General features: G+C 47.1%; 1 protein-coding gene and 1 non-coding gene across 2 annotated transcripts; both read left to right on the top strand.

The window, feature by feature from the left end:
- Positions 1-20,125: 20,125 nt before the first annotated feature.
- On the top strand, positions 20,126-20,321 carry LOC139274254 (U2 spliceosomal RNA). Its single transcript, XR_011595436.1, has one exon. It is a non-coding gene; the product is annotated as a U2 spliceosomal RNA (small nuclear RNA).
- Positions 20,322-25,585: 5,264 nt separating this feature from the next.
- LOC139273359 (zinc finger protein 436-like) lies at positions 25,586-38,779 on the top strand. The gene is made up of 2 exons (XM_070890188.1): positions 25,586-26,078; positions 37,256-38,779. Exon 2 carries the CDS (start codon positions 37,546-37,548, stop codon positions 38,527-38,529), a length of 984 nt encoding a protein of 327 aa, XP_070746289.1. The 5' UTR covers positions 25,586-26,078; positions 37,256-37,545; the 3' UTR covers positions 38,530-38,779.
- The last annotated feature ends 28,152 nt before the right edge of the window (positions 38,780-66,931 follow it).

Here is a 66,931-nt window from a genome sequence, read left to right as displayed (position 1 = left end):
CGCACTGGGTCCCTGTAATCTGGGCTCAGCACATTCTCGCCCGCGGGGAATGCTGGGTAAATACGAAAGGCCGCGTCAGTGAATTGAAGAGGATTTACTGGGATTGCATTGGGCACTGAACCATGTTCATTCTGGTAGTTAGACTTTGTTTCTGCTGCTCTTCATAACCCCTGTACCTGCGCTGGAGATTAATCTTCTGTATAAATATTAAATAAATCAGCTTGTTTCAAACACCTTGTGTGGAATATTTGAATTCTCCATAATAAGAGGAGACTAATTAATGTTCCCTTCCCTTCCATTTTGGGCCTTTTCTTACTCTCGATTATTTCACTTCTCACCCAGTTCATCTTTTCCCACATCAAATCCCAAGCTTGTTTCGTTTGTGGGTGTCATGGACTGAACCGGCGTATCTCACTTTACACTCATTTGACGTTCTTTTCAACCAACCCTTGAAAGCACTATCTTGCTTAAGACTGGAAATCTGTTATTTTCTGTATTGTTTAATGATTTTTGAATGCAGTTAATAGAACTTCACACATACTGCATGTGATTGCCTTTGAAATGTTCTTATCTTTGTAATTGTCTTTGCTAATTTTGATGGGTTAGTTGATTTATAATTGTTTGTTTCTAACATACCTTGCAGTATTTCTTGCATCAAAATAATTGTTTAAATACTTCCTTTATCGGATCATTAGCTCCTCCGCCGATCTCTGTTTCCTCTTGTGGGGAAATCTAGAACTAGGTTGTATAGTCTGAGAATAAGGGGTCGCCCATTTAAAACGAAAATGAGGAGGGATTTCTTCTCTTGGAGGGTTGTAAATCTTTGAAATTCTTTACCCAAGAGAGCAGCGGAGGCTGGTCATTGAATATATTTAAGTTGGAGATAGACTGATTTTTGAAAGATAGGGGAGTCAAGAGTTGTGGGGAGAGAGCAGGGAAGTGAAATTGAGGCCACGATCAGATCAGCTAAGATAAGTTCAGCCATGATCTTATTGAATGGTGGAGCGAGATCAAGGGGCCAGTGTAAGTGGGCCCTGAATTTGATGCCTCAGTGTCAGTGGTCCCTGGATTTGGTGTCACAATGTAAGTGGACCCTGGATTTAATGTCACAATGTATGTGGTCCCTGAGATGGAGAGTGACACAGTTAATTCAGAGACTAGGGTCCTGAAATTAAGGAAAAGTAACTTCAATGGTATGAGATGTGAATTGGCTAGAATAGACTGGCAAATGATACTTAAGGGTTGACGGTGGACAGGCAATGGCAAACATGTAAAGATCACGTGGATGAACTTCAACAATTGTACATCCCTGACTGGAATAAAAATAAAACGGGTAGGTGGCTTAACCGTGGCTAACAAGGGAAATTAAGGATAGTGTTAAATCCAAGGAAGAGGCATATAAATTGGCCAGAAAAAGCAGCAAACCTGAGGACTGTGAGAATTTTGTAAAACAGTAGAGGAGGACAAAGGGTTTAGTTAGGAGGGGGAACATAGAGTATGAGAGGAAGCTTGCTGGGAACATAAAAACTGACTGAAAAAGCTTCTATATATATATATCTGTGAAGAGAAAAAGATTAGTGAAAACAAATGTAGGTCCCTTGCAGTCAGATTCAGGTGAATTTATAATGGGGAACAAAGAAATGGCAAACCAGTTTGACAAATACCTTGGTTCTGTCTTCACGAAGGAAGACACAAATAACCTTCCGGAAACACTAGGGGACCGAGGGTCGAGTGAGAAGGAGGAACTGAAGGAAATCCTTATTAGGCGGGAAATTGTGTTAGGGAAATTGATGGGATTGAAGGCCGATAAATCCCCGGGGCCTGATATTCTGCATCCCAGAGTACTTAAGGAAGTAGCCCTAGAAATAGTGGTTGCATTGGTGATCATTTTCCAACTGTCTATGGACTCTGGATCGGTTCCTATGGACTGGAGGGTAGCTAATGTAACACCACTTTTTAAAAAGGAGGGGAGCGAAAAAATGGGTAATTATAGACTGGTTAGCTTGACATCAGCAGTGGGGAAAATGTTGCAATCAATGATTTAAAGGCGAAATAGCAGCACATTTGGAAAGCAGTGACGGGATCGGTGCAAGTCAGCATGAATTTATGAAAGGGAAATCCTGCTCGACAAATCTTCTAGAAATTTTTGAGGATGTAACTAGTAGAGTGGACAAGGGAGAACCAATGGATGTGGTGTATTTGGATTTCAAAAGGCTTTTGACCAGGTCCTACACAAGAGATTGGTATGCAAAATTAAGGCACATGGTATTGGGGGTAATACTGACGCGGATAGAGAACTGGTTGGCAGACAGGAAGCAGAAAGTCGGCAGAAACTGGTTCTTTTCAGAATGGCATGCAATGACTAGTTGGGTGCCACAGGGCTCAGTGCTGGGTCCCCAGCTATTTACAATATACATTAATGATTTGGATGAGGGAATTGAGTGTAATATCTCCAAGTTTGCCGATGACACTAAGCTGGGTGGCGTTGTGAGCTGTGAGGAGGACGCTAAAAGGCTGCAGGTTGACTTGGACAGGTTCGGTGTGTGGGCAAATGAGTGGCAGATGCAGTATAATGTGGATAAATGTGAGGTTATCCACTTTGGTGGCAAAAACACGAGGCAGAATATTATCTGAATGGTGGCAGATTAGGAAAAGGGGAGGTGCAACGAGACTTGGGTGTCATGGTACATCAGTCATTGAAAGTTGGCATGCAGGTGCAGCAGGCGGTGAAGAAGGTAAATGGTATGTTGGCCTTCATAGCTAGGGGATTTGAGTATAGGAGCAGGGTGGTCTTACTGCAGTTGTACAGAGCTTGAGTGAGGCCTCACCTGGAATATTGTGTTCAGTTTTGGTCTCCTAATTTGAGGAAGAAGGACGTTCTTGCTATTGAGGGAGTGCAGGGAAGATTCACCAGACTGATTCCCGGGATGTCAGGACTGACATATGGGGAGAGACTGGATCGACTGGGCCTGTACTCACTGGAGTTAGAAGGATGAGAGGGGATCTCATAGAAATATATAAAATTCTGATGGGACTGGACAGGTTAGATGCAGGAAGAAAGTTCCCGACGTTGGGGAAGTCCAGAACCAGGGGACATAATCTAAGGATAAGGGAAAGCCATTTAGGACCGAGATGAAGAGAAACTTCTTCACTCAGAGAGTTGTTAACCTGTGGAATTCCCTACTGCAGAGAGTTGTTGATGCCAGTTCATTAGATATATTCAAGAGGGAGTTAGCTATGACCCTTACAGATCAAGGGGCATGAAGAGAAAGCAGGAAAGGGGTACTGAGGTGAATGATCAGCCATGATCTTATTGAATGGTGGTGCAGGCTCAAAGTGCGGAATGGCCTACTCCTGCACCTATTTTTATGTTTCTATGTTTCTTCGTGAGAGTTAATTCCCTTTCCCACTGAATACTGCAGACAGACATGGTCACCGTGGTAAGAGAATGATCAGTGTGACATCACTTTTTAAACAAGAGCACACAAGACAATGGGTCATCAATAAATGGTAAAGGGATTAAACACTCTGCAATTACATTGTAAATAATAGGAAACAAAATGCTGGAAAATAACTGGTGAAGATAATAACTTATCTCTGTTGAATTGACTAGCAAACATTAAGAATGATGTGTTTAGTTTCCACACACACACAGACATATTTATACACTGTTATATGAAATATCAAAATATTACACTCCAGCCCAGTTTTAGGGGTTATTATCAACAGAAACAAATCCCAACTGATAGAACGAACATCATTCAGTCAGAATGCGATTAACAGCAGTAATAACAGTAGAACCCAACCCCTGCAGATGACTGAGTGAATCCCTTCCCACACTTCCCCAGTGTGAACTCACTGGAGTTTCAGCAGATCGGATGACTGAGTGAAACCCTGCCCACACACAGAGCAGGTGAACGGCCTCTCCCTGGTGTGACTGCGACGATGAATTTCTAGATCAGACGGGGAAGTGAATCCCTTCCCACAATCTCCACATTCCCACGGTTTCTCCATGGTGGGGGTGTCCTTGTGTCTCTCCAGTTTGGATGATCAGTTGAAGTTTCGTCCATACACAGAACACATGTAGTTTCTCCCTGCTGTGAATGGTGCGATGTTTTTTCAGGCTTAGTAACTGCTTAAAGCTCTTTCCACAGTCAGTACACTGGGGCACTCTTACTCGGATGTGTGTGTGTGTGTGTGTGTCTCGGTGCCTTTCCAGTCACACTGATGTTTGAAATATTTTTCCACAGACAGAACAGACATAAGAACATAAGAAATAGAAGCAGGAATAGGCCATATGGCCCCTCGAGCCTGTTCCGCCATTCAATACGATCATTGCTGATCCAATCATGGACTCAGGTCCACTTCACTACCCGCTCCCCATAACCCCTTATTCCCTTATCTGTCTTAAATGTATTCAATGTCCCAGCTTCCACAGCTCTCTGAGGCAGCGAATCCAACAGATTTACCACGATCTGAGGGAAGAAATTCCTCCTCATCACAGTTTTGAATGGGCGACCACTTATTCTGAGACTATGCCCCCTAGTTTTAGTTTCCCCTATGAGTGGAAATATTCTTTCTGCATCCACCTTGTTGAGCCACCTCATTATATTATATGTTTCATAAGAACATAAGAAATAGGAGCAGGAGTGGGCCATACAGTCCCAATAAGATCACCTCTCATTCTTCTGAACTCCAATGAATCTGCTCCGCCATTCAATAAGATCATGGCTGATCCGATCATGGACTCAGCTCCACTTCCCCGTCTGCTCCCCATAACCCCTTATCCCCTTATCGCTCAAGAAACTGTCGATTTCTGTATTAAATTTATTCAATGTCCCAGCTTTCACAGCGCTCCGAGGCAGCAAATTTCACAGATTTTCAACTCTCTGAGAGAAGAAATTCTTCCTCATCTCTGTTTAAATGGGTGGCCCCTTATTCTAAGATCATGCCCTCTAGTTCTAGTCTCCCCCATCAGTGGAAACATCCTCTCTGCATCCACCTTGTCAAGCCTCCTCATAATCCTGCACGTTTTAATAAGATCACCTCTCATTCTTCTGAACTCCAATGAGTAGAGGCCCAACCTACTCAACATTTCTTCATGTCAACCCCCTCATCCCCGGAATCAACCTAGAGAACCTTCTCTGAACTGCCTCCAAAGCATGTATATCCTTTCGTAAATATGGAAACCAAAACTGCACACAGTATTCCAGGTGTGGGCTCACCAATACCTTGTATAGCTGTAGCTAGACTTCTCTGCTTTATCCGCATTGCAATAAAGGCCAACATTCAATTTGCCTTCCGATCACTTGCTGTACCTGCATACTAACTTTTTGTGTTTCATGCACTAAGACCCCCAGGTCCCTCTGTACTGCAGAGATTTGCATTTTTTCTCGATTTAATTTATAATTTGCTTTTCTATTTTTTCTGACGAAGTGGATAACCTCACATTTTCCCACATTATACTCCATCTGCCAAATTTTTTGCAACCTCACTTAGTCTGTCTCTATCCCTTTGTAGATTGTTTGTGACCTTCTCACAATTTGCTTTCCCACCCATCTTTGTATCATCAAGAAGCATGGCTACATTACACTTGATCCTCTCATCCAAGTCATTAATATAGATTGTAAATAGTTGAGGCCCCAATACCGAACCCTGTGGCACCCTACTAGTCACTGATTGCCAAACAGAAAATGATCCATTCATCCCGACTCTCTGTTTTCTTTTAGTTAGCCAATCCTCTATCCATGCTAATATATTACCCCCAACCCCGTGAACTTTTATCTTGTGCAGTAATTTGTTATGTGGCACCTTGTCGAATGCCTTCTGGAAATCCAAATATACCACATCCACTGGTTCCCTCTTATCCACCCTGCTCGTTACATCCTCAAAGTACTCCAGAAAATTTGTGAAATGAGAGTTCCCTTGAGAATGTGCGAAAATGTATAGCAATGGAGACAGTGAAGTGAACAACGGAATCATGGAAGGATAACCAAAAGAATGTCAGACTGCAAATGTTACAACATTGGCACAAATAGCAGACTTGCTCAAGGTTTTGGTTACTAGTCACGCCAGTAAAATTGTAGCAATGGGTGAAAAGCTCTTTGTGTAAAAACAGTTGCTATTACACATAACCACTTGCCCGTATCTAATTGGGCAAGGAAGGCCAGGTGTCGGCTCATGAGTGGACAAAGGGAAGGAGGGATCACAAAAGGATAGGGTGAACTGAATGTCCCTCAACTGTATTACGTACCGAAAGTGTATAACTGTTGCGCCCCTACATTGTAACGGGGCTTGTCCGAGGGAAGTGAGCGCACTCAGAGGGAGAGCGTTCCTTTGTTCTGATAAGTCCCGGCCGGTGAAACAATTAATAAAGTCTGCTTTGTTATAAGCGGCTACAGTGTTCGCGTGTCAGTGTATTCGCTGAAACAGATTGAGGGAAAAAGAATCCGTATCAACATTTGGTGTCAGAAGTGGGATCTCAACAGACGACTGCCGAAAACTTGCGAATTAAGAGCCAGACTAGCCTTGGACGAGACGGGAGGAAAGTGGCCACTGGAGTGAGTATACTTTAAATACCACTTCAGTTTCCTTCAGTTCCAAAAGTCTGAGGAAATTTTGGCCACTCGCTGGTTCTCAGGTAGCGTCTGAACGAGATCCAGGTCAACCTGGCGAATACCTTCTAAACTTAGGAAATCGCGCGTGAACGCGAACCGCGGGGCGACGCGGAAGGATAGGGAAATCTGGAACCTTGAACAAATTAAGTAAGGCTTATCGCGCGGCGACGTGAACAGGAAAACCGCGGGGCGACGCAGAAGAAAAGGGAAATAGACAATCGTGCGGCGACACGGAGGATAGGGAATTAGGTAAAATTAAGCCGCGGGGCGACGCGGGACTGTGTAAATTTAAAATTGTACTTATGCCAGCTACGGCGTCGATCTTGTATATCACTTGGTCCGACTCGGCTCTGGATAAGATAACTTAAACCACCGCGGGGCGACGCGGGGACAATCGGGACTAATTAGGACCCTGATCCTACGCGGGGCGACGCGAGGATGGGTAATCATTTGGATAAAACTACGGGTACGGGTAGTCCACTACAAAAGTTATGTGAAAAATTCCCTGAAAGAGCTGGACAATTTAGACTGTTATCTGGAACCTAGAACAAATTATTAGGAGATGATCAATTGTGTAAAACTAAACCGCAGGGCGACGCGGGAATGGGCAATCATGGATCCAAATATAGAGCCGGCCAAAACAATTAATAGGAAAGAAGAGAGACTTTTGTGAACGTCTATTTTGAATGAGAAGTACTTGTGTGATTTTGACTGCAGAATGAAAGCCTATTTGGGAAACCGGGGAGTTGTGGTTTGTTTTAGCTCCACTTTTTCAAACAGAGTGAAAGTTTTTTTTAACCCTTTGTAGTGTTGTCCTGTATGTGGGAAGTTTTAAGACATTTTAAGTTAGGAATGCAGGTGTGGATATATTCGGATGATAAGTTACGGAGCTAGGAAATGCACAAAGGATAGGTTTGTTGAATAAAAGATAAAAAAATACATGGTCCCGGTGGTTGAAAAAAAAAGAATTTATTTGACACGCTCACTTACTTGTCGAAAGAAAACATGCAATGATTGATTACATTGGGTTGAAAGACCTAAATTTAGTCTCGGAATGAGATAAAGAATGCCTTTTAAAAAAGCTTCTAAGCTCAAAAAAAAGTTTTAAATAAAGATTGAAATTACAAAGTTTGAATTGGGATTTTGAGATATTCAGAGAAGGCACAGCAAAATACTGAGGTGGATTCAAAAAATTTTTTTTTATATTAAATCTGAACTCTTAAAGAAAATAGGAGATATAAAACTAAAAGGTTTGGAAACAATCTAGAAATACCTTCAGGGATCAGGTCAAACTCCTGGGCGAGTGGCGAGCTATCTGCGAAGGTGTAAAAGGGACTTTTTGAAAAATGTTAAAAACAGCAAGCTTAAGCAGTTTCAAAGAGGCATTGTAACGACCTTGAGGCTGGAACAATTGAGATAACAAAAAGCAGCCCTCTCAGCCTACGTGCCAGACTCCCCTCTGGTTATGGAAAAGACGGAAAAAAAAGACGCAACCTTGAAAGAAAACAAATTGAATGAATTTGAAAGAAAAAGTGTCTTCGATTGTCTGATGATTTTAAATTAACAAATTTACCGAGACACGAGCCCTCTGTGTAAAATACAAAACCTAATTTGAAGAAAGGAGATCTTAAAAAAAAAGACGTAACGTACTAAATAGGTGCTGAAAGGAAAAAAAAGTGTTCTGAGATGGAAAAGGACATAACTTACTAAATACTAGCTGATATTTGCTGTGAAAAAGATATTGGCTTAATTGAAAAAATTTTGGAAGAGGTAAAAGACACTCTCCATTGATAATGATTTTAAATTATGAGAAAGTTCCACTGCAGTTTGAAAAGATGAATCACTTCTGTCAAGTTGGCAGGAAAACGCCACTAAGTTAGGATTCTCATTAATGGAAGGAGGACATGTTAAACCCCAAGATGTCTTAAAGAAAGAGTGCGCGCACGAAAAACGTACTAAGAGCTCCACTCGGACCTCTGAAAAGGGTATTGATAGATTACGTAGTCAAATGGTTGGCCTTGCATTGACCGAGGCTGATGACGAAATTGAATTTCAGTAAACAAAATAGCTATTAAAAATGTGTGGTCTCGTTTTAAATCAATTTTTAAAAAAAATCTTTGGCAAGTACTTGAATTAGAAGTTAAAAAAAAAATTGGAGTTTAATCTAAATGCTGCCTTTCCTGATGAGAAGACTTTTATTATGACGGCTTTACTAATGATTTCTGCTGTTTAACGGATTCCTAATTTCTAAGCAAGTTTTGAAGGCACAAAGACTTAAAAAAAAAATGTTTTCAGATGATTACGCGAAGTCACGTAATTACATCAGGTCTTCTTACAAACCTGTAAAGGACTTAACCCTTTCCATTGACAGCCGTTTTATACTGAACATTATTAATTTGGATTTCTTAATAAAATAAAGACTCACCTGACAGATAAAGGAAATGGTGGGATAGTCAGAATAAAATAGAACGAGCTTATCTAATAATACTTGCCTGATACAATAAAGAAATAGATACTCAAACAAAACAAATTGAAGAGTTAAAAGGCTAAAATAAATAAGCTGAAAGAGATTTAAAAAAAAAGGGATCAGACAGATACAGATAGTACAGTGCACAGCCATAGCACCATCACCTGTGGCAAAAGAGCCAATGTACCCCACAGTGGGGAATCCACAAACCCAACCTAACCCTGACCTCCGATTTCACAGAGTGACCTCGACATGCATGGATAAAAGATGAGTCAGACTAAAAATCCTGCAACGGATAAGTTAGCCTCGGAAAAACCAATGCCAACCATCAAAGATGTCATTAAAGCACAGGAGGACGCTCGTGAAAAAGATAAACTGTTGTGGAAAGATTATGGATGTACTTATGACAATGTTTCTAAACTCTGGACCACTCCCGCGGAACAGACTTGCATGTCTGACGAGTTGGCCCTATGGGTTATTGAATGTATTGTGGAGCAAGGACAACAAGTGACATGCTTTTGGCCACTTGGTGGCACCCTAGATTCCAGGCGCTGGCCCAGAACATCAGTAGTCGCTGCCTTGTTTGCCAACAGTATAATCCAGGGAAGGGAGTCTCCTGTTATTGGGGTAAGATGCCCCTACCAGAAGGTCCCTTAGAGACCTTGCAGTTGGACTACATTGAGTTGCAAAGAGTTCAGTGTTACAAATATGTGTTAGTAATAGCAGATGTGTTTAGCAAATGGATCGAAGCCTACCCTACCCTGGACAATAAGGCTCAAACTGTTAAGGTGTTAATGAGGGAAATTGTTCCTAGATATGGTATCCCAGCTTGACTGAGTTCCGATAATGGCCCTCACTTTATTGGCCAAGTTAACAAAGAATTCTGTTCCCAGATGCGCATTAACCAGCAGCTGCATTGTGCCTACCGACCCCAAGCTGCGGGACTAGTTGAGCGTGCTAATCAAACTCTTAAAACCAAGCTTGCAAAACTGGTAGCATCAACCGGACTCAATTGGCTCAAACTCCTTCCCATAGCCCTATTCCAGATCCGAACTACTCCCACCGGTAAGGCTAGACTGACCCCCGCTGAGGTCATTTATGGTAGGCCCCTTAGGACCCCCTGGAATCAGAATGTCCCCTCCACTGTCCAATTCCACCACATGACTGAGGAAATGACCACCTATGTTCTTTCCCTGACTCAGGCTCTGCGAATAGCCTACAACCAGGTTCAAGATGCTCACCTCGACCTCCCAGTTTTGCCCGAATGGATTCGGAAGGGATTAGAGCCACAATGGGAGGGGCCTTTTCAGGTGTTACGTACTACCCCCACTGCAGCTAAGGTTGAGGGGAGAAGCGCCTGGGTTCACCTGCACCACTGTAAACTTGTCACCCCATAACGAACCTATTTTACTGGTTGTCCTAACCCCTGTTTCTGTTCCAGACTTCCTCTTCTCCATAGCTGAATAAGGTCATTCCTAGGAGCGTCCCGACTAACCTAGTGGGTCCCGAGGAGAACAGTTTGAACCCCTGCCCGTAGTGATAGACAACCAGCTACACCGACGGTGACCTGAGAAGAGAGGCGAGAAAACCGAACTCTTTGAATCAGCAAAATATTCGGACTATTTATCCTTGTCCATAGAGATGCTACAAGAAACATTTTGTTCTCGAGTAATTGTTAAACGAGAGCAATAAGATGAAACTGTGTCTGTGTGCCACAGTCTGTATAGTAGCGTTGGTGTACGTCAAGTGCGGCGTGGGGGAAGCGAGACTGAAGCGAGAGCTCCATGTAAACACCTTTTTGTATATGTCTTATGTTTATGCGCGAAATGAGAACTTTTCTAGTTGCTGGGTGTGCTCACATATCCCTATACATTCAAAAGGGGGAATTCCTTTGCGCCCGTTCCACTGACCCTAACTGAGACTGTCAAGTGGCTTCTGAGCCAGACTAGCATGAGAGGAGGGGGGGGCCAATGCAAATACGAAAGATGAAAGGCGGGTTAAGAGAGGGATCACGGAGGGCAGGAGGAGCATCATACCGTTACCGTGTGGACAACCACGGGGACGTCACCGAGTGGGAGAGTGCTGGGTACCCCATTAGTCAAATGTTCCAGGGATGGTACCAATCACCCTATGACCATAAAAAGGAACCCCCATTCTTAGTCCTGACCAATACCTCGGGGATCGGGAGGCCAACCGGGACCATATGTTTAACCCGAAATGACACCAGCAGAAAGGGACATATCATAGAGTATAGCGATTGCCCACACAACCTCAACATCACAACAGGTGCACGAATCACTATCCTCTCTCACCTTCTGAATAAAACAGGTGGAGGTCTGTGGGCCCAGTCTTGGGACCCCAACACAATATATAAAAAGGCAGCGTATAACGGCACGTATTTTGTGTGCGGGCATAGGGCGTATTCCTGGTTACCTAGGCGATGGACATGCTCCTGCTATTTGGGATATGTGGTGCCATTTGTGCAGCAAACACGTACCCTGGCGGAAGCACATGCCTCCAGCCGACACAGGCGAGCCCTCACCCCCGCCGAAAGGTTCTTTGGGGTCATGATGTTCCCATTCGGGATAGGACGCACCATGGATGAAGTACAGAACCTAGAGAGGGTATTGGAACAGATAGCTAACTATACTGCTGAAGCTCTGGAGGACATCACGGCCGAAACAGTAGCAATACGGACCGTGGCATTACAAAACCGAATGGCCCTCGATTATCTGTTAGCTGAGAAAGGGGGAACATGTGCCCTGATACGATCTGAATATTGCACTTACATCCCCGATAGTTCAGAAAACATAACAAATCTCGCTGATCACATAAGAAGGGAGGTGAAGAAGTTATCCACGCCAGCAGGAGGATCTAGCTGGTTTGATTGGCTATTAGGTGGATCCTGGGGATCCTATCTAATGCATGGAGCAATTATTCTCATCGTAGTAATAATTACCTGTTGTTTGATTATTGGTTGTGTGAATGTTTAAAATGTATAGAGACATTGAAGTTGAGAACGTGGGAATTGTATAGGGACAGTATAAGCTAACAAAGAATTCATGGTGGAATAGCCATGACATCTCGGACTCGAGACTGCGAAATGTTACAACACTAACACATATTGAAACAAAACCCACAGCTTGCAGAAAAACCTCAAGGTCTTATTAAATCATGTTATTAACCTGAAACATTAACAGAAGGTCTTTGTTTAAAATCAGACCATACTTAGGTCGGCTTATGAGTGGACAAAGGGAACGAGGGACCAAAAGAGATAGGTTGAACTAGGATGTCACTCTAGCCCTATCTTGTTATCTTTTGCCGAGAATGTATAACTGTTGTCGCTTTACGATGTAACTTCACTTATCCGTAGGGAGTGTGTACGTTCTATCGAGAGAGTATATCTTCTGTCTGATAGGTCTTACCGGCTGGTAAAATAAAGACTGCTTTGTTCAAAGCAAAGAGGTATTCGACTCAGTAATTTTACTGAACCAGATTGAGGTAAAAGAATCCAGGAATTTACATTTGGTGTCAGAAGTGGGATCTCAACGGACGACTGCCGAAAACTTGCGAATTAAGAGCCAGACTAGCCTTGGACGAGACGAGGGGAAAGTGGCCACTGGAGTGAGTATGATTTCAGTACTGCTCCAGTTTCCCCCGGTTTCAAAAGTCTGAGGAATGTTTAGCCACTCGCTGGTTCTCAGGTAGTGTCTGAACGAGATCCAGGACAATCTGGTGAATACCTTTCAAACTTAGAATAGGGAATAGAGATAGGGAAATTGCGCGATGACGCAAACCAAGCGGCGACTTGGAAAGATAGGTTATAGTTAGAGCTAGATAGGGATAGATGATCAATCATGGATCCAAAAATTAATAGGAAAGAAAAGAGACTCTTGTGAATGTCTGTTTAAATGAGAAATGCTTCTGTGATTTTTACTATAAAAAAAAGCCGGGGAGTTGTGGTTTGTTTTATCTCAAACAGAATGAAAGTTTGTTTTAACCCTTCGTAGTGTTGTCCTGTATGTGGGAAGTTTAAGAGTGTGAACCTTATTGAATTACGTATATTCGGATGATAAGTTACGGAGCCAGGAAATGCACAAAGGATAGGTTTGTTGAAAAAAAAAGAAAAAATTACATGGTCCCGGTGGTTAAAAAAAGAAAAACTTGTTGAAAGAAAACATTCAGAGAAGGCACAGCAAAACAACTGAGATGGATTCAAAAGGATTCAAAAAAAAAAAAATTATATTAAATAACACGACCTTGAGGCTGGAACAATTGAGATAACGAAAAGCAGTCCACAGCCTACGTGCCAGACTTCTCTCCAGTTATGGAAAATACAAAAAAAAAGTAACGTACTAAATAGGTGCTGAAAAAAAATGTTCTGAGCTTTTAAATTATGAGAAAAATTCCACTGCAGTAAAAAAAAATAAATCACTCCTGTCCAGTTGGCAGAAAAACGCCATTAAATTAGGGCTTTCATTGACTGATTGAATTTAAACTGCGCAGTGACGCGAAAGGATAGGGAAATTTGGAGACTAAAAGAAATTAAATAAGGCTCATAAGAAATCAAATTTAGAAAATTAGGCTCACAGGGAATAAAATAAGGCTTATGGGGAATTAAATAGAGGATAGGTGTTCAATTCAGGTACGACGTCGACCTTGTATATCACTTGGCCCATCTAGGCTCTGATTGAACTTAAATCCCACAGCAACTCGGAAGGTAGGGCCGACGCGAGACGCACAGCGGCGCGAGCGTGCAGCCGAGTGGAGGAAGGCACACGCAGACGCACGGCAACGTAAACGCGTGGTGACGCAAGACGTGCGGCGGCGCGTTTACGTTGCCGTGCGTCTGCGTGTGCCTTCCTCCACGAGTAAACATGGGCCGACGCGAATGCGCAGCAACGCGAACCGCGAAAGTCAGTGCTGATTTCAGTAAGTCCGTTTATGTGTTGAGTTTGTCAAGCGTGTTTCGGTGGAATCGCGTGGAGACGCAAGCCGTGGGGCGACGCGGTTATGTGTTGAGTTTGTCAAGTGTGTTTCGGTGGAATCGCGTGGAGACGCGAGCCGTGGGGCAACGCGGCTATGTGTTAGATTAGTAAGTCTGTTTTTCAGTAAAGTCTGTTTTTAAGTAAAGTCTGTTCGTTTTAAGTTTGTTTAAATCGCACGACTACGTGAACGCGTAACGACACGGTAATGGGTAATCAGTTGGATAAAACAACGGATGCGGGTAGTCCGTTACAAAAGTTACGTGAAGAATTCCCTGAAAGAGCTGAAGACTTTAGAAAATTATCAGGAGCCCTGAACAAATTATTGGGAGATGATCAATGGCCTCTAGGTGGCACTAGAAGCGTAGAGGTAGTAAAAAAAAAGCACAGGGATTATCAAAAAAAAAATTAATTTAATTAAAAGATGCATCACTTCTGCAAACAAATGCTATTAAATTAGGACTTTCATTGACAGAGAGAACACATGTTAAAACTGTAGACGTCTTAAAAAAAAGAATGTGCGCACGAGAAACTTACTAAGAGATCCTCTGAGACCTCTGAGAAAGGTATTGACCGACTACGTAGTAAAATGACTGGCTTTGTGTTAACCGAGGCTGATGATGAAATTGATGAGTGGTCACTGACTCAGCGCCCAACGGCGCCTCCCGCACCCCCTGGCCCCTTGCTCCAGTCCTCTTCCCAACACCCTCCACCTTACACTCCGGCAAGAGGAGTTAAAAATTACCCCATACCACCAAAGCAACAAACCCAAACTGACTCCTCATCCTCTGATAGCGATTCGGATCCCCAGTTCACAAGCAATATAGCTGAAAGAACCAGATCTCATACTCGAAAGGGCAGAACTATATCTCGACATCACAGACAGTGCCGTAAATCTTCTAGTCAATCTACCAGTCCAAGTTGTGAAAGATATAGCAAACACCCCCGCCGATCGAGACGCAGAACTGTCAAGCAGTCAGACAGCTCCGAAGCATCCTCCGACTTAGAAATGATTTCCAAGATCCCAAAGTCCCGACACCAATTCCCTGTCGGACCAATGCCAAACCCTGATGCACAACAAGCTGCAGACCACCCCACTATAGATGTCTATGTGATCTTCGAACAACTATTTGATTGCTCACGCTATCCGGACAAATGGAAAGGGCAGTTAGATATTATTGGCAGGAAAAGAAAGGGGAGGGGGGAGGTGCGCCCCCAACCCGGGTCAAGACTGAATACGTGACTAGAAAGGAAGAGCCATCTCGGGAGGAAGGATCAATAGAACCGCAGTGTTGCATACAGGATTGGATGGATAAGCAAGGATACGGTTATACTAAACAACCAAACGGCCCGAGCCCTGCTAATAAACCTCCCTATTGTCCCCGGCATGGTATGGGAAGAGGCCGGGACTGGGTAAGAGGAACTGACTGTTTTAATTGTGGGCAGGAAGGACATTGGAATAAAAATTGCCCCTACCGTCAGCATGGAAAAGGAAGAGGAGGAAGAGGAGGGGGACAAGGGGTGAGAGGAGGATCTTACACTAACTTCTCCCAGAACAACCCCTTTGGTCAATTGTCCCCCGATTGACTACGCAGCTTGATTGTGCAGAGATCCTCCCCGGACGACGAACCCATTCTGAATGAGTGGCAACCCTTTTTGATAAATACGGGAGCCTTCATGTCTTCTGTACAATCAAAGCTTAAACTCCCTGCCTCTACGGAAACACAGGAACTTTCAGGATTCCTGGGACAATCTCGACATTCCCAGTGTCAGAACCGGTTAAAATGGGTTACCAAAAAGAATCGGTGGAACATCGAGTTGTTATCACAACCAATCTGGACTGTAACTTGATGGCTAGAGACCTCCTTTGCAAATTCCAGTTGCATTTGGAGTGTGGAGATGATGGGATTATTGTAAAACAGGAAACCCTTAAGCGGCAGTATTATACCACTAGAACCCCTCAGTGGTGGTCTCTGGACCTGCCGCAGGCACCCTACCACGTGACCCTAGCATACGATCCCAGTGGAAAGAATCAGGACCTGCAGAACTTTTATCAGGATCACGAGGGGAAGTGAAGGGAATTCTATTAAGGGCTAGAGTGACTGGACTGGAAAGAGAGGCAGATTTTGTGGAAGTGGATAAGAATCTGTGGAAACAGCCCCTAACAATGGCACTGCATATTGCTCGTGAAGTATTAGCCCCTCACCATGGGGACCCCAAGAAGGTCTTAACGACTCTGCAGCATCATACTGGCTCTGACATACCTGACTATGTGGATCCTCATGTGTGGGCAGAGGACCCCTCCCAAGTGGGTTATACTCCCATTGATCCAATTGAGATCCCAGTGCAGGGCAATGTGGACTGGCCCTCTATCCGACAGAACCCACTGAAATCACAGGCAATCCTAAACTGACCTTTCGGCACTGTACTGCAATTAATCCGGCCTGTATTCTTACTGAGCCACCCCAAGATGAGGAACAACCCAGTCATGATTGTTTATGTATGTTGACGGAAGTACTTCTATTAATCCAGAAGATACACGAATCTCAGGATATGCCATAGTAAACCAGGAGAATCAGGTCTTGGAATCTGCTGCTTTTGAAACTGCCTATTCTGCTCAACAAGCTGAACTATTCGCCCTCACCCGAGCCTGTATCTTGGCCAAAGATCTCAAAGTCAATATCTATACCGACTCTAGGTATGCCTTTGGGGTGGCCCATGATTTCGGACAATTATGGAAAAATAGGGGATTCCTAACCTCACAGGGGAATGAGATATCTCATAAACAGCTAGTATCTGATTTGTTGCAAGCCCTCATGTTCCCCAAACGCATTGCCATTGTCAAATGTACCGCCCACACTACCGGAAATTCTCTGGTTGATATAGGGAATCGTTGTCTTGACCAAGAGGCCAAACAGGCCTCTCGTGACCAACAGATGGTAGTGCCCAAAATTATGAGTCAGACTAAAAACCCTGCGAAGGATAAGTTAGCCTCGGAAAAACCAATGCCAACCATCCAAGATGTTATAAAAGCACAGGAGGACGCTCCTGAAAAAGATAAACTGTTGTGGAAATATTATGCATGTACTTATGACAATGTTTCTAAACTCTGGACCACTCCCGCGGAACAGACTTGCATGTCTGACAAGTTGGCTCTATGGGTTATTGAATGTATGCATTTTGCTACTCATTGTGGAGCAAGGACCACAAGTGATACACTTTTGGCTACTTGGTGGCACCCTGGACTCCAGGCGCTCACCCAGAACATCAGTAATCGTTGCCTGGTTGGCCAGCAACATAATCCAGGGAAGAGAGTCCCCTGTGATTGGGGTAAAACGCCCCTACCCGAAGGTCCCTTTGAGACATTTCAGTTGGACTACATTGAGTTGCAAAAAGTTCAGTGTTACAAATATGTGTTAGTAATAGTAGATGTGTTTAGCAGATGGATTTAAGCCTACCCTAACCTGGACAATAAGGCTCAAACTGTTGTTAAGGTGTTAATGAGGGAAATTGTTCCTAGATATGAGATCTCAGCTCGACTGATGACCACCTATGTTCTTTCTCTGACTCAGGCTCTGCAACTAGTTCACAACCAGGTTCAAGATGCTCACCTCGACCTCCCAGTTTTACCCGAATTGTCCCTCGTGGCACCAGGGAAGTATGGATTCGGAAGGGATTAGAGCCACAATGGGAGGGGCCTTTTCAGGTGTTACTCACTACCCCCACTGCAGCCAAGGTTGAGGGGAAAAGTGCCTGGGTTCACCTGCACCACTGCAAGCTCACCACCCTCTAACGAACCTATTTTACTGGTTATTCTAACTCCTGTTTCTGTTCCAGACTTCCTCTTCTCCATAGCTGAACAAGGCCGTTGGCATCCTAATTGGAACGTGGACCAGTTTGAACTTTTACCCGTAGTGATAGACAGCCAGCTACACCGATGGTGACCTGAGAAGAGAGACGGGAAAACTGAACTCTTTTAATCAGCAAAATAATTGGACTATTTATCTGAATCCTGAGCCATAAGATGAAACTGTCTGTATGCCACAGTCTGTATAATAGTATTGATATATGACAGTTTCGGCGCATGGGAGGGGAGACAGAGACGAGAGCTACATGTCTTATGTTTATGCGCAAAATGGGAACTTTTCTGGATATTAGGTGTGTTCACATTCCCTATACATTTTACTCCTAGAATGATCCTAAGTGTTATCATGGAATGATAAAAGGGGGGAATGTGAATGTTTAAAATGTATAGAGACATTGAAGTTGAGAACGTGGGAATTGTATAGGAACAGTATAAGCTAACAAAGAATTCATGGTGGAATAGCCATGACATCTCGGACTCGAGACTGCGAAATGTTACAACACTAACACATATTGAAACAAAACCCACAGCTTGCAGAAAAACCTCAAGGTCTTATTAAATCATGTTATTAACCTGAAACATTAATAGAAGGTCTTTGTTTAAAATCAGACCATACTTAGGTCGGCTTATGAGTGGACAAAGGGAAAGAGGGACCAAAAGAGATAGGTTGAACTAGGATGTCACTCTAGCCCTATCTTGTTATCTTTTGCCGAGAATGTATAATTGTTGTCGCTTTACGATGTAACTTCACTTATCCGTAGGGAGTGTGTACGCTCTATCGAGAGAGTATATCTTCTGTCTGATAGGTCTTACCGGCCGGTAAAATAAAGACTGCTTTGTTCAAAGCACAAGAGGTATTCGACTCAGTAATTTTACTGAACCAAATTGAAGTAAAAGAATCCAGGAATTTACATTTGCTTTAACCTTTGTTGTAAAGTCATGATGGCAAGGTTAGCAAACCCTCTTGTGGCCATGGGATCCCGGGTTATGATCCAGCAAACTAAAGACCTACTCGACAAGGAGGATCAGGAAAGAGAGTGCGAACGGCTGAATGCGATACTCCTGGAATAATCCTAAAGATTATCATGGAATGATAAAAGGGGGGAATGAGAATGTGCGAAAATGTATAGAAATGGAGACAATGAAGTGAACAAAGGAATCATGGAAGGATAACCAAAAGAATGTCTAGACTGCAAATGTTACAACATTGGCACAAATAGCAGACTTGCTCAAGGTCTTGGTTACTAGTCACGCTAGTAAAATTGTAGCACAAAGCTCTTTGTGCAAAAACAGTTGCTATTACACATAACCACTTGCCCGTATCTAATTGGGCAAGGAAGGCCAGGTGTCGGCTCATGAGTGGACAAAGGGAAGGAGGGATCACAAAAGGATAGGGTGAACTGAATGTCCCTCAATTGTATTACGTACCGAAAGTGTATAACTGTTGCGCCCCTACATTGTAACGGGGCTTGTCCGAGGGAAGTGAGCGCACTCTGAGGGAGAGCGTTCCTTTGTTCTGATAAGTCCTGACCAGTGAAACAATTAATAAAGTCTGCTTTTTTATAAGCGGCTACAGTGTTAGCGTGTCATTGTATTCACTGAAACAGATTGAGGGAAAAGGAATCCGTATCAACACCCTTTCATAAAACCATGCTGACTCTGCTTGATTGTATAATGCTTTTCCAAATGTCCTGTTACTGCTTCCTTAACAATGGACTCCAGCATTTTCCTAATGACAGATGTTAGGCTAATTGGTGTATAGTTTCCTGCTTTTTGTCTGCCTCCTTTTTTAAGGACAAAGCAGCCCACTTGATTGGCCCTGCATCCACCACCTTCAACATTCACTCCCTCCACCACCGGCACACCGTGGCTGCAGTGTGTACCATCTACAAGATGCACTGCAGCAACTCATGAAGGCTTCTTTGGCAGCACATCTCAGACCGCGACCTCGACCATCGAGAAGGACAAAGGCAGCAAGCGCATGGAAACACCATCACCTGCAATTTCCCCTCCAAGTTACTCACCATCCTGACTTGGAACTATATCGGCCGTTCCTTCATAGTCGCTGGGTCACAATCCTAGAACACCCTCCCTAACAGCACTGTGGGAGCACCTTCACCACACGGACTGCGGTTCAAAAAGGCGGCTCACTCTCACCTTCTCGGGTGCAATTAGGGATGGGCAATAAATGATCGCTTCTTGGCCTTTTGGCTAAGATCATGCGTAACTGACCTGACCAGCCACCATGACCTCCGGGTGGTTTCTCCCTGGTCAGGAAGGTATATGCTTGCTTTTTTGGAAACAGGAGGTGGGTGGGGTGGCTTGACCCATCCACCTCCATGGCACAAACCTGGTATTGCAGTACTTCCAGGAACGGTGCAGTGGCTCTAGGCCTTTTGGCTAAGAGCATTGGCGCAGAGTGATCCTTGGCATGTGCAAGGTGACCTCTGGCGTTTGTGATTTGACAAAGAATTGGAACGATTGGCTACGAATTATTTAAAAAAAAAATAAAAATAAATGCTGGCCTCGAGAGCGCCGCCCACATCTGAAGAACAAATGAAGAAAGGAATCAAATTAATCAGAATGCACCAGATTAAAGTGACAATTCAGCACTTTCTGGGGAGGTGATTGGCCCAGACACATTGGGACTGAATAGTATTTAGAAAGATCCGGACAAAGGGGCAGGGGAAACACAGATACAAACAGAGACACAAATATAGTCACACGCGTACACACAGACACACATATAAGCACAGACATATAATCACACATACACACAGCTACAGACATCTCCCAAACATAAACACAGTCCATACACAGACATATATCACACACACACACAGCCTGTACACAGACATATATCACACACACAGCCTGTACACAGACATATATCACACACACAGTCCGTACACAGACATATATCACACACAGAGCCCGTACAGACATAAATCACACACACAGCCCGTACACAGCGAGGGAATGGAAGACCAGCAGGAAGAGTAGTGCAAGGAAGGTAGTGCAGGGGTCCCCTGTGGTCATCCCCCTGCAAAACAGATACACCGCTTTGAGTACTGTTGAGGGGGATGACTCATCAGGGGAGGGCAGCAGCAGCCAAGTTCATGGCACCGTGGCTGGCTCTGTTGCACAGGAGGGCAGGAAAAAGAGTGGAAGAGCGATAGTGATAGGGGATTCAATTGTAAGGGGAATAGATAGGCGTTTCTGCGGCCGCAACCGAGACTCCAGGATGGTATGTTGCCTCCCTGGTGCAAGGGTCAAGGATGTCTCGGAGCGGGTGGAGGACATTCTAAAAAGGGAGGGAGAACAGCCAGTTGTCGTGGTGCACGTTGGTACCAATGACATAGGTAAAAAAAGGGATGAGTTCCTACGAAATGAATTTAAGGAGCTAGGAGCTAAATTAAAAAGTAGGACCTCAAAAGTAGTAATCTCGGGATTGCTACCAGTGCCACGTGCTAGTCAGAGTAGGAATCGCAGGATAGCTCAGATGAATACGTGGCTTGAGCAATGGTGCAGCAGGGAGGGATTCAAATTCCTGGGGCATTGGAACCGGTTCTGGGGGAAGTGGGACCAGTACAATCCGGACGGTCTGCACCTGGGCAGAATCGGAACCAATGTCCTCGGGGGAGTGTTTGCTAGTGCTGTTGGGGAGGAGTTAAACTAATATGGCAGGGGGATGGGAACCAATGCAGGGAGATAGAGGGAAACAAAAAGGAGGCAAAAACAAAAGACAGAAAGGAGATGAGGAAAAGTGGAGGGCAGAGAAACCCAAGGCAAAGAACAAAAAGGGCCATTGTACAGCAAAATTCTAAAAGGACAGAGGGTGTTAAAAAAACAAGCCTAAAGGCTTTGTGTCTTAATGCAAGGAGTATCCACAATAAGGTGGATGAATTAACTGTGCAAATAGATGTTAACAAATATGATGTGATTGGGATTACGGAGACGTGGCTCCAGGATGAGCAGGGCTGGGAACTCAACATCCAGGGGTATTCAACATTCAGGAAGGATAGAATAAAAGGAAAAGGAGGTGGGGTAGCATTGCTGGTTAAGGAGGAGATTAAGGCAATAGTTAGGAAGGACATTAGCTTGGATGATGTGGAATCTATATGGGTAGAGCTGCAGAACACCAAAGGGCAAAAAACGTTAGTGGGAGTTGTGTACAGACCTCCAAACAGTAGTAGTGATGTTGGGGAGGGCATCAAACAGGAAATTAGGGGTGCGTGCAATAAAGGTGCAGCAGTTATAATGGGTGACTTTAATATGCACATAGATTGGGCTAACCAAACTGGAAGCAATACGGTGGAGGAGGATTTTCTGGAGTGCATAAGGGATGGTTTTTTAGACCAATATGTCGAGGAACCAACTAGGGGGGAGGCCATCTTAGACTGGGTGTTATGTAATGAGAAAGGATTAATTAGCAATCTCGTTGTGCGAGGCCCCTTGGGGAAGAGTGACCATAATATGGTGGAATTCTGCATTAGGATGGAGAATGAAACAGTTAATTCAGAGACCATGGTCCAGAACTTAAAGAAGGCTAACTTTGAAGGTATGAGGCGTGAATTGGCTGAGATGGATTGGCGAATGATACTTAAGGGGTTGACTGTGGATGGGCAATGGCAGACATTTAGAGACCGCATGGATGAACTACAACAATTGTACATTCCTGTCTGGCATAGAAATAAAAAAGGGAAGGTGGCTCAACCGTGGCTATCAAGGGAAATCAGGGATAGTATTAAAGCCAAGGAAGTGGCATACAAATTGGCCAGAAATAGCAGCGAACCTGGGGACTGGGAGAAATTTAGAACTCAGCAGAGGAGGACAAAGGGTTTGATTAGGGCAGGGAAAATGGAGTATGAGAAGAAGCTTGCAGGGAACATTAAGACGGATTGCAAAAGTTTCTATAGATATGTAAAGAGAAAAAGGTTAGTAAAGACAAATGTAGGTCCCCTGCAGTCAGAATCAGGGGAAGTCATAACGGGGAACAAAGAAATGGCGGACCAATTGAACAAGTACTTTGGTTCGGTATTCACGAGGGAGGACACGAACAATCTTCCGGTTATAAAAGGGGTCGGGGGGTCTAGTAAGGAGGAGGAACTGAGGGAAATCCTTATTAGCCGGGAAATTGTGTTGGGGAAATTGATGGGATTGAAGGCCGATAAATCCCCAGGGCCTGATGGACTGCATCCCAGAGTACTTAAGGAGGTGGCCTTGGAAATAGTGGATGCGTTGACAGTCATTTTCCAACATTCCATTAACTCTGGATCAGTTCCTATGGAGTGGAGGGTAGCCAATGTAACCCCACTTTTTAAAAAAGGAGGGAGAGAGAAAACAGGGAATTATAGACCGGTCAGCCTGACATCGGTAGTGGGTAAAATGATGGAATCAATTATTCAGGATGTCATAGCAGTGCATTTGGAAAGAGGTGACATGATAGGTCCAAGTCAGCATGGATTTGTGAAAGGGAAATCATGCTTGACAAATCTTCTAGAATTTTTTGAGGATGTTTCCAGTAGAGTGGATAAGGGAGAACCAGTTGATGTGGTATATTTGGACTTTCAGAAGGCGTTCGACAACGTCCCACACAAGATATTGATGTGCAAAGTTAGAGCACATGGGATTGGGGGTAGTGTACTGACATGGATTGAGAACTGGTTGTCAGACAGGAAGCAAAGAGTAGGAGTAAATGGTTACTTTTCAGAATGGCAGGCAGTGACTAGTGGGGTACCGCAAGGTTCTGTGCTGGGGCCCCAGCTGTTTACACTGTACATTAATGATTTAGATGAGGGGATTAAATGTAGTATCTCCAAATTTGCGGATGACACTAAGTTGGGTGGCAGTGTGAGCTGCGAGGAGGATGCTGTGAGGCTGCAGAGCGACTTGGATAGGTTAGGTGAGTGGGCAAATGCATGGCAGATGAAGTATAATGTGGATAAATGTGAGGTTATCCACTTTGGTGGTAAAAACAGAGAGACAGACTATTATCTGAATGGTGACAGATTAGGAAAAGGGGAGGTGCAAAGAGACCTGGGTGTCATGGTACATCAGTCATTGAAGGTTGGCATGCAGGTGCAGCAGGCGGTTAAGAAAGCAAATGGCATGTTGGCCTTCATAGCAAGGGGATTTGAGTACAGGGGCAGGGAGGTGTTGCTACAGTTGTACAGGGCATTGGTGAGGCCACACCTGGAGTATTGTGTACAGTTTTGGTCTCCTAACCTGAGGAAGGACATTCTTGCTATTGAGGGAGTGCAGCGAAGGTTCACCAGACTGATTCCCGGGATGGCGGGACTGACCTATCAAGAAAGACTGGATCAACTGGGCTTGTATTCACTGGAGTTCAGAAGAATGAGAGGGGACCTCATAGAAACATATAAAATTCTGACGGGGTTAGACAGGTTAGATGCAGGAAGAATGTTCCCAATGTTGGGGAAGTCCAGAACCAGGGGTCACAGTCTAAGGATAAGGGGTAAGCCATTTAGGACCGAGATGCGGAGGAACTTCTTCACCCAGAGAGTGGTGAACCTGTGGAATTCTCTACCACAGAAAGTTGTTGAGGCCAATTCACTAAATATATTCAAAAAGGAGTTAGATGAGGTCCTTACTACTCGGGGGATCAAGGGGTATGGCGAGAAAGCAGGAATGGGGTACTGAAGTTGAATGTTCAGCCATGAACTCATTGAATGGCGGTGCAGGCTAGAAGGGCCGAATGGCCTACTCCTGCACCTATTTTCTATGTTTCTATGTTTCTATATATCACACACAGCTTGTACACAGACATATATCACACACACAGCCCGTGCACAGACATATATCACACACACAGCCCGTACAGACATATATCACACACACAGCCCGTACAGACATATATCACACACACAGCCCGTACACAGACATATATCACACACACAGCCCGTACACAGACATATATCACACACACAGCCCGTGCACAGACATATATCACACACACAGCCCGTGCACAGACATATATCACACACAGCCCGCTCCTAATGCCAGCTGACTTGACATCACACAGACCGCGTTGCCAGGTTACCGACGTCACAAAGCTCGCGTTGCTGGGTTACAGACGCCACACGCGCTGGGGCGGTTGAAGGGCGCGCCAGGATTCAAATCAGGAGCCACGTGACTGGGAGCGGCGGGCCTCCAGCTGTGGGAGTGGGCGGGGCGCTTCTGCAGCTGTGCCGGGCGTCGATTGGTGGGGTGAGCTGTTAATCAGCTACTTTCACCCAATAGCAGCGACGGAACATGTCGACTCGCAGAGCGCGCACTGCGCATGTCTCGGATCCCCGGATGTTGACAGTTGGTGAAGAAACTGCAAAATGGCGGCAAGTGTTCGGCGGTTGAGGGAAAGTGTCGAGGGGGGAGAGGGGGCTGAGGGGGGAGATTATATGTCTACCCTCCCCTCCCCTCCCCTCCCCTCCCCATCCCTCTCAGACAGTGTGTAACCTGGGGGTGGGCCCAGTGAGATCAGACAGTGTGTAACCCGGGGGCCCAGTGAGATCAGACAGTGTGTAACCCGGGGGTGGGCCCAGTGAGATCAGACAGTGTGTAACCCGGGGGTGGGCCCAGTGAGATCAGACAGTGTGTAACCCGGGGGTGAGCCCAGTGAGATCAGACAGTGTGTAACCCGGGGGCCCAGTGAGATCAGACAGTGTGTAACCCGGGGGCCCAGTGAGATCAGACAGTGTGTAACCCGGGGGTGGGCCCAGTTAAATCAGACAGTGTGTAACCCTGGGGCCCAGTGAGATCAGACAGTGTGTAACCCGGGGAGAATTCTGGTGATTTTCTCTAAGCCCAGAAGGGCGGGACAGAGATCTGAGGAAAAGGATAAAATCAAACAGAAATACTGGATATGTACTTTGCTGAAATGTTGGGAAAACACTTTACTCTACATTCCACTTCACAACATTAATATTCTTCTCATTTTCTGCCCTGTCATAATTAGCTCTCCCCCTGGTGAATGGCGGAGTGATTGAGAAAGTTCCACAGCTGGAAGGAAACAGGGATTGTGGACTGAGGAACAACAGCAGGTGAACCAGCGCAGGATTGTGAGAGCACCAACCAGTGAGCCCCTTCCGATTGAAAGTGCTTCAATAGATCGACTGGGGAGGAAGGTAAGAGAAAGTGCCATTTACTCAGATACGCACCGGTCCTGTAGACAGTACACACAGGTTACACAGTAAGCCAGGAAATGAGACTGGGAGAGTCTGACCACCGAGCACAATTATCCAGCATGAGGCCGTGTAATGGGATGTGAAGTGAGATCAGTTTCTGTCTCTAAACACAGTCACAGTGAATCTTGTGTGTGTTTTAGAGTAAAGGGCTTTGATCGAAGAGGTGACTCCAGTTTGAGGCAGAGCCCAGCAGATGGACCGGTCTCTGTACATTAGGTGCGGCTGCACTCACACCGACACCATCAGATCTCAATGTTCAAATATTTCCCATCTGGTGAGAAAGCCAATGGAAAGATTGAAGCGGAAGCACAGAGACAATTCACTGATCACGATGCACAGACCCATCTGAAAGACCAGCACGGCCTATCACCCATAGAATCAATTATTCATTCATCAACATTTAGAATTATAAGAAAATATATTGATACCTACTTATATTGATAACTACTAATATTGAAGCATTGATCACTGGAGATATGTAGTATTCTAATACACTGAAACACAGATATGGAGAGTTGCAATTTATTGATTGGCGTCGTACTTGACTCCGAGATGGACTTCCGAGCCTATATTCCCGCAATCACCGAGTACGCTTACTTTCCCCTCCATAATATCGCCGGTCTCTACCCCTTCCTCAGCTCATCTGCTCAAACCCTCATCCACGCCTCTGATCGGCCTCACACCTCATACTCTCCGTAAACTTAAGCTTAAACTTAGGGGGCATAGTTTTAAGGTGGTTGGTGGAAGGTTTAGAGGGGATTTGAGGGGGGGACTTCTTTACACAGAGGGTTGTGGGGATCTAGAACTCTCTGCCTGGAAGAGTGGTGGATACAGAAACCCTCACCACTTTTAAGAGATGGTTGGATAGGCACTTAAAGTGCAGTAACCTGCAGGGTTACGGACCTAGAGCTGGTAATTGGGATTAGACTAGATCACTTGTTGGCCAGCGCAGATATAATGGTAAGTGCTGCAGGGAATCGAATATGGCCAGGGTGATCTCCTGGACTAGTTTCAATTGCCTGGATGGGTAGGAGAGAAATTTTCCTCGATTTTTTTTTTTTTTTTTTCCTTAAATTGGCCTGGGTTTTTACCTGGTTTTTGCCTCTCCCAGGACATCACATGGCTCTGGTTGGGGTGAAGTGTAGAATGTTTTGGTGCAAGGGGTGCGCAGTTGTGTGAGGCGGACTGGTTGGGCTGGGTGCTATTTACCTTTCCGCCATTGTTCATCGGTTTATATGTAACTTTAGGGTTGCTGACCGAGGGCCGTGCGGCTCTTTGTCGGCTGACTTGGATACGATGGTCCGAATTGGCCTCCTTCCGTGCTGTAAATTTCTATGTTTCTTCTATGTTTCTAAAACACTCCTGCACATATACTTACTCAAGAACACAAGTAGCAGCAGCAGGAGTAGGCCATACGGCCCCTCCCATCTGCTCCGCCATTCAGTAAGATCTCTATTCGATCGAGAATTTTTAAGATTCACAACTCTGAATGATGAAATAGCTCCTCCTCATAGTCTTAAATGACCGATCTCTTATCCTAATACTAGGACCTCTAACTCTGGACTATCCAGCCCTTGTCAATTCCTCTAAGAATTTTATATGTTTCAATGATATCACCTTCCGTTCTTCTAAACTCCAGAGAATATAGGCCTATTCTACTCAATCTGTCCTCAGCATTCGCATCCCAACTTGTACCAATTTCTGTTCACCCATCACCCCTGAGCTCGCTGAACTACATTGGCTCCTGGTCCATCAATGCCTCGCTTTCAAAATTCTCATCCTTGTTTTGAAATCCGTCCAGGATCTTTCCCCTCCCTATTGCTGTAATCTCCTCCAGCCCTACAACCCTCAGAGATCCTTGCATTCCTTCAATTCTGGCCTCTTGAGCAGTCCCAATTTTCATCCCATCAATATTGGTGGCTGTACCTTCAGCTGCCGAGGCCATAAGCTCTGAAATTCCCTCCCTAAACCTCTCGATCTTTATAATACTCCTTAATACCTACCCTTTTGAACAAGCTTTTAGTCACCTCTGCTAATATTTCCTGACGTGACTGGGTGTCAAATTTTGTTTGATCACGGACCTGTGAAGTACCTTGGGACATTTTACGACGTTTAAGGCGCGTTATAAATGCAATTTGTTGCTGATAACTGAAGCTATTTCAAATTGTAATATAACGAAACTACAGGCTTGGGGAATTGCAATCGATTGATAACTGCAGAGGAAAAGGATTGTTATGTATTGCTAATAGCATGAATTCTTTTAATGTGAGGTGGCCCTTGCACATTAGCTACCACACGGGCTTGGCAGAGCAAGGTCTTGTTCCAATGGCAAGGGGAACACAAGATGACTGGAGACCAGGCTCTGCTGCATGCTTCCTCTGGCACTGACTCACTGGGGTAGTTTCCTCTGGCACTGACTCACTGGGGTAGATTCGTCTGACACTGACTCTCATTGGAATACAGTTTCCTCTGGCACTGACTCTCACTGGAATACAGTTTCATCTGGCACTGACTCTCACTGGGGTGGATTCCTCTGACACTGACTCTCACTGGGGTATTTTCCTCTGGCACTGTCTCTCACTGGGGTACAGTTTCCTCTGCCACTGACTCTCACGGGTACAGTTTCCTCTGGCACTGACTCTCAATGGGGTACAGTTTCCTTTGGCACTGGTTCTCACTGGATTACAGTTTCCACTGGCACTGACTCACACTGGGGTACAGTTTCCTCTGGCACTGACTCACTGGGATACAGATTCCTCTGGCACTGACTCTCACCGGGTACAGTTTCCTCTGACACTGACTCACTGGGATACAGTTTCCTCTGGCACTGACTCTCACTGGGGTACAGTTTCCTCTGGCACTAGCTCTTGCTGGGGTACAGTTTCCTCTGGCACTGACTCTCACTGGATTACAGTTTGCTCTGGCACTGACTCACTGGGGTACAGTTTCCTCTGGCACTGACTCTCACTGGGGTACAGTTTCCTCTGGCACTAGCTCTCACTGCGATTCAGTTTCCTCTGGCACTGACTCTCACGGGGGTACAGTTTTCCCTGGCACTGATTCTCTCTGGGGTACAGTTTCCTCTGGCACTGACTCTCTCTGGGGTACAGTTTCCTCTGGCACTGACTCTCACTGGGGTGCAGTTTCCTCTGGCACTGACTCTCACTGGGGTATAGTTTCCTCTAGCACTAACTCTCACTGGGTACAGTTTCCTCTGGCACTGACTGTCACTGGGGTACAGTTTCCTCTGGCACTAGCTCTCACTGCGGTACAGTTTCCTCTGGCACTGACTCTCACGGGGGTACAGTTTCCTCTGGCACTGATTCTCTCTGGGGTACAGTTTCCTCTGGCACTGATTCTCTCTGGGGTACAGTTTCCTCTGGCACTGACTCTCACTGGGGTGCAGTTTCCTCTGGCACTGACTCTCACTGGGGTACAGTTTCCTCTAGCACTGACTCTCACTGGGTACAGTTTCCTCTGGCACTGACTGTCACTGGGATGCAGTTTCCTCTGGCACTGACTCTCACTGGGGTACAGTTTCCGCTGACACTAACTCTCTCTGGGGTACAGTTTCCTCTGGCACTGACTCTCACTGGGGTACAGTTTCCTCTGGCACTGACTCTCACGGCGGTACAGTTTCCTCTGGCACTGACTCTCACTGGGGTACAGTTTCCTCTGGCACTGACTCTCGGGGTACAGTTTCCCCTGGCGCTGACTCACTGGGGTACAGTTTCCTCTGCCACTGACTCTCACTGGGGTACAGTTTCCTCTGGCACTAGCTCTCACTGGGTTACAGTTTCCCCTGGCACTGACTCTCACTGGGGTACAGTTTCCTCTGGCACTGACTCTTTCTGGGGTACAGTTTCCTCTGGCACTGATTCTCTCTGGGGTACAGTTTCCTCTGGCACTGACTCTCACTGGGGTACAGTTTCCTCTAGCACTGACTCTCACTGGGTACACTTTCCTCTGGCACTGACTCTCACTGGGGTACAGTTTCCTCTGGCACTGACTCTCACTGGGGTACAGTTTCCTCTGGCACTGACTCTCACTGGGGTACAGTTTCCTCTGACACTGACTCTCACTGGGGTATTTTCCACTGGCACTGACTCTCACTGGAATACAGTTTCCTCTGGCACTGACTCTCAATGGGGTAGTTTCCTCCGGCACTGACTCTCACTGGGGTATAGTTTCCTCTGGCACTGACTCTTACTGGGTACAGTTTCCTCTGGCACTGACTCTCACTGGGGTAGTTTCCTCTGGCACTGACACTCACTGGGGTATAGTTTCCTCTGGCACTGACTCTCACTGGGATACAGTTTCCTCTGGCACTAGCTCTCACTGGGGTACAGTTTCCTCTGGCACTGACTCTCTGGGGTACAGTTTCCTCTATCACTGACTCTCACTGGGGTACAGTTTCCTCTGGCACTGACTCTCACTGGGGTACAGTTTCCTCTGGCACTGACTCTCACTGGGGTACAGTTTCTGCTGACACTGACTCTCACTAGGGTACAGTTTCCTCTGGCACTGACTCTCACCGGGGTACAGTTTCCTCTGGCACTGACTCTCACTGGGGTACAGTGTCCTCCAGCACTGACTCTCTCTGGGGTACAGTTTCCTCTGGCACTGACTCACTGTGGTACAGTTTCCTCTGGCACTGACTCTCACTGGGGTACAGTTTCCTCTGGCACTGACTCTCACTTGGGTACAGTTTCCTCTGGCACGGACTCTCACTGAGGTACAGTTTCCTCTGGCACTGACTCTCACTGGGGTACAGTTTTCGCTGACACTAACTCTCTCTGGGGTACAGTTTCTCTGACACAGATTTACTGTGTATCTAATTCGTGCTGCCCCTGCCCTGGGAGTGCTTGATGGGGCAGTTTAGAGGGAGCTTTAACCTGAAACTGATCAGGAGCTGCGGGTGGAAAGTTTTCAGTGCAGTGGCAGATCTTACTGCTGCTGAATTTTAATTGATAAGCTGCCAGCAGCGCAGTCGGGACGGACACCGAAGTTTGCCCTGCAGCAGTGTAGAGGGAACTTTACTCTGTATCTAAACCGTACTCCACCTCGTCTGTGGGAATTTAGTGTGATTTTGAAAGCAATTGCGAGGGTAGATGGAGAGAAATTGATTCTGCTGCGGTGGGTGTCTAGGACGAGGAGACATAACCTTAAAATCAGAGCCAGGTCATTCAGGAGAGATGTTAGGAAATACTTCTTCACTCAATGGATGGTTGAAGTGTAGAACTTTCCACAATAAGCAATCGATGCTCGCCCATTGAATAATTCTGGGCCGGTTGAGATTTCTGCCCAGTGACCCGTTGCTTGTTCCCTTGGATTTGATCTTTATTTATTCCTTATGGTTTCATTTCAGTTTCACTGCTGGACCCACCACTCCAAAGCACTTTATCTGATCTGCCCCTGTGAATGAGCAGACTCCTCCCTCATCTTCCACACTGCACCAGCTCTCCTTCTCTTTCCCCCTTGGTTGTGTTCCACACTCTGGGCCTTGGGCCTTCCCCGGGGATTCTCAGTATGAACAGGGGGATGTGTGTTGAGACAGGATGTCCCAGCTCTCCACCTTTAAATGGAAAAGGAGTGGACCAGTTGGGCTGAATGGCCCTGCTTTATGACATCAGTGCAGTGCCTAGCAACCACCCTCCCAGGGCCCTGCTCATTATGAGCTGGCAGTGTCTGATGGACAGTGTAGAGAGAGAAAGACTTGGATTTATTTGGCGTCTTTCACGACCACCGGACCTTTCAAAGCACTTTACAGCCAATGAAGTACTTTTGGATTGTAGTCACTGTTATAATAAGGGAGATTTACTCTGTATCTAACCCGTGCTGTACCTGCCCTGGAAGTGTTTGATGGGACAGTGTAGAGGGAGCTTTACTCTGTATCTAACCCGTGCTGTATCTGCCCTGGGAGTGTTTGATGGGACAGTGTAGAGGGAGCTTTACTCTGTATCTAACCCCATGATGTACCTGCCCTGGGAGTGTTTGATGGGACAGTGCAGAGGGAGCTTTACTCTGTATCTAATCTGTGCTGCACCTGTCCTTGGAGTGTTTCATTAGACAGTGTACAGAAGAACATAAGAAATAGGAACAGAAGTAGGCTATATGGACTCCGCTCCACTTCCAGGCTTGCTCCCCATAATCCCTTATCGTTTAAAAAAACTGTCTATTTCTGTCTTAAATTTATTCAATGTCCCAGCTTCCACAGCTCTCTGAGGCAGCGAATTCCACAGATTTACAAACTTCTGAGAAAAGAAATTTCTCCTCATCTCTGTTTTAAATGGACGGCCCCTTATTCTAAGATCGTGCCCTCTCGTTCTAGTCTCCCCCATCAGTGGAAACATCCTCTCTGCATCCATCTTGTCGAGCTCCCTCATAATCTTATACGTTTCGATCTCTCATTCTTCTGAACTCCAATGAGTAAAGACCCAACCTACTCAGCCTTTCCTCATAAGTCAGCCCCCTCATCCCCAGAATCCACCTAGTAAACCTTCTCTGAACTGCCTCCAAAGCAAGTATATCCTTTCGTAAATATGGAAACCAAAACTGCTCACAGTATTCCAGGTGTGGCCTCACCAAAACCTTGTATAGCTGTCGCAAGCCTTCCCTGCTTTTATACTCCATCCCCTTTGCAATAAAGGCCAAGATACCATTGGCCTTCCTGATCACTTGCTGTACCTGCATACTATCCTTTTGTGTTTCATGCACAAGTACCCCCAGGTCCCGCTGTACTGTAAAATCAAAGAGCAAGTTATTATTTAAATGGAGAAAAATTGCAACGTGCTGCAGTATCCCGTGACCTGAGGGTACTTGTGCATGAAACACAAAAGGTTAGTATGCAGGTACAGCAAGTGATCAGGAAGGCCAATGGAATCTTGGTATATATTACAAAGGGGATGGAGTATAAAACCAGGGAAGTCTTGCTACAGTTGTACAGAGTATTGGTGAGTCCCCACCTGGAATATTGCGTGCAGTTTTGGTTTCCATATTTACGAAAGGATATACTTGCTTTGGAGGCAGTTCAGAAAAAGTTCACAAGGTTGATTCCGGAGATGAGGGGGTTGACTTCTGAGAAAAGGTTGAGTAGGTTGGGCCTCTACTCATTGGAGTTCAGAAGAATGAGAGGTGATCTTATCGAAACGTATAAGATTATGAGGGGCTTGACAAGGTAGATGCAGAGAGAATGTTTCCACTGATAGGAGAGACTAGAACTAGAGGGCATAATCTTAGAATAGGGGCCGCCCATTTAAAATTGAGATGAGGAGAAATTTCTTCTCTGAGGGTTGTAAATCTGTGGAATTTGATGTCTCAGAGAGCTGTGGAAGCTGGGTCGTTGCATAAATTTAAGACAGAGATGCAGTTTCTTAAACGATAAGGGGCTATGGGGAATGGGCAGGGAAGTGGACCCGAGTCCATGATGGGATCAGCCATGATCATGTTAAATGGAGGAGCAGGCTCGAGGGGCCGTATGGCCTACTCCTGCTCATATTTCTGATGTTCTTATGTTAACCAGTGAGTACAGAACTGAAACCAGAGAGAGTCAGCATCTTCAGGGGAGGGGCACATGGGAGGGAGGGGAACTATTGACTGTAGAATTGAACACAGCCACCGTCAGCTCCTTTAGGAGACCGAGGGGAACCAAAGAGTCTATATCTGAGCCCATCCAGAGTCTGCACCTTCAGGGGAGGGGAGGGAAGGGAACCAGTGAGTGTAGAACTGAACCCAGCCAAAGTCTACACCTTCAGGTCAGGGGAACCAGTGAGTCTAGAACTGAATACAGCCAGGGTGAGCATCTTCGGGGAGGAGTGGGAGGGTTACCAATGAGTGCAGAACTGAAACCGGCCAGAGTTAGCATCTTCAGGGGAGGAGAGGGGAGGCAGTTCAGAGAAGGTTCACTCGGTTGATTCCGGAGATGAATGGGTGGACTCATGAGGAAATGTTGAGGAGGTTGGGGGCAATATATTAGTATGGATGGAGGATTTGCTAACTAACAGAAAACAGAGAGTCTATTTAAATGGTTCATTCTCGGGTTGGCAACTAGTAATTAGTGGGGTGCCGCAGGGATCAGTGCTGGGACCCCAACTATTTACAATCTATATTAACGACTTGGAAGAAGGGACAGACTGTAACGTAGTCAAGTTTGCTGACGATGCAAAGATGGGAGGAAAAGCAATGTGTGAGGACACACAAAATCTGCAAAAGGACAGACAGGCTAATTGAGTGGGCAAAAATTTGGCAGATGGAGTATAACGTGGAAAGTGTGAGGTCATGCACTTTGGCAGAAAACATCAAAGGGCAACTTATTATTTAAATGGAGAAAGGTTGCAAAGTGTCGCGGTACAGTGGGACCTGGGGGTACTTGTGCATGAAACATAAAAGGATAGTATGCAGGTACAGCAAGTGATCAGGAAGGCCAATTGTATCTTGGCCTTTATTGCAAAGGGGATGGAGTATAAAAGCTGGGAAGTCTTGCTACAGCTATATAAGGTTTTGGTGATGCCACACCTGGAATACTGCTGCAGTTTTGGTTTCCATATTTACGAAAGGATATACTTGCTTTGGAGGCAGTTCAGAGAAGGTTCAGTAAGTTGATTCCGGGGATGAGGGCGTGACTTATGAGGAAAGGTTGAGTAGGTTGGGCCTCTACTCATTGGAGTTCAGAAGAATGAGAGGTTATCTTATCGAAACGTAAAAGATTATGAGAGGGCTTGACAAGGTGGATGCAGAGAGGATGTTTCCACTGATGGGGGAGACTAGAACTAGAGGGCATGATCTTAGATAAGGGGCCGCCCATTAAAAACTGAGATGAGGAGGAATTTCTTCTCTCGGGGTTGTAAATCTGTGGAATTTGTTGCCTCAGAGAGCTGTGGAAGCTGGGACATTGAATAAATTTAAGACAGAAATAGATAGTTTCTTAAACGGTGTTAAGGAAAGCGGGCGAGAAAGTGGAGCTGAGTCCATGATGGAATCAGCCATGATCTTATTGAATGGCAGAGCAGGCTCGAGGGGCCGTACGGCCTACTCCTGTTCCTATTTCTTATGTTCTTCTGTTCCCTAGCCGCTCCACATAATCCCTTATCCCCTTATCGTTTAGAGACTGAGCCATTGGGAGTAGGGTCCAGTGACTGCTGGAAAATGCACGTGTGAGGCCTCAGGTGAGGACAGTGGAATAGCCTGTTGACACTGTCTAGGTTCATACATGGACATTGGGCACATGGGTCACACATTGGAGAGCAACTGATGAGTGTATAACTGAACGCAGCCAGAGTCAGCACCTTCAGGGGAGGGGTACCAGTGTGTGTAGAACTGAACCCAGCCAGAGTCAGCACCTTCAGGGGAGGGGAACCAGTGAGTGTAGAACTGAACCCAGGCAGAATCACCACACTCAAGGGAGGGAGAGGGAGGGGAACCAGTGAGTGTGGAAGTGAACCCAGCCAGAATCAGCACCTTCGGGGGAGGGAGAGGTTGGGGAACCAGTGAGTGTAGAACTGAACCCAGCCAGAATCACCACACTCAGGGGAGGGAGAGGGAGGGGAACCAGTGAGTGTGGAACTGAACCCAGCCAGAGTCAGCACCTTCGGGGGAGGAAGAGGGAGGGGAACCAGTGAGTGTAGAACTGAACCCAGCCAGAATCACCACACTCAGGGGAGGGGAACCAGTGAGTATGCAAGTGAACCCAGCCAGAGTCCACTCCTTTTGGAGAAGGAAGTGTACCAGTGAGTGTATTTCTTAACCCAGCCAGAATTGGTGGTGAAAACTCGGAGTGGAGGAGAAACAGTCTAGAAATGTGTGATGGGTTTGGATTTCAACAAAGCAGGAGGACAACGTGTGGGACAGGGATTTACAGCTTTGGAAGAACAAGAGAGGAAAGAATGTTCCATGGAAACTCGGGGGCCAAGTTTCGACTGGCCCACAGAACGGCGCACCTCCGAGAGGTCCGCCGACTTTTTAGAAGGAAAAGAGCGCCTAGAACTTACCTCGGGATTCTCCACGATGATCAGGCCTGCTTTGGACTGGGCTACAGCCCTGCGCCGAAAAGAGTGCCGGCAGCTGTGCGCGCACACAGTAGCTTCTGGCCCTCCCAGTGCATCATGGCTCTGGGCGACCCTATCCCCGGCCGAGTGGCTGCCCAACCTCGGGCCTCGCCTCACCGCCCCTCACCTTGCCTCACCATCCCTTGCCTCACCGCTGCCCAACCTTGGGCCTCGCCGCCCCTCACCTCGCCTCACAGTCCCTCGCCCTGCTGCTGCTCGACCTTGGGACTCGTTTCACCGCCCCTCGTCTCGCCGCCACTGCTCTTACCTCAAGACCTACTCGACGGCCCGCCCAAACACCACCTCCGCGCTGGGGTCGCCCAACCAGCTCTTTGGCGGGCCCCTCCACCACCTCCTCGGTGGTGGACAAGCCTGAACTCTTCCCCGGCGTCGGGCCCCGCCCGAACTCTTCCCCTTGAAAATGTCATCAGGCAGGCAGGCAGGGCTGAGTGTGTGGCTGTGTGCTGCTGGAGGGCTCCCGGTGCTCCCGAACAGATAGGTGCTGCCGTAGGTGAGGTAAGAATTTCAAAATTTTTATTTATTGATTTTTTAATTTATTTTTTACTTTTTATTATTTATTGATTGATTTATTGATCATGTATTATTGATGATGGTTCTTTATTTTTAAGTGAAGTGTTTAATGCTTTGTAAAATCCTCTAACTTCCCTCTAACTTTCCTGCCCCCTCACCCCCAGGTTATCTCTGGCTACCTGCGCCTGATTTCTGAAGTGTCTGCAAGGTTTTTCTGAGTGTACAAAAGTGGACACTTACTCAGGCTTAAGTTAGTTTGGAGTAACTTTTCGCTGTCTAAACTTGCTTAAATGGCCAAAACAGGCATAAGTGGCTGGTAACGCCCATTTTGGGGAAAAAAATGAACTAAAAAGAAACTGAACTAACTGACTGAAACTGGAGCAAACTAAATGTGGAGAATTGCAATTTCTAGGATATTCCAAAAAAAACTAGTTGCTCCAAGAAAATAGGAGCAACTCCTGTCAAAACTAGGCCCCTCGATGTGCCTATTCTGAATTTCTGTCTTTTACTGACAGTGATGAGTTTTATTATCTCCTTTTACAGCGTATTAGAAGGGGAGATTTTCAGACAGGGAACACAAACCAAACATCGCATCAAGATCTCATGGAGCAGGACTTGAATATCATCGGTCTTTGAAAGTGGAAGGAGAAATGTTTGTCTGTTCTGTCTGTGGGAAAAGATTTCAAATATCGGTGTGACTGGAAAGGCACCGAGACACACACCCGAGTGAGTGTTCCAGTGCACTGCCTGTGGAAAGAGCTTTAACCAGTTACACAACCTAAAAAAACATTGCACCATTCACAGTGCGGAGAAACTGTAATCGTGTTGTGTGCATGGGCGAGGCTTCAACTGATCAACCAACCATGGAGAGTCACAAGGATACCCCCACCATGGAGAAACTGTGGGAATGTGGTGACTGTAGGAAGGTATTCAGATCACCATCTGAGCTGGAAATTCATCGACGCAGTCACACTGGGGAGAGGCCGTTCACATGCCCCGTGTGTGGGAAGGGATTCACTCAGTCATCCAACCTGCTGACACACCAGCGAGTTCACACTGGGGAGAGGCCGTTCACCTGCTCTGAGTGTGGGAAGGAATTCACTCGGTCATCCACCCTTGTAGCTCACCACCGACATCACACTGGGGAGAGACCGTTCACCTGCTCAGAGTGTGGGAAGGGTTTCACTCGGTCATCCAACCTTGTAGCTCACCAGCGAGATCACACTGGGGAGAGACCGTTCACCTGCTCAGAATGTGGGAAGGGATTCACTCGGTCATCCCACCTGCTGATACACCAGCGAGTTCACAGTGGGGAGAAGCTGTTCACCTGCTCAGAATGTGGGAAGGGATTCACTCATTCATCCCACCTGCTTAGACACCAGCGAGTTCACACTGGCGAGAGGCCATTCACGTGCTCTGAGTGCGAGAAGAGATTCACTCATTCATCCCACCTGCTGAGACACCAGCGAGTTCACACTGGAGAGAGGCCGTTCACCTGCTCTGAGTGTGGGAAGGGATTCACTACATCATCCCACCTGCTGACACACCAGCGAGTTCACACTGGGGAAAGGCCGTTCACCTGCTCCGACTGTGGGAAGGGATTCACTCATTCATCCACCCTGCTGACACACCAGCGAGTTCACACTGGGGAGCGGCCGTTCACCTGCTCTGAGTGTGGGAAGGGATTCATTACATCATCCACCCTGCTGACACACCAGCGCGTTCACACCGGGGAGAGGCCGTTCACCTGCCCCGTGTGTGGGAAGGGATTCGCTCGGTCATCCCACCTGCTGAGACACCAGCGAGTTCACAAGTGACTGCAGGGGTTGGAATCTGCTGTTATTGCTGCTGTTAATCACATCCTGACTGAACCATGTTCATTCTGACAGTTGGGGTTTGTTTCTGCTCATGTTAATAACCCGATAACTGGGCTGGACTTTAATATTCTGGATATATTGCTGATTGTGTTCTCGTGGCTGCAGTGTCCATGTGTGGTATCTTTCCCCTTAATTCAGTGACTCACAACAGAAATTCAGTTTGTAATAAAATTATGATCTTTTACTTTAATTCTAAATTGATCTTTGGTACAAAATCTACAATAGTGTGTGAAAGTTTCTACTGACTAAAATCTCCAATTAGAAAAAGCTTGCTGACAATTCTTACTGACTTGCACATTACACACAGTGGCCCCTCCATTATCCACCAGAAAGAAGGGGAATGGGAATTGGTGGGGAATCAGTGTCCCCAAATGTTGCCTCTCCCGTCTGGTGTCGCAATCTCCTCAGCATGGAACTGGAGACAACTCCAGACCAAAACTGTACGCAGTACTCCAGGTGTGGTCTTACCAACATCCTGTACAGTTGCAGAAAAACTTCCCTACTTTTATACTCCATCCCCCTTGCAATAAAGGCCAGCATTCCATTTGCCTTCCTGATTATTTGCATGCTAACTTTTTGAGTTTCATGTACAAGAACCCCCAGATCCCTCTGTACTACAACATTTTGTAATCCATCCCCATTTAAATAATAATTTGCTTTTTTATTTTTCCTGCCAAAGGGGATAACCTGATATTTTACTGCATTATAGTCCATCTGCCAGATTTTTGCCCGCTCATTGAGCCTATCTATATCCCTTTGTAGATTCTTTGCGTCCTCACAACTTGTTTTCCCACCTATCTTTGCATCATTAGCAAATTTGGCTACGTTACACTTGGTCCCTTCATCAAGTCATTAATATCAATTGTAAATAGTTGAGGCCCCAGCACTGATCCCTGCGGCACCCCAAAAATTACAGTTTGCCAACCTGAAAATGACCCATTTGTCCTGACTCTCTGTTTTCTGTTAGTTAGCCAATCCTCTATCCATGCTAATATATTACCCCCAACCCCGTGAGCTTTTAGCTTGTGCAGCAACCTTTTGTGTGGCAATTTATCAATGCTTTCTGAAAATCCAAATATACGATATCAACTGTTCCCCTTTATCCACAATGCTCATTACATCCTCAAACAACTCCTGCAAATTTGTCAAACATGATTTCCCGTTCATAAAACCATGCTGACTCTGCTTGGCTGCAATATGATTTGCTAAATGTCCTGTGACTACTTCCTTAATGATGGACTCCAGTATTTTCCCAATGACAGATGGTAGGCTAACTGGTCTACAGTTTCTTGCTTTCTGTCTCCCTCCTTACTTGAACAAGGGTGTTACATTTACAGTTTTCCAGTCTACTGGGATCGCTCCAGAATTCAGGGAATTTTGGTGGAGTACAACTGTTGTGTCCACTATCTCTGCTGCCACTTTTAAGACTCAAGGATGCATGTCCTCATGTCCAGGGGACTTGTCAACCTTTGATCCCATTTGCTTGATTAATACTTTATCTCTAGTGATAGTGACTTTTAAGTGTCCCCCCACCCACAATATCTCTGACTATTGGGATGTTTTTAAGTGTCCTCTACTGAGACAAAATATTTGTTCAAAATCTCTGCCATTTCCATGTTTCCCATTATTAATTCTACAGTCTCATGCTCGAAGGGACCAATGTTTACTTTAGCTACACATTTCCTTTTTATATACCTGTAGAAGCTTTTACTGTCTGTTTTTATATTTCTTGCTAGCTTGCTCTCAAATGATATCTTCTCTGTCTTTATCATTTTTTTAGTCCTTTGCTGGTTTCTAAAAATTTCCCAATCCTCTGGCCTTCCACTGTCCTTCGCAACATTGTGTGCCTTTTTTTTTCAATTTGATACCATCCTTTACATCCTTAGTTAGCCAGGGATGGTTTATCCTTCTCTTAGCAACTTTATTTCTCACTTGAATAAATCTTTGCTGAGGGTTATGAAATATCTCCTTAAATGTTTGCCATTGCATTTCTACAGTCTTACCCTTTAACATATTTTCCCAGTCCACTTTGTGTCAGTGACGAGGGTTGGTTTATATCACATGGGAGGAGCTCGGTGTCAGTGACTGTGGGGTTGGTTCAACCTTCTTTGACCTGACCAAGGCCCTTGATACTGTGAGGGATTATGGAGTGTACTCTTCAAATTCGGCTGTCCTCAAAAATATGTCACCATCCACCGCTTGCTTCATGATCACATGCAAGTCATGATCCTGACCAATGGATCCACCACAAACCCAATTCATGTACGGACCGGGGAGAAGCAAGGCTGTGTCATTGAACCGACGCTCTTCTCGATCTTCCTGGCTGCAATGCTACATCTCACTGTCAGTAAGCTTCCCGCTGGAGTGGAGCTAATCTATAGAACAAACGGGAAACTGTTCAAGGTCATGCCATCCTCTGTCATCGAATTACAATATGCAGATGATGCTTGCGTCTGCGCTCACTCAAAGGATGAACTCCAAACCATCGTCAGCACGTTCACCATAGCGTCTGAGAGCATCGGCTTTACACTAAACATCCGTAAAACAAAGGTGCTCTATCAACCTGACCCCTGCCACACAGCACTGCCCTCCGGATTATCAAAATCCATGATGAGGCTGTTGTGGAAAAATATTTCCGAGACTATAATATATAAAGAGAGGTTTATTAAATCGGAGACAAAGCTTTGAAGTCTCTGAACCAGCTTCTCAATTTGGTAGCACCCGTGAGGTTCTTTTATCTTACAAATTACGTCACTTTACATCACGTGCTTTAACACTAGTCCTTAAGTCCAATCATCGCATTACAAGGTTTACAAAGCTTTTCATACAGTTATTGTTCAGGCTCTTAATATAAACCAGCCTCGCATTGTGACAGGACATTATGCACATCCAAGAGGGCTAATTCCCCTTTTATCAACAGAAAAACAAGTGGCAGGCTTCTTGGCGCCGGTTTAGGCCAACATACCCCGATTTATCTCTCCAGTCGTTCATTATCTCACTTTCCGATCTCCATAACTCAAGGCCAGCATACATTGAAGTCTAACTGTTTTTTTATATAAAGCATAATGCATCAGTATTGTCCCTTACAAAATTCATTCAAGGGGAAAATAAAAACAAATGTCCCGTATACTAGTTAAATATATGTCCAAAAATCCGCTCCAACAATTCCCCCCGTTTATTACCCACTCCGCTACTTCCGAAATGTTAAGGGAGATTGACCTCAAGGGGATGCCTCCTTTGCTATGTATGGGGATGTGCGAACATACCCAGCAACTAGAAAAGTTCCCATTTTGCGCATAAACATAAGGTATGTACAAAAAGGTATTCACATGTAACTCTCGTTTCAGTCTAGCTAGCAGGCCGACCTAACACAAACTGATAATTGCACCAATCGCAACATATAGTTTCATCTTATTACTCTATATTTAACAAATAGTCAAAGGCAAAATGGGCGTATGGCTTGCTTGAAGAATCTCTCGCTGTCAATCTGTAAATAGACAAACAACAACAACTAATACGTGTGCTAAACGGCTGGTTCAAAAACCTTAAGCTTGGTCCAATGCTTCTATTGTCCGTTCCCTTTAACATCGATGCAGGCACAAGTGTCCCCGCTGAATATCACAACATACGGTCCTATCCATATTGGGGCAAACCCCGGTTTTCCCGGGAGGACCCTTACCATAACGCGACTTCCCGCCAACGGGACTTCAGGAAGCTTTGTAAGCTCTGCTTCCGCGTCTCTTTCTTCCTGATTGTCCCTAACTAATTTACGCATCCCTTTTAATTGAGTACTTAGTTCCAAAACATACCGGTTTATTTTGTCTTTTAATGGGCCGACATCGGTCCCACCTGTTATGATGTTCTCTGGTAATTGCATCGCCCTTCCTGTCATTAGTTCATAAGGGGTTAATCCAGTTGTCCGGTTTGTCGTGGCTCTTAACTTCATCAATATAATGGGTAATACTTCCGTCCACGTTTTTCCTGACGTTTGCATGACCTTTGCCAGGGCATTCTTGAAGGTACGGTTCATGCGCTCTACCATCCCAGAACTCTGCGGGTGGTAGGGGATGTGGAATTTTTGTTTTATGCCCATCAGCTGGCATATTGTTTTTACAATCTTCCCGGTGAAGTGGGTGCCTTGGTCAGAATATCCTTGCCACTGTTGAGGCAGTGCAATCACGTGTGGGGAAAACTTCCACCCACCGGGTAAATTGATCTATAATCACTAGGCAATATGTTTTTCCATGAGATGGGGGCAAAGGACCTGTGAAACCAATTTGTACGTGTTCCCATGGCCCCCGTGGACGGGGCTGGTGTCCCATTTTAATTTTAATGAGCCTGCCTGGATTATATTGTGCGCACGTAATGCATCAATGGCAATGTTTGGCAATATCTCTCCCCATCCCTTTCCACCCCCAATCTCTCCCAAGACTCCCGGTCATGGCCTCTCGTCCTGAATGATAAGGTATTCTGTATGCATTCAGGCGCCATTACCTTGTCGTTTCGTCTCCAAACATTATCCTTCCCTTGCGTTGCGCCCTGCTTTGTCCACATACCTATTTCCTCCTCAGAAGTGTCCTGGTGTGGTATCTCAATACTTATCTGTTCGTCTCGGGCCCCAGTGGCACTGACTGAGGCTTCCTCACACTCTTCCTGTTCTAATGCCTTCTGTGCAGCTACGTCTGCAGCTTTATTTCCCTGGTGACTCAGCCAATCTGGACTGGTTCGGTCCGGCCCCCTCTTGTGGGCTTTAATTTTAATAACCGCTCCATTTTGGAAATCTTTCAAACTGCAGTGAAACTTTCTCATAATTTAAAATCATTATCAATGGAGAGTGTCTTTTACCTCTTCAAATTCTTTTTTTTCCCAATTAAACCAATATCTTTTTCACAGCTGATATCAACTGGTATTTAGTAAGTTATGTCTTTTTCCATCGCAAACACCCCTTTTTTCCCAGCACCTAATCGTTCAATTTGTTTACTTTCAAAGTTGCGTCTTTATCTTTTTCTTTTCTTTAAGAGATCAGATTTAATTTAATCATTTTTTTTAGTTTAGAATCCATCTCAATATTTTGCTGTGCCTTCTCTTAATATCTCCGAATCCCACTTCAAATTTTGTAATGCCAATTTAAAACTTTTTTTTCAGATCACCTTTCTTCAAATTAGGTTTTGTATTTAAAATCATCAGACAATCGAAGACACTTTTTCTTTCCAATCGTTCAATTTGTTTACTTTTAAAGTTGCGTCTTTATCTTTTTCTTTTCTAAACTGCTAAAGCTTGCTGTTTTAACCTTTTTCAAAAGTCCCTTTTACATCTTCGCAGATAGCTCACCACTCGCCCAGGAGTTTGACCTGATCCCTGAAGGTATTTTTAGATTTAAAACTCTTTTTTTTTTTTACTGAGCTAGAAGCTTTCGTGTCAAGGTTTTACATAAAAGAAAATGGGAGCATTTTAAAAGGCATTCTTTATCTCATTCCTCGACTAAATTTATGTCTTTCAACCCAATTGCATGTTTTCTTTCGACAAGTAAGTGAGCGTGTCAAATAAATTCTTTTTTTTTTACTACCGGGACCATGTATTTTTTATCTTTTACTCAACAAACCTATCCTTTGCGCATTTCCTAGCTCCTTAACTTATCATCCGAATATATCCACACCTGTGTTTCTAACTTAAAATGTAATACAATAAGGTTCACACTTTCTTAAACTTCCCACATACAGGACAACACTACGAAGGGTTAAAAAAACTTTCACTCTGTTTGGAAAAAGTGGGTGGAGCTAAAACAGGCAGACAACCCCACACCTTCCCAAACTTGCTTTCATTCCGCAATCAAAATCACACAAGTACTCTCATTCAGAATAGACATTCACAAAAGTCTCTCTTTATTCCACAAAGCTTATGTCTGGCCAGCTCTATTTTTGGATCCATATGTCACTTAAGATAGTCACTATCAGCTTTTTTATGGCATTACATAATTACGCAAGTTACAATTAATGATAGGAATTAATTAATGACCCGCGCAGCCCGCGTTTTACATTCCCTTCCTTACCTTCTATGTTTGCCAGTCTCGGACATTTCCCTTTGTTCCTGTAATATTCACGGCCACGACTACTCTGTGGCGACCCTTTGTCTTCGCAACAAAGCTAGCGTGTTTCCTTACCACTGGAGTTTCGGCTCTAGGTTGGAGTGATCAGCTCCCTTCTGCACCGACCTTATTTACTAAAGGGACAAATAAAACTGGTTAGTCAGCCTCCTCCCACTATCTACTTACTCGTATTTTATACACTATCCCGTCGTGCCCATATGCCTCTCTTTCAGTCTCTAACACCAGATTCCAGATACTGTCTTAATTGATCACATTTGATCGGACAGTATCCTGTTCGTGACGCCATTTTGTTGTGGAAAAATATTTCCGAGACTGTATAATATATAAAGAGAGGTTTATTAAATCGGAGCCAAAGCTTTGGGAGAAGTGTTAGAGACCCCCGTCTCTGAACCAGCTTCTCAATTTGGTATCACCCATGAGGTTCTTTTATCTTACAAATTACGTCACTTTACATCACATGCTTTAGCACGAGTCCTTCAGTCCAATCATCGCATTACAAGGTTTATAAAGCTTTTCATACAATTATCGTTCAGGCTCTTGATATAAACCAGCCTCGCATTGTGACAGGACATTATGCACATCCAAGAGGGCTAATTCCCCTTTTATCAACAGAAAAACAAGTGGCAGGCTTCTTGGCGCCGGTTTAGGCAAACATACCCCCACTTATCTCCAATTGTTCATTATCTCACTTTCCTATCTCCATAACTCAAGGCCAGCATACATTGAAGTCTAACTGTTTTTTTTATATAAAGCATAATGCATCAGTATTGTCCCTTACAAAATTCATTCAAGGGGAAAATAAAAACAAATGTCCCGTATACTAGTTAAGTATATGTCCAAAAATCCGCTCCAACAAGGCCTTGGATAACGTGGATCAATTTCCATGCCTCGGGAGCCTACTGTCAACAAGGGCAGATAATGGTGACATGGTCCAACACCGCCTTCAGTGTGCTAGCGCAGCCATTGGTCGCCTAAGGAATAGAGTGAAGACCAAAATCTTAAAAGCGGCACAAAGCACATGGTCTACAGAGCAGTCGTGATTCCTGCCCTCAGACATGCTTCTCAGACATGGACTATACAGCAGACACATCAAAGCACTGGAGAAGTATCATCAACGCTGCCTGCGTAAGATCCTGCAAATCCTTTGGCAGGATAGGCGCACCAACATCTGTTCTTGCGAATATCAACATTCTCAGCATTGAAGCATTGACCACGCTCGATCAGCTACGATGGATGGGCCACATTGTCCATATGCTCGATACGAGACTCCCAAAGCAAGCGCTCTGCTTGGAGCTTCATCACTGCAAGCGATCCCCAGGGGGGCAGAGGAAATGCTTCAAGGACACCTTCAAAGCCTCCTTGAAGTTGTTCAACTTCCCCACCAATGCCTGGGAATCCCTGGCACAAGATCGCTCAAAATGGAAGCGAATAATCCGTGAGGACGTTGAACACTTCGAGTCTCTTCACCTGCAGCAAGTGGAGACCAAGTGCATATGATGGAAGGAGCGCATGACAACCCAAGCACTTCAACAAACCGGCACTTCAACCAACGTACTTTCAACCACTGTCCAACCTGCGACAGAGACTAGCTTCCATATTGGACTTAATAGACATCGGTGACCTCATTTTTAATGTGGAAGCAAGTCATCCTCGACTCCGAGGAACTGCCTATGATGATGATGGTTGGTTTATATCAGACAGGAGATTGGTATTAGTGACGGCGGTTGGTTTATATCAGACAGGAGGAGATTGGTGTTAGTGACTGTGGGGTGGGTTTATAGCAGACAGGAGGGGATTGGTGTTAGTGACTGTGGGGTGGGCTTATATCAGAAAGGAGGAGATTGATGTCACTGACTGGGGTTGGTTTATATCAGACAGAAGGAGATTGGTGCCATGGAATCATAGCAGTTTACAACACAGAAGGAGGACATTTGGCCCATCCTGTCTGTATGGCTGAAAAACAGCTATCCAGCCTAATCCCACTTTCCAGCTCTTGGTCTGTAGCCCTGTAGGTTACGGCCCTTCTAGTGCATATCCAAGTACTTTTGTAAATGCGATGAGGGTTTCTGACTCTACTACTCTTTCAGGCAGTAAGTTCCAGACTCCCACCTCTCTCTGGAGGTTATGCTAGAAGTGTGTAAAACACAAGTTAGGACATAGCTAGAGTACTCTCACAGTTCTGGTCACCACATTACAGGAAATATGTGATTGCGTTGGAGAGGGTACAGAGGAGATTTACGGGAATGTTACCTCGACTGAAGAATTTTAGCTATGAGGAAAGTTTGGATGGGCTGGTGTTGTTTTCTTTGGAATAGAGGAGGCTGAGGGGAGACTTAATTGAGGTGTATGAAATTATGACCGTCCCAGATAGAGTGGATAGGAAGGACATAAGAAAAGCAAATAGGAGCAGGAGTAGGCCATCTGGCCCTTCGAGCCCACTTCGCCATTCAATAAGATCATGGCTGATCTGATCTTGCCCTCAACTCCACTTCCCTGCCCGCTCCCCATAAACCATTGACTCCCTTATCATTCAAAAATTTGTCTTTCTCCACCTTAAATATGTTCAATGAGCCAGCCTCCACAGGTATCTGGGGCAGAGAATTCCAAAGATTCACGACCCTCTGGGACAATAAATTCTTCCTCATTTCCGTTTTAAATGGGCAGCCTATTATTCTGAAACTATGCCCCCTAGTTCTAGATTCCCCCACAAGGGGAAACATCCTCTCTGCATCAACCCTGTCAAGCCCCCTCAGCATCTTATACATTTCAATAAGATCACCTCTCAGTCTTCTAAACTCCAATGAGTATTGGCCCAACCTGCTCAACCTTTCTTCATATGACAACCCCTTCATCTCAGGAATCAACCTCGTGAACCTTCTCTGAACTGCCTCGTGAACCTTTTCTGAACTGATCTATTTCCCTTCGCAGAGAGGTCAATAACCAGGGGACACAAATTTAAAGTAATTGGTAGAAGGTTTAGAGGGGAGTTGACGAGAACCTTTTCACCCAGAGGGTGGTGGGGGTCTGGAACTCACTGGCTGAAAGGGTGGTAGAGGCAGAAACCCTCACCACATTTGAAACGTACTTGGATATGCACTGGAAGTGTCATAACCTACAAAGCTGTGGAGCAAGAGCTGGAAAGTGGGATTAGGCTGGATAGCTCTTTTTCAAGCGGCACAGACACAGTGGGCCAAATGGCCTCCTTTTGATCCGTAAATTTCTATGATTCTGTGGTAGTTGAAATCCCCGACTATTGCTGCTTAATTGGTTTTGGACTTCTCAGAAACGTTCCTACATAATTGCTTTTCTATCTCCCTCTGACTGTTTATAGTACACTCCCAACATTGTGATTGCCCCACTTTTGTTCATCAGTTCAACACATATGGCCTCATTTGATGATCCTTCTAACATATCATCCCTCTTCACTGCTGTAACAATACCTCACCTTATCTGCCTTATTCCCTAGACTTCTTGCATTATGATATATACCATTAAGCACTGCCAAACTCCTCTGTTGTTGATTTTCTAGCTTTTGTTTCCTCTGCCTTCCAAACTCATTGACATAGAAACATAGAAAATAGGTGCAGGAGTAGGCCATTCGGCCCTTCGAGCCTGCACCGCCATTCAATGAGTTCATGGCTGAACATGCAACTTCAGTACCCCATTCCTGCTTTCTCGCCATACCGCTTGATCCCCCGAGTAGTAAGGACTCCATCTAACTCCCTTTTGAATATATTTAGTGAATTGGCCTCAACTACTTTCTGTGGTAGAGAATTCCACAGGTTCACCACTCTCTGGGTGAAGAAGTTTCTCCTCATCTCGGTCCTAAATGGCTTACCCCTTATCCTTAGACTGTGACCCCTGGTTCTGGACTTCCCCAACATCGGGAACATTCTTCCTGCATCTAACCTGTCTAAACCCGTCAGAATTTTAAACGTTTCTATGAGGTCTTCTCTCATTCTTCTGAACTCCAGTGAATACAAGAAGTAAGGACTACATCTAACTCCTTTTTGAATATATTTAGTGAATTGGCTTGAACAACTTTCTGTGGTAGAGAATTCCACAGGTTCACCACTGACGAATTTTCTGCTCCTAATTTCAAACTTTGCTTCTCTCCCTTCTGAATCTTCGCTCAGGTTCCCATCCCCCTGCCAAGCAAGTTTAAACCCTCCCCAACAGCTTTAGCAAACCCCCAGGGGGGATAATGGTACCGGCCCTGTTGAGGTGTGACCTTATCCGGCTTGTCCAGTCGCCATCCCCTCAGGAATCTGGCTGTTCACACTCGCCCCTCAGAATGTCCTGCAGCCTCTCAATGACATCCTTGACCTTGGCACCAGGAAAACAACCTACCATCCTGGAGTTACGTCAGTGGCCGCAGAAAGGCCTGTCTGGTCCTGTAACTATTGAAACCCCTTTCAATATTGCCTTCCTGACGTTGCACCATCCCCACCCCACTTCCCCCTCCCCCACCCCACTTCCCTCTCCCTCGTACTGTTGAGACACCCATGATGCCTTGGACTTGGCTCTGACTGTACTCCCTGAGGAACCACCATTATAGAGAGTGAGATGCACTCGAGGTCTTCGGCACTCCCTGCCTGGTCCTCCATGTCTGTCTGACAGTTACCCATTCCCTCTCTACCTGCATACTCTTATGCTGCGAGGTGACGATCCCCTGAAAGGTGTATCCACGTAGCTCTCAGCCTCGCGGTTGCAGTGACACACGTTGCTGCTCAAGCTCTCAAACCCGGTGCTCGAGCTCCTCCAGATGACGACACTTGTTGCACACATGGTTGACCAGGACACTAGAAGCGTGGTTGCTCCACAACAGGGTTTCATCTGTTTAAACAGAAACAACTACACCGTGTTATTTCCTGAAATAATACCTGCTGTCTGTCCTGAATCAATCCCTGTCACTACCAAATGCTGCAATGTTTCCTCCACCTCACAGGGTTCCATCTGTTTAAAGCCACAACAGAAAGGTCCAGTATCCTCCTGCAGTTTGAAAGAAACCAGCTTTAACAGTGGGGCAGAGTTTTAACCAATGAGGCAGATCCGTTCTCAGTCCCGCCCACTGGGGTGGCGGATGCAAGCCCCACCCCTCACACACTCTGGTTGGATGACCAACCGCCTGCTCGGTCCTCCAGTCCCGCCCCCGCTCTTCCTATTGGTTGGGAGCTGCCATCAATCAGCCGGCCAGTGTGAGCTGAGCACGCGCGGTGGGTGAGGCAGGGGATGAGAGATGAGCGGTGGGAGGGAGCGGGTTAATAAAGAACGCGCTTATTTGTACTGCAAAAATGACCACCATACTCCACCCTTTGTCTATGATTGGTCTCCTTGGAGGATAAGACACACCCTGAAGTTTCACTGGAATGTGAAACTGGAACAGCCCATCCCAAGGTCGCACTGACTTTGCAAATTGTAACTTGATCCACTTTGACTTCCTGAAGCAAAACAGGACAGAGCTCCCCAGAAGTCAGCAAGGGCCAGCCAAAGTGCCTTACCTCAGTCCTACTGCATGCTTCCCCCAGCCGAAGTGCTTACTCCAGTCCAAGAGCATGCCTCCCCCAGCCGAATTACCTTACCCCAGTCCCAGTGCATGCCTCCCCCAGCCAAAGTGCCTTACCCCAGTCCAAGAGCATGCCTCCCCCAGCCAAAGTGCCTTACCCCAGTCCAAGAGCATGCCTCCCCAGTCCTGCTTCTCGGCAACACCTGCATGGAATGATTCGGTCCGGGTGGGGGGGGCTTGACATAAAGAACATAAGAAATAGGAACAGGAGTAGGCCATACGGCCCCTCGAACCTGCTCCGTCATTTAATACAATCATGGCTGATTCGATCAGCGACTCAGGTCCACTTCCCTGCCCCCTCCCCATAACCCCTTATCGGTTAAGAAACTGTCTATCACTGCCTTAAATTTATTCAATGACCCAGCTTGCACAGCTCTCTGGGGGGAGGGGCCAGCCCAGGCTCATCCTATTAGGCCAGCCCGGGCTCACCCTATTGGGCCAGCACGGGCTCACCCTATTGGGCCAGCCCAGGCTCATCCTATTAGGCCAGCCCGGGCTCACCCTATTGGGCCAGCACGGGCTCACCCTATTGGGCCAGGACAGGCTCACGCTATTGGGCCAACCCGGGCTCACCCTATTGGGCCAACACAGGCTTACCCTATTGGGCCAGCCTGGGCTCACGCTATCGGGCCAACCCGGTATCACCCTCTCGGGCCAGCCCAGGCTCACCCTATCAGGCCAGCCCAGGCTCACCCTATAAGGCCAGCACAGGCTCACGCTATTGGGCCAGCACAGGCTCACCTGATCGGGCCAGCACAGGCTCAAGCTATTGGGCTAGTACAAAAGGCCCAGTGACCAGCAGAGAAAATCAGCAGCTGATTGATTTTATTCTCACTCTGCACATAGAGGATGCAGATCTGAACCCAACCATGTAAGCTGGAAATGATGAACATCATCGGTCTTTGAATGTGGAAGGAGCAATGTTTGTCTATTCTGTCTATGGGAAAATATTTCAAACATCAGTGTGGCTGGCAAAGTACCGAGACACACACACATCCGAGTGAGAGTGTTCCAGTGCACTGCCTGTGGAAAGAACTTCAATCAGTTACACAGCCTGATAAACATCGCACCATTCACAGCGGGGAAAAACTACACGTGTTCTGTGTGTGGACGAAACTTCAACTGATCGTCCAACCTGGAGAAATACAAGGACACCCGCACCATGGGGAAGCTGTGGGAATGTGGGGACTGTGGGAAGGGATGCAGTTCCCAGTCTGATCGAGAAATTCATCATCGCAGTCACACCAGAGCGAGGCCGTTCACCTGCTCCATGTGTGGGCAGGGTTTCACTCAGTCATCCGATCTGCTGAAACTCCAGCGACTTCACACTGGGGAAGTGTGGGAAGGGATTCACTCAGTCATCTGAATTGTGAGTACACAACTGACTGCAGGGGTTGAGTTCTACTGTTATTACTGCTGTTAATCGCATTCTGACTGAATCATGTTCGTTCTGTCAGTTGGGATTTGTTTCTGCTGATATTAATAACCCCTAAAACTGGGCTGGAGTTTAATATTTTGATATTTCAAATAATACAATGTGTCGATATGTGTTATCTCCATTACAAGAGGAGACTAATTGATGTATTGTTACATTTTGGACCTTTTCTCCTTTCTAACTCGAGATTATTTCAGTTCTCATACCTTTGATTACTCTCAGGGACAAGGCCCAGTTCCCCATACCTTGCAGAGTGCCTCTCTTTGCCTTGGTGTCCAGGGTAGGGATAGCTAACACGCCCAGGATCACGAAACACAAAATCCAGTCTGTTAATCCCTTTCAGCTACATGACTTAGCGTGTGCCCACAACATCTCTCTCACCTTCGATGTTTAAATCGAGCATCACGTCTGCAAAGCTGGTTTCAATTTAAATTTGAATACACTCAGTAAATGTATTTTTAAAAAATGTACAAGTAAACCGATCATGTCAAATAATTGGCAAAGGTTTACAGTCCAGAAGATAAAAAGATCACGGCCCAATAACACAGCTCTATACTCACAGGAGGAAATCTGTTATCTAAGTCCTCGAATGTCAGTCGGTGAGATGAGCGACTAAATCTCTTTCCACACTCAGCTGGTAAATGGTCTTTCCCTGATGTGTTTTCACCCGACGCGCATCTGCGCCCAGTCGCACAGTCCCTACATTTACAGTGTTGAGCCAGCTGGGCACATGAGTCCAACAGGCTAATTGTTTGATTGAAGGTGCATCCACACACAGAACATGTGTCCTGTTTCTCCCCACTATGATTGGTGTTTTTACAAAGCCTGATGATAAGGTGATCCTGATGAATCCGGAGAATCTCTCAAATCTTGACGTGATATTTGGTTTGATTTTCCCCGCTGCAGATCCTCCCCTTCTAATAACTTGCAAATAGAGGTTATAAATCTTGTTACTTTAAGTATAGGATAAAAATTTCCACTGTGGTAGGCATCAGAGCCGAGTCCAATCCTGCCCTCAAATAACATCCACACACTTCCCAGTTGAGCTGATTTCCCAGTTAAGGTCACTGGATCAGTATCAAGAGCAGGGGTTCTGGCTAATTTTTGCTCATATTTAGCCCAGTATTACTGAGGAAAATTATAGCCCATGAACTGCTGCCTTCGCTGAGATCAATTAACAGCCCAGAATAAGGATAAAACTTGGGAACTTCGAAATCAATATTGCAGAGAGTTCTAAAATTTTTTGGGGGGGTGGATTGGGGAACGGTTGGAAATAATATTTTGAAACGCATTTTACTCTACCTTTAAACAAAACCTTCGTCACACTGCACAATTATGAAGTCTTTCCAAATCCAAGTCAAATGGATCATCAAAAAGAGGGAGACATTTTAGAAAGGCGCAAGTCACTGAAATAGACAGATTTACAATCACTGCACATAGAAACATAGAAAATAGATGCTGGAGTAGGCCATTCGGCCATTTGAGCCTGCACCACCATTCAATATGGTCATTGCTCATCATTCACTTCAGTACCCATTCCTGCTTTCTCTCCATACCCCTTGATCCCTTTAGCCGTAAGGGCCATATCTAACTCCCTCTTGAGTATATCCAATGAACTGGCATCAACAACTCTCTGCAGTAGAGCATTCCACAGGTTAACAACTCTCTGAGTGAAGAAGTTTCTCCTCATCTCAATCCTAATGGCTTAGACTATGTCCCCTGGTTCTGGGCGTCCCCAACATCGGGAACGTTCTTCCTGCATCTAACCTGTCCAGTCCCGTCAGAATTTTATATGTTTCTATGAGATTCTCTCTCATCCGTCAAAACACCAGTGAATACAGGCCCAATCGATCCAGTCTCTCCTCATATGCCATCCCGGGAATCAGTTTGGTGAATTTTCGCTGCACTCCCTCAATAGCAAGAATGTCCTTCCTCAGATTAGGAGACCAAAACTGAACACAATATTCCCGGTGAGGCCTCACTAAGGCCCTGTACAACTGCAGTAAGACCTCCTTGCTCCGAGACTCAAATCCCCGAGCTATGAAGGCCAACATACTATTTGCCTTCTTCACTGCCTGCTGTACCTGCTTGCCAACTTTCAATGACTGATGTACCATGACACCCAAGTCTCGTTGCACCTCCCCTTTTCCTAATCTACCACCATTCAGATATTATTCTGCCTTGGTGTTTTTGCCACCAAAGTGGACAACCTCACATTTATCCACATTATACTGCATCTGCCACGCATTTGCCCACTCACCTAACCTGTCCAAGTCGCCCTGCAGCCTTTTAGCATCCTCCTCACAGCTCACACCGCCACCCAGTAGTGTCAGCTGCAAATTTGGAGATATTACACTCAATTCCCTCATCCAAATCATTAATGTATATTGTAAATAGCTGGGGTCCCAGCACTGAGACTTGCGGCACCCCACTAGTCACTGCATGCCATTCTGAAAAGGATCCGTTTATCCCGACTCTCAGCTTCCTGGATGCGAACCAAGTCTCTATCCACGTCAGTACATTATGGCCAATACCATGTGCTTTAATTTTACACACCAATCTCTTGTGTGGGACCTTGTCAAAAGCCTTTTGAAAGTCAAAATACACCACATCCACTGGTTCTCCCTTGGCCACTCTATTGGTTACATCCTCAAATAATTCAAGAAGATTTGTTAAGCAGGATTTCCATTTCATAAATCCATGCTGACTTGGACCGATCCCGTCACTGCTTTTCAAATATGCTGCTATTTCATCCTTAATAATTGATTTCAACATTTTCCCCACTACTGATGTCAGTTTAACCGGTCTATAATAACCCATTTTCTCTCTCCATCCTTTCTTAAAAAGTGATGTTACGTTAGCTACCCTCCAGTCCATAGGAACCAATCCAGAGTCTATAGAATGTTGGAAAATGATCACCAATGCATCCAATATTTCTAGGGCCACTCCCTTAAGTACTCTGTGATGCAGACTATCAGACCCCGGGGATTTATCGTCCTTCAATATTATCCCATCAATTTCCCTAACACAATTTCCTGCCAAATAAGGATTTCCTTCAGTTCCTCCTTCTCACTAGACCCTTGGTCCCCTCATATTTCAGGAAGGTTATTTGTGTCTTCCTTCGTGAAGACAGAACCAAAGTATTTGTTTAACTGGTCCGCCATTTCTTTATTCCCCATTATAAATTCACCTGAATGTGACTGCAAGGGACCTACATTTGTTTCCACTAATCTTGTTCTCTTCACATATCTATAGAAGCTTTTGCAGTCAGTTTTTATGTTCCCGGCAAGCTTCCTCTCATACTCTATTTTCCCCCTCCTAATTAAACTCTTTGTCCTCGTCTGCTGTATTAAAAAAATCTCAGTCCTCGGGTTTGCTGCTTTTTCTGGCTAATTTATATGCCTCTTCCTTGGATTTAACACTATCCTTAACTTCCGTTGTTAGCCACGGTTGAGCCACCTTCCCTTATTTTTACTCCAGACAGGGATGTACAAGTATTGAAGTTCATCCATGTGATCTTTAAATGTTTGCCATTGTCTATCCGCAATACAGAAGGGAGCGACAGTTAATGGGAGCTCGGTTCGTGAAGTCCTCCGACACTCCGAGATAAACTGGTCTGTTTCTTTAAATATAAATAGGCAGAGAAAAGGAAGTCGTTGTCCCTTTAAATATCTACCTCATTCCCCCATCAAGCACCGCCGGATGGGCTCCCGCCGGGTCCTAAAGACCTAAAAATAATTCTCGTCAGGTTAAGCACAACAACTGAAAAGTGTGCACAACAAGTAATGTTTGCTCGTCAATTCCACAGAGATAAGTTATTATCTTCATTTTATTTCCTATTATTTACAATTTAATTGCAGAGTTTTTAATACTTTTACCATTTATTGATGACCCATTGTCTTGTGAGCTCTTGTTTAGAAATTGATGTCACACTGACCATTCCGGAAGAGGAGGAAGAGAGACGGACGTCGGCAGGCCCCGGGGGATGCGATCAAAACTTCAGGCCCAGCGGGAGCTCGAGTACCAGCGGCAGTTGGGGAGAGGTGGGAGCAGTGTCGTAGCGGCCTATAAAAGGCGTACCGGTGCAGCTACAGCGGGAGAGAAAGCAAAAAAGAAGTAGAAAGGAATCAAAAGGTGACGTCACAGCCAATGGGGTAAGTGATTGGCTGGTGATTGGTGAGCAGCTTTTCTTTTTATTTTTATATCAGTAAGTAAACTGTAACATTGTTATTACCAATTTAAGGGTATCTTAGGGTTAATCATGGCAGGAGAGCTCGGCCACGTGATATGCTCCTCCTGTGCCATGTGGGAACTCGGGGACGCTTCCGGTGTCCCTTACGACGACGTGTGTAAGAAGTGTATCCACCTCCATCTCCTGATGGACCGCGTTGCGGAATTGGAGCTGAGGGTGGATTCACTCTGGAGCATCCACGATGCTGAGAATGACATAAGTGGCACGTGTAGTGAGTTGGTCTTACCGCATGAGAAGGATCCACAGCCAGCTAGGGAATGGAAGACCAGCAGGAAGAGTAGTACAAAGAAGGTAGTGCAGTGGTCCCATCTGGTCATTCCCCTGCAAAACAGATACACTGTTTTGAGTGCTGTTGAGCGAGATGACTCATTAGGGGAGAGCAACAGCAGCCAAGTTCATGGCACCGTGGCTGGCTCTGTTGTACAGGAGGGCATAAAAAAGAGTGTGAGAGCGATAGTGATAGGGGATTCAATCATAAGGGGAATACATAGGCATTTCTGCGGCCGCAATCGAGACTCCAGGATGGTATGTTGCCTCCCTGGTGCAAGGGTCAAGGATGTCTCCGAGCGAGTGCAGGACATTCTGGAATGGGAGGGAGAACAGCCAGTTGTCGTGGTGCACATTGGTACCAACGACACAGGTTTAAAAAAAAGGGATAAGGTCCTACGAGACGAATTTAAGGAGCTAGGAGTTAAATTAAAAAGTAGGACCTCAAAAGTAGTAATCTCGGGATTGCTACCAGTGCCACGTGCTAGTCAGAGTAGGAATTGCAGGATAGCACAGATGAATACGTGGCTTGAGCAGTGGTGCAGCAGGGAGGGATTCAAATTCGTGGGGCATTGGAACAGGTTCTGGGGGAGGTGGGACCAGTACAAACCGGACGGTCTGCACTTGGGCAGGAACGGAACCAATGTCCTAGGGGGAGTGTTTGCTAGTGCTGTTGGTGAGGAGTTAAACTAATATGGCAGGGGGATGGAAACCAATACAGGGAGACAGAGGGAAACAAAAAGGAGACAAAAACAAAAGACAGAAAAGAGATGAGTAAAAGTGGAGGGCAAAGAAACCAAAGGCAAGAAACAAAAAGGGCCACTGAATATAAAAGGGCTGCAGGAGGGGTAAAAACTAAAAATCATGGTTTAAAAAGTAGAATGAAAACACTACCTAAATGCACGCAGCATTAGAAATAAAGTAAATGAGTTGACGGCACAAATCATTACAAATGGGTATGATTTGGTGGCCATTACAGAGACATGGTTGCAAGGTGGCCAGGACTGGGAATTAAACGTACAGGGGTATCTGACGATTCGGAAAGATAGGCAGGAAGGGAAGGGAGGTGGGGTAGCTCTGTTAATAAGGGATGATATCAGGGCAGTTGTGAGGGATGATATTGGCTCCAATGAACAAAATGTTGAATCATTGTGGGTGGAGTTTAGAGATAGTAAGGGGAAAAAGTCACTGGTCGGCGTAGTTTATAGGCCCCCAAATAATAACTTCACGGTGGGGCGGGCAATAATCAAGGGAATAATGGAGGCATGTGAAAAAGGAACGGCAGTAGTTATGGGGGATTTTAACCTACATATCGATTGGTCAAATCAAATCGCAGGGGGTAGCCTGGAGGAGGAATTCATAGAATGCATACGGGATTGTTTCTTAGAACAGTATGTAACAGAGCCTACAAGGGAGCAAGCCATTTTGGATCTGGTCCTGTGTAACGAGACAGGAAAAATAAACGATCTCCTCGTAAAAGATCCTCTCGGAATTAGTGATCACAATATGGTTGAATTTGTAATACAGATTGAGGTTGAGGAAGTTGTGTCAGAAACGAGCGTACTATGCTTAAACAAAGGGGACTACAGTGGGATGAGGGCAGAGTTGGCTAAAGTAGACTGGAAACAAGGACTAAACGGTGGCACAATTGAGGAACAGTGGAGGACTTTTAAGGAGCTCTTTCAAAATGCGCAACAAAAATATATTCCAGTGAAAAATAAGGGCGGCAAGAGAAGAGATAACCAGCCGTGGATAACCAAGGAAATAAAGGAAAGTATCAAATCAAAGACCAATGCGTATAAGGTGGCCAAGGTTAGTGGGAAACTAGAGGATTGGGAAAATTTTAAGCAACAGCAAAGAATGACTAAAAAAGCAATAAAGAAAGGGAAGATAGATTACGAAGGTAAACTTGCGCAAAACATAAAAACAGATAGTAAAAGCTTTTACAGATATATAAAACGGAAAAGAGTGACTAAAATAAATGTTGATCCCTTAGAAGATGAAAAGGGGGATTTAATAATGGGAAATGTGGAAATGGCTGAGACCTTAAACAATTATTTTGCTTCCGTCTTCACAGTGGAAGACACAAAAACTATGCCAAAAATTGCTGGTCATAGGAATGTGGGAAGGGAGGTCCTTGAGATGATCACTATCACTAGGTAGGTAGTACTGGACAGTCTAATGGGATTGAAGGTAGACAAGTCCCCTGGTCCTGATGAAATGCATCCCAGGGTATTAAAAGAGATGGCGGAAGTTATAGCAGATGCATTTGTTATAATCTACCAAAATTCTCTGGACTCTGGGGAGGTACCAGCGGATTGGAGAGCAGCTAATGTAACGTCTCTGTTTAAAAAAGGAGGCAGGCAAAAGGCAGGTAACTATAGGCCGGTTAGTTTAACATCTGTAGTGGGGAAAATGCTTGAAACTATCATTAAGGAAGAAATAGCGGGACATCTAGATAGGAATAGTGCAATCAAGCAGAGGCAGCATGGATTCATGAAAGGGAAATCATGTTTAACTAACTTACTGGAATTATTTGAGGATATAACGAGCATGGTGGATAGAGGTGCACCGATGGATGTGGTGTATTTAGATTTCCAAAAGGCATTCGATAATGTGCCACACAAAAGGTTACTGCAGAAGATAAAATTACGCGGAGTCAGAGGAAATGTATTAGCATGGATAGAGAATTGGCTGGCGAACAGAAAGCAGAGAGTCGGGATAAATGGGTCCTTTTCCGGTTGGAAATCAGTGGTTAGTAGTGTGCCACAGGGATCAGTGCTGGGACCACAACTGTTTACAATATACATAGATGACCTAGAGGAGGAGACAGAGTGTAGTGCCACAAAATTTGCAGATGACACTAAGATTAGTGGGAAAGCGGGTTGTGTAGAGGACTCAGAGAGGCTACAAGGAGATTTGGATAGGTTAAGCGAATGGGCTAAGGTTTGGCAGATGGAATACAATGTCGGAAAGTGTGAGGTCATCCACCTTGGGGGGGAAAAAAAACAGTAAAAGGGAATATTATTTGAATGGGGAGAAATTACAACATGCTGTGGTGCAGAGGGACCTGGGGGTCCTTGTGCATAAAACTCTTTTAGGAGTAAACAGAAAAACATTAAACTGTGCCCCCCGATCTGGGGGAAACACCAACATATACAATGCCTTTTTTTTTTGGCACAGAATCAAATTTTTTTCCCAAGTGCCCCCTATAAAAGGGGAGGGGGACACTAAAAGCACCGGCAATTAAAACAAATTAACTTAAAAAACATAAAATCAAATTAAAATTTGGTTGCCGGGCGTGATGATGCACTCCAGTCCCTCCGGTGCCCACCTCTCGCGGAAGGCCGCGAGCGTACCGGTGGACACCGCGTGCTCCATCTCCAAGGACACCCTGGCGCGGATGTACGCGCAGAAGAGAGGCAGGCAGTCAGGTTGAACGACCCCCTCGACCGCCCGCTGCCGAGACCGGCTGATGTCACCCTTGGCCGTGCCCAGGAGCAGTCCTACGATGAAGCCCTCGGACCTACCCGCTCCCCTCCGCACAGGGTGTCCAAGGATCAGGAGTGTGGGACTGAAGTGCAGCCAGAATTTCAGGAGCAGCCCCTTTAAATAATAAAACAGGGGCTGCAACCTCGTGCATTCCATAAAAACATGGAACACGGACTCTTCCAGACCGCAGAAATTGCAGGCGGCCTGGGAGCCCGTGAACCGGCTTAAAACTTTATTGCACAAGACTACTCCGTGCACCACCCTCCAGGCCAAGTCCCCGATAAATACTGGGAGGACTCCCGCGTAGAGTGCCCTCCATCGGGGACCCTCGCCTCCTCCGGACGGCAAGATGGTACGCCATGGCGTGTCCGGACGGTAGGCGAGGATGGCAAAGTTGAGGGTGTGCAGGAGCAGCCCGTACAGGAAACCCCTCCGCGCGGAACTGAAAGGCATGGAGGGGATTTCCTCGAGGCGGCTCAAGTTGTGAGGCGCCGGCTCCCAAGGAAGGTTCCGGGGTTTGGCGCCGATGAGGAATTCCGTCCGGACGGGGGTCAGTTCGGATGGGATCTCCCCATGTGCGTGAGCCTCCTCGATGCACCGAACAGAGTCGGGGCCCAGAGCTGTTTTTAGCAACTCGATGGCATCGGCCGCACGGCGGACGTTGGCAGAATTTAGGCGCCGCGCCAGCGTGTCTGGCACCATCTAGCCCATTCCTCCGCCACCGAGCAGGTCCCTGACCCTGGTCACCTCACCAGCCACAGTCCTCTCGTCCGACCGCCACCTGAAACCTCGGTCGTGGAGGTACAGATTCCCGAGCAGCGGCTCCTGCAGGACAGCCGCCACTCCAGCCGGTGGAGAGCTGCGCTTGGTGGAGACTTTGTTCCAGACCCTGATGATTTCCTTGTAAAAGACAGGCAGCTCCCGGAGGGCGGTCCTGACGCCCCCCACACTCACAAAGAGGAGCTGCATGTCGTAGTTGAGGCCGTGCTGTTGGCGGAAGAAATACATCGGAGAGCACGCCACCTAGGAGGGGGCTCAACGTAAAGGTGTCTCTGCAGGGTCTGAAGATGGAAAGTCGCGAGCTGGGTGCTGACGCACACCAACGACTGACCGCCCTCCCCAAGCGGGAGACTCAAGACCGCCACAGAGACCCAGTGCTTCCTGTTGTTCCAGAAGAAGTCCACCAGCTTCTTCTGTATCTTGGTGACAAACGTAGGGGGAGGGGTGAAAGTGACCAGCCGGTACCACAACATGGCGGCCACCAGCTGGTTTATGACTAGCGCTCGACCCCTGTAGGACAGCACTCGGAGCAGTCCTGTCCAGCGCCCTAGGCGAGCGCTGACCTTGGCCTCCAGCTCCTGCCAGTTCGCCGGCCAGGATTCCTCGTCGGGGCTAAGGTAGACTCCCAGATAGAGGAGATGGGTCGTGCTCCAGGCAAAAGGCCTGAGCTCCTCCGGCAGGGAGTCCACCCGCCACTGACCCACCAGGAGTCCGGAACATTTTTCCCAGTTGATTCTGGCGGAGGATGCGGCCGAGTAAATCTCCTGGCACTCACGCATCCTCCGCAGGTCAGCGGGATCCTCTACCGCGAGGAGCACGTCATCGGCGTAAGCTGAGAGGACGACCTCCACGCCCGGCCCTTGCAGAGCCAGTCCCGTCAACCTCATCCGCAGGAGGCGCAGGAAAGGCTCCACGCAGACGGCGTATAACTGGCCGGACATGGGGCATCCCTGGCGCACCCCTCTCCCAAAGCGAAGGGGCGCCGTCAAGGACCCGTTAACCTTAATCAGACACTCCGCGGCGGCGTACAATAGTCGGATCCGGGCGACGAAATGCGTCCCGAACCCGAAAACGTGCAGAGTTCCGAACAGATAGTCGTGATCCACCCTGTCGAACGCCTTCTCTTGGTCGAGGGATAGGAAGGCGACCGACAGACCAGCCTCCTGGGAATAATGGATGAGGTCCCGGACCAGATGGATGTTATCGTGGATTGTCCGGCCCGGGACCATGTAGGACTGGTCGGGGTGGATCATGTGGTCCAGCATGGCGCCAAGGCGAGCAGACATCGCCCTGGCGAAGATTTTGTAGTCCGTGCTGAGGAGGGAGACCGGGCGCCAGTTCTTAAGGAGGCGGAGATCGCCCTTCTCAGGCAGCAGGACGATGACTGCCCTGCGCCACGAGAGGGGCATCTCCCCGGTCGCCAGACTTTTCCCCCAGGACCCGCGCGTAGTCGCCCCCCAGGACGTCCCAGGACGCCCTGTGGAACTCCACGGTCAGCCCGTCCAGCCCCGGGGATTTTCCTCTCGAAAGCCGGTCGAGGGCGACGGTCAGCTCCGCCAGGCTTCGAGGAGCTTCCAGATTTTCTGCGCCCTCCGGGCTGATCTTCGGCAGGTCCTCCCACAAAACTCTACGCGCTTCCTCGCTGGACGGCTCCGGAGAGAACAGGGCCCCGTAATATTCACGGGCCCTGTTGTTGACGCCCTCCGGATCCGAGACAAGAGAGCCGTCATCGGCCAGCAGCGTCAAGAGCTGCTTACAGACACCCTGTCTTTTTTTCAGCGAGGAGAAGAAGGGGGAGCCACGGTCCAGATCCCGCAGGAACCGGATCCGCGACCTCACGAACTCGCCTCGGGACCCGACAAGCTGCAGGTCCTTCAGCGCGGCCTTCTTCGCTTCGTACAGCGTCCGCAGGGCCGGGTCCCCAACGACTTGACCGAAACGAGACTCTAGGTCGAGCACCTCTTTTTCTAGGCGCCCGACCCTGGCCGCCCGCCTCTTGGTCGACCCCCTCGCGTACTCTTGACAGAAGACGCGGACGTGAGCCTTGCCCACGTCCCACCATAGCCTCAAGGAGGGGAAGCCCCCCTGCTTCCTTCTCCAGTCGGCCCAGAAACGACGGAACGAGTTCTGGAACCGCACGTCCTCCAGCAGCCGGTTGTTAAAATGCCAGTACGTGGACCCCGTCCTCGCGCGGAGCGAAGCGAGCTCCGCCCACACCAGGTGGTGGTCCGAACACGGCACCGGCCGCATGGAGGCCGCCGGGACGCAGGAAACGTACGCCCGAGACACGTAAAGGCGGTCGACTCTGGACCATCCTACTCCAGGCCTCACCCAAGTAAAGGCACTGGAGTCGGGATGGAGATTTCGCCAGACGTCCACCAAGTCGAAGGACCCGACCAGGTCCCTCAACTTCTCGATCACCGTCATGCTCTGCGGGGCACCGGAGCAGTCCCTCGCCTCGAGGGTGCAGTTGAAATCCCCTCTGAGGACAATGCAGTTGCCGACGTCGTCGGAGCCAAGAAGAGCGGACACCTCTTCGAAGAAGCGCGTTTGCTGCGGGCCGGGCTGAGGGGCGTACACGTTCACGAGATGGAGCGGCACGTCTCCCAGGCGAACCGTTACGTGCAGCAAGCGGTCTGGCACGGGCTCCTTGACCCCCAAGATCTCCGGCTGACAATGCGGGGCCAGCAAGATGGCCACCCCACTAAAAGTGGCGGTGAGTTGGCTCATGCGGACCTCTCCTTGCCATTCCAGGAGCCACGTGGCTTCGTCTCCCGGAACGGTGTGGGTTTCTTGCAGGAAGCACACCGCATATTTCCCCTCCCGCAGGAGCGAAAAATTGTTAAATCTACGGGGTGCCTCTCTGCCGCCGTTGATGTTGAGGCTGGCTATGGTTATCTTCATGACGAGAGCATAGTGCAACCTCTACCTAACCTATTGTTGGGGGGGGGGGGGGGGGGGTGGAGTCGTTTGTTGATCTCCACTTCTTCAGCAGCCCAGCGAGGAACTTTTAGAGCCGGCGCAGCTCAAGGCCTTGCGCCTTTGATAAGGGCCCGCCCGCGGCCATGGTTTTAGCGGTGGCGCGGACGGAAGCGATGAGCAACACCGGCTCAGACCATCTTTCCAGGGCCAGACGGGCTTGGTCGCGGCGACCCCGGCACTGGACCAAAAAGTCCCGGAGTTATTTTGCAGGAATGAGGAGGGTCTCAGCGGCGGTCGCGAGCAGATCCACCGACTCACTGGCAATGGACTCGAGATCTTCACCCGCGTCCTCCACCGAGTCCCCGTCCCCCTCCGGGAGGTCGCCGCTAGCAGCCGGCCCGTCGACCGCACGAGGTACGGCAAACGGCCCGGCCGCTCCATCTGGCCCTGGCTCTGCCCCGATCCCACCCCCAGGATCGTCGGCAGAGGAGTCCCCACTGGGCTCTTTTAAAATTGGTGCTGGGTCGGGAAGCGACAGTGGAAGGGGTTCCTCCTCCGCCCCAGGAACTGGGGAACATGGAGAGACCTGGTCAAAGTAATGTTCCAGGTCCACCAAGCACCCCAGCTCCAAAGTAGAGGGCGAGGGTTGTTGTTCTTCCCCCTCCCCGCCGCCACCCCCCGGCCCAGCGTGTACAGAATCATTAAAATTCAAAATTTCCGTTTCTTCCGGGCCAAGCTACACCCGGGGGAAGTTGGTTAATAGCTGGGCGGGCTCGGGTTCAGCCTTTTCGGCCCCGCCCGCCTCAGTCCCCGGGACGCTCGGCCTGGCGGCAATGCATTCCTCCGCTGGCCGCACGCCCCCCACGACAGGCAGATCTTCCACGCCATCCCCGGGAGGCAGCGGCTGGGCAGCCTCGACTGTCTCAACCTCCCCGTGGACAGACTCCTCTCGCCGACAGCGCAGCTTGGGGCCGCTGGTAGGGGACGCGGGACACGCGGTGGGCACCGACTCCTCCATGGAGGGATGTTGTTCCCCCTCCGCCTCCTTTTGTTCCTGGGGGGAGCCGAGGCAGGGAGACCCCCATGTCTGCCGAGGCCTCCTGCTCCACTCCCTCCTTTTCCTTATCATGCCCGTGCCCGAACCCCTCTGCGGTATTGATCGAGAGCTCGGGCACGGGCTCAGGGCACCCCATGCTCGCCGGTGACGGGGTTGGGCTGAGCGCGTTAAACAGATTGTCTGGCGCACTGAGGGGACCCGCCTCCAGATGTTTCGCCTTGTTCTGTGCCTTCCTTCCGATCGGACGCTCTCCCTACCCCCCACCAGAGGCCGTGAAAACAAAGGCCCCCAACGATGCCCGCGCACCCACAGCTCCCGGCACATGGACGCTACTAGGGGGAGGGGTGGCGGCGGCGCCAGCCTTCGCCGCCTTCGGTGGTTTGGCGGCTTTGGAGGCGGGGCAGTTCTTGCGAACGAGCCCCACCTCCCTGCAGGCATGGCACCGCACGCCGTCCGACATCCAGAAGACGCGGTAGGCAGTCCCCTCGTGCACCACATTAAAATAGCCCTCCGTTGTCTCCTCCCGCGCCAGCCGGACAAAGAGCTGGCGGCGGAAGGAGAACACATGGCGCAGGCTGTTCTCCCTGAGGCCAAGTGGTATGGGGTTGATCCCCGACCTTACCTCCCCCAGTTGGTGTAGGTGAGGGAGGAGGAGCTCAGCGGGAACAAAGGGCGGGACGTTTGAAATGATGACCCTCTGCGCGGTGGCCTCGAGAGGGTCCACCGGCAGGAACGTCCCGCCCACCTTGAGCCCCTTTTCGAGGGCCAGGGACACCGCCCGCTCCGACCCCAGGAAGAACACGGCCTTCCCAGACATCTTGGAGGCTGTGACAATGGCCGAGGGGCCGACTACCCCAGCCATCACCCGCACGTACTCAATGTTCATTGTGGGGTGAGTGTCGCTCTTGACCCCGTGTTTTTTAGTTATCAGTCTGAATGGTGGCAGGGCAGCAGGAGGCGCCGTGGATGTGGACACCGCCTGCGCATATGTCCTAGCTGGCCCTGCCACCGGCGTAGATGGGGTCGCCATCACGGGGTCCCTTTAAGGGCTACACCCACCTCAAAGTCACAGGTCTTAATGGTCTTAAGTGGCCTCGTTTAAGTATTTGAACAGAGGGAGCTCTGAAAGAGGCACTCCTCTCCCCTAGTTGGCAATTGGGGAGGGGCCTTGCTCCCTCTGCTCAGTTGTCTTAATTGTTTTGTTTTTTTGTTTCTTTTTTCAATTGGGAGGAAGGGCTCTCAGAGAGAGAGGGGAGAGACAGAGAGAGAGAGAGAGATAGAGTTGGGGGTGTGGGAAAGAGGGAAGCTGCGAGGGCAGGTCTCCCCTCACAGTGGTGGGTGGGTGCACTCCCCAGATGGCAAACAAAACAGTCTTTGGGGTGGTCTTCGGGTGGGGGGAGAAGATGTCTTCACCTGGGGCAGCTGGAGCCACACAGGGACACACTCCCAATGATGTTAATTAGGGTGATTGAGTTTCTTCAGCCTGGTAGCTCCAGCTATCCCAGGCCCGGCAATGGGGGAGGGGTGCTTCAGTGGTGGTGTGGGCCTAGCTGTAGGCTAGACCCCCACATACACTTCCACACACACACACACCCCCCGCGATGTTCCGGCCCTCGATTGGTCTTCTTTCCTCCCCCCACCGATACAACAAAGTATTTTTGAGGAATGCACCAAAACACACCCACCTTTGGCTGAAGAAGTCTTTCCCTCCTTCCACACTGGTAAGTAGTTCTTTTTTTCCCCCTCTCTCCAACTCTTTGTAGAATTAATCAAGTTGTTGCAGTCTTCTGCTCTCCTCCTCTCACTCCGGATGAATGGTAATGAAGCCCCTTCCTTCCTCCTCTTCCTGGGCTGTTCTCAGGGCTCACTCCAGGCCTTCCAGACAGGAGCAAAGCAGGTAGCTCCTTCTCTCTCTGCAGCTCAGCTCCAACTGAATAGGCCAGGCCTCCAAAGCTCTACCATTGGCCCTTGTGCATGAAACTCTTTTCGAGTCTACCTGCAAAAACATAAAACATTAAACCGTGCCACCCGACCTGGGTGACACACGAGACATTTACAAGGCCCTTTTTCCCTTTTTTTTTTTGTGTTTTTCATTTTTTTGGGGGTTTTTTTGGGCGCTGAAATCACATTTTTCCAGTGCCCCCTATAAAAGGGAAGGGGACACTAAAAGCACCGGCAATTAAAACAAATGAAACTTTAAAACGTAAAATCAAATTAAAATTTGGTTGCCGGGCGTGATGATGCACTCCAGTCCCTCCGGTGCACACCACTCGCGGAAGGCCGCGAGCGTATCGGTGGACACCGCGTGCTCCATCTCCAAGGAGACCCTGGACCGGATGTAAGAGCGGAAGAGAGGCAGGCAGTCAGGTTGAACGACCCCCTCGACCGCCCGCTGCCTGGACCGGCTAATGGCACCCTTGGCCGTGCCCAGGAGCAGTCCTACGAGGAGGCCCTCGGACCTACCC

The sequence above is a fragment of the Pristiophorus japonicus genome, chromosome 9 (genome assembly GCF_044704955.1).
Source record: "Pristiophorus japonicus isolate sPriJap1 chromosome 9, sPriJap1.hap1, whole genome shotgun sequence".
NCBI classification, from domain to species: Eukaryota; Metazoa; Chordata; class Chondrichthyes; family Pristiophoridae; genus Pristiophorus; species Pristiophorus japonicus.
Note: the sequence above shows the minus strand (reverse complement) of the source record. Positions and strands in the feature narration are given on the sequence as shown.

Excerpts from the sequence above, each read along its gene's own strand:
- LOC139273359 (XM_070890188.1), top strand. The coding sequence starts at position 37,546 with ATGGGCGAGGCTTCAACTGATCAACCAACCATGGAGAGTCACAAGGAT.